Here is a 72089-nt window from a genome sequence, read left to right as displayed (position 1 = left end):
ATCTGGGGATCGGTTTATATGGGGGCTATATATAATTATAGACCGATGTGGACCAATTTTTGCGTGATTGTTAGAGACCATATACCAACACCGTGTACCAAATTTCAGCCGGATCGGATGAAATTTACTTCTCTTTTAGGCTTCGCAAGCCAAATCTGGGGATCGGTTTATAAGGGGGCTATATATAATTATGGACCGATGTGGACCAATTTTTGCATGGTTGTTAGAGACCATATACCAACACCATGTACCAAATTTCAGCCGGATCGGATGAAATTTACTTCACTTTTAGGCTTCGCAAGCCAAATCTGGGGATCGGTTTATATGGGGGCTATATATAATTACGAACCGATGTAGACCAATTTTTGCATGGTTGTTAGAGACCATATACCAACACCATATACGAAATTTCAATCGGATCGGATGAAACATGCTTCTCTTAGAGGCTCCACAAGCCAAATCTGGGGATCGGTTGATATGGGGGCTATATATAATTATGGACCGATGTGGACCAATTTTTGCATGGTTGTTGGAGACCATATACCAACACCATGTACCAAATTTCAGCCGGATCGGATGAAATTTACTTCTCTTCTAGGCTTCGCAAGCCAAATCTGGGGATCGGTTTATATGGGGGCTATATATAATTATGGACCGATGTGGACCAATTTTTGCATGGTTGTTGGAGACCATATACCAACACCATATACCAAATTTCAGCCGGATCGGATGAAATATGCTTCTGTTAGAGGCTCCACAAGCCAAATCTGAGGGTCCCTTTATATGGGGGCTATACGTAAAAGTGGACCGATATGGCCCATTTTCAATACCATCCGACCTACATCGATAACAACTACTTGTGCCAAGTTTCAAGTCGATAGCTTGTTTCGTTCGGAAGTTAGCGTGATTTCAACAGACGGACGGACGGACGACGGACATGCTTAGATCGACTCAGAATTTCACCACGACCCAGAATATATATACTTTATGGGGTCTTAGAGCAATATTTCGATGTGTTACAAACGGAATGACAAAGTTAATATACCCCCATCCTATGATGGAGGGTATAAAAAAAATAATTTCGGGTTCGAGCCCAAATTGAAAGAGATTTCTAAGAGTTTGTCCGAGACTGGTTCCTGAGGACCTGTTTATGGTTTGCTCCTGCTAAATTGTCCCAGGACGTGTCCTTTGGGGTGAGTCCAAGACGCGTCCTAAAATGTAAGTTTACTCCGTCAATGACAAATCCACGTTAAGGTGGACGGTCCTTTCCATACGTTTTGATCAGAACTGGGACTGGTCCATACACACCAGGGACTAGTCCCGTACCAGTTCTGTGGTTGATCCATTTCCCGTAGGGTAGTTCCACACTTTTCCCAGCAAAAAATTGGTACTTGTTCTAAAGGCACAGCTTTAAAAGCACTTCCAAAAATGTCCTCACAAAGAAGTTAACTATTTTAACTACACAGGAAGTTTTTATACCCACCACCATAGAATGGTGACGGGGGTATAATAAGTTTGTCATTCCGTTTGTAATACATCGAAATATCGATTTCCGACTATATAAAGTATATATATTCTTGATCGGGGAGAAATTCTAAGACGATATAATGATGTCCGTCTGTCCGTCTGTCTGTCTGTCTGTCTGTTATAATCACGCTACAGTCTTCAATAATGAAGCAATCGTGCTGAAATTTTGCACAAACTCGTCTTTTGTCTGCAGGCAGGTCAAGTTCGAAGATGGGCTATATCGGTCCAGGTTTTGATATAGTCCCCATATAAACCGACCTCCCGATTTGAGGTCTTGGGCTTATAGAAATCGTAGTTTTTATCCAATTTGTCTGAAATTTGAAATCTAGAGGTATTTTATGACCATAAAGAGGTGTGCCAAAAATGGTGAGTATCGGTCCATGTTTTGGTATAGCCCCCATATAGACCAATCTCCCGATTTTATTTCTTGGGCTTATAGAAACCGCAGTTTTTATTCAATTTACCTGAAATTGGAAATCTAGAGGTATTGTAGGACCTCAAATACGTGTGCCAAAAATTGTGAGTATCGGTCCATGTTTTGGTATGGTCCCCATATAAACCGACCTCCCGATTTGGGGTCTTGGGCTTATAGAAATCGTAGTTTTTATCCAATTTGCCTGAAATTTGAAATCTAGAGGTATTTTATGACAACAAATACGTGTGCCAAAAATTGTGAGTATCGGTCTATATTTTGGTATAGCCCCCATATAGACCGATCTCCCGATTTTATTTCTTGGGTTTATAGAAACCACAGTTTTTATTCAATTTGCCTGAAAATTAAAATGTAGAGGTATTTTATGACCACAAATACGTGTTCTAAAAATTGTGTGTATCGGTCCATGTTTTGGTAGTGTCCACATAAAAAATGACCTCCCGATTTGGGGTCTTGGGCTTATAGAAACCGTAGTTTTTATCCAATTTGTGTGAAATTGGAAATCTAGAGGTACCATAGGACCATAAAGAGGTGTGCCGAAAATGGTGAGTATCGGTCCATATTTTGGTATAGGCCCCATATAGACCGATTTCCCGATTTTACTTCTTGGACTTCTACACACAAAGAAAATTTCATTAAAATTGAGCCAACGATAATGTTTCATTGATATAACGAAACATTTTCATTAAGACAATGAAAATGTTCGTTAATAGTACGAAACGTTTCGTTGACTAACAGAAAATTCGTTATAATAACGAAAAATTTCGTTATATCAATGAATTTTTTTCATTGGCTCAATTTTAATGACACATTTCATTAATATAACGAAACTTTTTCTACCAGTGTAGAATCCGAAGTTTGTATCCTATTTGCCTGAAATTGGAAATCTAAAGGTATTTTCGGGTCATAAAGAGGTGTGCCGAAAACGGTGAGTATCATTCCATATTTTAGTATAGCCCCCATGGAACGATCTCCCGATGTAACTCCTTGGGGTTCTAGAAACCGTAGTTTTTATCTGAAATTGTAAATATTCTGGTATTTTAGCCTCACAAAAACGTGTATCGGATTAAGTTTTTATCGGTCCATTTGGTAATGCCTCCATATAGACCGACTTCACTTCTTGAGGGTGTAGAAGGCGCACTGATCATGAAAATTGCTTGAAACTCAATGTAAAATTTCTAGATTTTACTTCTACAAATTTAAGATTTCAAATCAAGACGTTATTTTTCTTGCACACTTACAAGAGATGTTAATGATTCCTCTAAAACTCAAACAAAAATGGTTCTTATAAATCCAGAATCTGATATAGTCCTCATAGGTGAAATCTTTAAATTTATCTTCGGGAAGTGTCCTCAAGTCCTCAAGCCCTCCTGAAATTTCAAAGGAAACCCTAATATTTGGTTCATGGTGGTGGGTATTTAATATTCGGCCCGGCCAAACTTAGTGCTGTATATACTTGTTTTACTTCATTTTTTATATTTTAATGCGTAATTTTTTGTTTTCTTTTTTCAAATGGTTTAAAAAAAAGAGTAAGAATAAAAACAATGGTACAAATTATTCAAATTTTGCCTCAAAAATGCTAAATCCATTATAGAAAAATTGATAATATTTGAATGCATTAAAAATCATAAAAAAGTATAAAAATTATTTATTTGGGAAAATATCACAAAATTTTTAATTGACATTCAAAACACTGAATTCAGATCACACCTTAAGAACTGATGCAAATTCATTGCAACGGTTGTTGAAACGGTGGAAATTCGTTCTATGACAAGTTCATATTACATTCATCGCTTCTCCGCCAATTTTGTACCACTTCCAGACCCAAAAAGAACATTTTCACTTCTTTTTTGGTGACGCTTTTTTGCAGCATTATTAAGATATTAATTTATGAAAGAATAGTTTTAATATCAATTTTTTATTCAACTAAATCATAAGTTCAACCACAGCTTTATTTCATAAATATCAGACTTCTACCACAACCCAAGTAATTCGATTGTGCATGAAAGTCTTTAGTGGGACTTTGTGCGTTGTATATACTTGTTTAATTTTTATAAAAATGTAAAATCGTAAATAGGTTTTCAAATTCTGGGGGGGTCTAAAATTTTTCTGGGGGGGTCTAAGCCCAATCCCCAGAGACCTTCCTACGCTTATGAATATAGGTGGTAAAAGACGTCCTTGGGGATGAGAACAGAAAATTTAGGTGATTATCTTGCTTAGATTGGAATGATATACGTTGTATGAATGAATTTTTTTTTATACCCTCCACCACAGGATGGGGGTATATTAACTTTGTCATTCCGTTTGTAACACATCGAAATATTGCTCTAAGACCCCATAAATTATATATATTTTGGATCGTGGTGAAATTCTGAGTCGATTTGAGCATGTCCGTACGTCCGTCTGTTGAAATCACGCTAACTTCCGAACGAAACACGCTATCGACTTGAAACTTGGCACAAGTAGTTGTTATTGATGTAGGTCGGATGGTATTGCAAATGGTTCATATCGCTCCACTTTTACGTATAGCCCCCATATAAACGGACCCCCAAATTTGGATTGCGATTGCTCTAAGAGAAGCAAATTTCATCCGATCCGGCTGAAATTTGGTACGTGGTGTTGGTATATGTTCTCTAATGACCATGCAAAAATTGGTCCACATCGGTCTATAAAAATATATAGCCCCCATATAAACCGATCCCCAGATTTGGCTTGCCGAGCCTCTAAGAGAAGCAAATTTCATCCGATCCGGTTGAAATTAGGTACATGGTGTCAGCATATGACCTCTAACAACCGCGCCAAAATTGGTCCACATCGGCCATAATTATATATAGCCCCCATATAAACCGATCCCCAGATTTGACCTCCGGAGCCTCGTGGAAGAGCAAAATTCAACCGATTCGGTTGAAATTTGGTACATGATGTAAATATATGGCCTCAAACACCCATGCACAAATTGGTCGAAATCGGTCCATAATTATATATAGCCCCCATATACACCGATCCCCAGATTTGACCTCCGGAGCCCCTTGGAAGAGCAAAATTCATCCGATTCGGTTGAAATTTGGTACGTGATGTTAAGTGGTCCATATCCGTCCATAATCTATATATCCGCCATATAAACCGATCCCGCGATTTGGTTTTGGAGCCACTTGGAGGAGCAAATTTCATCTGAGTCAGTTGAAATTTGGTACATTGTGCTAGTATATGGCCGTTAACAACCATGCCTAGGTCCATATTGGTCTACAGTTATATATAGCCCTCAGATAAATAGATATAAATAAATCAAACAAAATTTGGTCCATATCAAATTCACAATTGTATATAGCCCACATATAGGCGACCTCCATATATCAATTCTGGTCTACGTACCGTGCAAAAGTCCATATTTAAAGATAGCACAACCCAAGTTATTCGATTGTGGATGACAGTTTTTCGTAGAAGTTGCTACGCAATCCATGGCGGAGGGCACATAAGATTCGGCCTGGCCGAACTTACGGCCGTATATACTTGTTATATGGATGTGGCTTTGGTTGTTCTTAATTTTTATACCCTGCGCCACACTGTGGAACAGGGTATTATAAGTTAGTGCATATGTTTGTAAAACCCAGAATGAGACGAGGTAGATATATGGTGTCTTTGGCAACACATTTTTGTGATCAAAGTCTAGATCGCAATATAAGTCCAATCGCCTTCAAATTTGGCACGTGTTCCTAACTTGGGTCAGAATAGAACCCTATTGATTTTGGAAGAAATCGGTTCAGATTTAGATATAGCTCCCATGTATATATTTCGCCCGATATGCACTTATACGGACCCAGAAGCCAGAGTTTTATCCTAATTTGCTTAAATTTTCGCACAAGAAAAACAATTAGTACTATTTTCAAGTTTGCCAAATTTTATTAAAATCGGTTCAGATTTAGATATAGCTCCCATATATATCTTTCGCCCGATATGGACTAATATGGTCCCAGAAGCCAGAGTTTTACCCCAATTAGGTTGAAATTGTGCACTAGGAGTACAATTAGTAGTTTAGTCAAGTGTGCCAAATTTTATTGAAATCGGTTCAGATTTAGATATAGCTCCCATATATATCGTTCGCCCAATTTACACTCATATGACCACAGTGGCCAATCTTTTACTCCGATTTACTTGAAATTTTGCACAGGAAGTAGAATTAACATTTCAACTATCTGTACCAAAGTTGGTTGAAATCGGTTCAAATTTAGATATAGCTCCCATATATAACTTTCGCCCGATTTACACTCATATGACCACAGAGGTCAATTTTTTTACTCCGATTTAGTTGAAATTTTGCACTGGGAGTAGAATTAGCATTGTAGCTATAAATTTGGTTGAAATCGGTTCAGATTCCATATATATGTTTTTCCGATTTGGGCAAAAATGGCCAAAATATCAACATTTTCCTTATAAAATCGCCACTGCTTTTTCGAAAAAGTGACTCAAATTTTTCTTTACTTCTAATAAATATCTATCAATCGATAAATAATAAATACACTTTAGCGAAGTTGCCTCAAAATTGCTTCAGGTTTAAATGTTTCCCATATTTATACCCTGCTCCACATTGTGTTCCACCCCAGAGCATTAGCCGACTTAAATTTAAAGTTTATAAATATTGTAGAACCCTGTCCAGATTTGGTCAGACTTAAATATATGTCTATGATAACATAAACTTTATATATAGCACCCAACACATTGGACGGATTTGATATGTTATCGAAAATGTGGATCTACAAAGTGGTGCAGGATATAATATAGTCGGCCTCGCCCGACTTTAGACTTTCCTTACTTGTTAGGAAACAAAATTTAAAGCGGATCAGATAAAATTTGCGACTCCGAAAATCAAATCTAGGGATCGGTTTATATTGAGGCTAAATATAATTATGAACCGATATTGACTAATATTTGCAATATCGGATCGGTTCAACCGGATCGGATGAAATTTGCACTTCGAGGAAGATACGGAAATAAGGGGATCGTTTTACATGGGTGCTATATATAATTATGGCGAGATATGGACCAATTCTTGCATGATAGTTAGAAGCCATATATTGGCATCTCGTACAAAATTTTAACCGGATCGGGTGGAGCATGCATCTCCAAAAGGCTCCGCTATCTAAATCTGGGGATCGCTTCGGTTGTGTAAAAACTACGAATTCTAGAAGCCCACGAAGTCGGGAGATCAGTCTATATGATCGCTATACCCAAACATGGACCGACAAGCATATCTTTCGGCACACCTTTTTATGTTCCTAAAATAACTCTAGAGTTCCAATTTCAGGCCAATTGGATAAAAACTACGGATTTTAGAAGCCCAAGGAGTAAAGTCGGGAGATCGGTCTATATGGGGGCTACACCAAAACGTCGACCGATACACCCCATTTGCGACACACCAATTTTTGGTCTTAAAATACCTCTAGATTTTCAATTTCAGGCAAATCGGATAGTAAATACAGTTTCTAAAAGCCCAAGAAGTAAAATCGGGAAATCGGTCTATATGGGGGCTATACCAGAAGATGGACCTATACGCCCCATTTTCGTCACACTTATTCGTGATCCTAGAATACCTGTTGGGAGCCACCGTGGTGCAATGGTTAGCATGCCTGCCTTGCATACACAAGGTCGTGGGTTCGATTCCTGCTTCGACCGAACACCAAAAAAAAATTTTCGGCGGTGGATTATCCCACCTCAGTAATGCTGGTGACATTTCTGAGGGTTTCAAAGCTTCTCTAAGTGGTTTCACTGCAATGTGGAACGCCGTTCGGACTCGGCTATAAAAAGTAGGTCCCTTGTCATTGAGCTTAACATGGAATCGGGCAGCACTCAGTGATAAGAGTGCTGCCCGACACCAATGCGGTATCACAATGGACTGAATAGTCTAAGTGAGCCTGATACATCGGGCTGCCACCTAACCTAACCTAGAATACCTGTAGAAGTAAAATAGAAAGATCGGTCTATGTGGGGACTATACCAAAACATAGACCGATACACCCCATTTTCGACACACCTTTTTGTGGTTCTAAAATACCTCTAGATTTTCAATTTCAGGCAAATCGTATGGTAAATACAGATTCTAGAAGCCCAAGAAATAAAATTGGGGCTCTTTAGTTCTTGATCGGTTTACATGGAAGGGATAAGAAATATTTATGATCCAATATGAACCAATTTTCGCACTGTAATTATAGGACCAAATTTGGTCTTCAGAAAGCAAATCTTAGGGATCGATGTATATGCCGGCTATATTGTTAGAGACCATATACCAAATTGGAATCGGATCGAATGAAATTTGCCCCTCCAAGAGGCTCCGTAAATCAAATCTGGGAGTCATTTATATGGAAACTATATATAATTATGGGCCGATATGGTCCATTTTCAATATCTTCCGACCAACATTAATAAAAATTTCGTGAACCATAATATAATAAAAATTTCGTGGTTGTTTCGTTCGGCAGTTAGCGTGATTTCAACAGACGGACAGACATCGCTAGATCGACTCAAAATATCACCATGACTCAGAATATATATAATTTATGGGGTCTGAAACCAACACGCAGAGAAGGAATATGATCACCTCAAACATGTTTCAAGAGCAAAATGTTATTTTTGTATGGTGACCATGTAACATGTTTGTCACTAAAATGTTATTTTATCGTCAAATATAACCTGCTTGCCGAAATCAGATACATGATTTTCGAGAAAATAACATGGATGCGAAAACCATGTTACATGGTCACCACTCAAAAATAACATTTTGCTCTTGAAACATGTTTGAGGTGATCATATTCCTTCTCTGGGTGAATATTTCGATGTGCTACAAACGAAATGTCAAAAATAGTGTATTCCCATCCATGGTGAAGGGTATAAAAATGTGTTGCATTACATATCAGCCATCCTGTATATGCCTTCTATCAATTATGAATAATATGGCCTACATGGATCCATAATTATATACAGCTGCCATATAAAGCGATCAAAAACTAAATTGGTGAATTTAGGTATTTAATCTTCATTTTTTATCTTATATCTAACTCCATATCGATTAGCTCATCAGTCTTTAGTACAATTTTATACGCAACGAAACCAACAAATATATTTTGCTCTACTTACATAGTATAACTGTTAAAGCCAATTGAAATTACGAAATGCATTAAGAAATTTCACAGATTAATAATGATGATAATAAATGCTATGGATAATAATATACAAAATAATTATTGTAAATGTTAACCTCCTCCACCTTCCTTCCTTCTATCTTTTAAGCCATGGACAGTTGCTTTGTTGGTACTTCAGAATTCGAAAATTACAATAGGAATTACAACATTCAATTATTTCGACTTTTAGACATACATAAATATTTTAAAATTGTTTTAGTATACTTTACTATGCATGTCAAAAGTCAATATAGATTTAAATAAAATTAATTATTCAATTTACCAAACATTATTTACAATAATATTCATTTATTATGTATATGATATTTGGTAGTGTCAACTTATCTATTGTCATTTATTTAATATGCTCTTAATAACAAACAAATATCTAAATCAATTAACAATAATAGTACATGTGGAGTATTTTGTGTAATAGAAGGACTTTATTCCGAAGACCAAGTGCTTTGGTATGAGTCGTATACAAATATTGTACAAAGTGTGAAAACAATTTAGGAATAATAAACATTTTCTATATCAAATATTTGCTTGATAATACATATATTGTAAATATTATTCGAATTTTAGAAGAAATATCTTTGAATCATTAGAAACATAAAAGTGCAAAGGTTCTAAGGAAGATGGAAAATTGGTTTCATCTCGTATGCATTCGAATTTGAATTTCGATTTCCGAAATAAAAAAAAATTTACTTTGATTTTTTTTTTTTATTGAAATAAAATTTTGAGAAATTTTTATATAGAAACAAAAAATTTGAGAAAATTTTCTATAGAAATAAAATTTTGAGAAGATTTTCTATGGGAACAGAATTTGGAAAAAATTTTCTACTGAAATAAAATTTTTAGAAAATTTTCTATAAGAACAGAATTTTGACAAATTTTCAATAAAAATAAAGTTTTGACAAAATTTTATGTGGAAATAAAATTTTTACAAAATTTTCTATAGAAATAACATTTTGACAAAAGTTTCTGTAGAAAAGAAAATCTGACAAAATTTTCTATAGAAATATAATTTTGCATAGGCATAGACTTTTGAAAAAATGTTCTATATAAATAAACTTTTGATAAAATTTTGTATAAAAACCAGTCAGTAAAGTAGAAAGTCGGACGGGGCCGACTATATCATACCCTAAACCACTCCTACTGAATTAATAAACATGGTTTGTGGGCTATGAATGGTATAGGATTAGGAGAAAACCCGCATTTCCATATGTAAGAACATTAAGGGGTACATGCTATGGGAGTTTTATCACAATCTGAACAGAAGTGCCTGATATTAGCAGCTATAGTTGATTCTGAAACCTACACCCTCAGAAAAAATCGCTTCTCTAACATATGTTCCAAACATATTTTGCAGGAAGCACATATATTATTGGATACTGCCGAAACATTAATATGTTTGTTTTATGTGAACATATTATATGTTTGGAAGCATTTCGAGCCCAAAAATATTATATACTTGGAAGAATTTTCCCCAAAGAAGATTGGCTCATTCCCTCACATAATTTTCACTTCCACGAAATTTTTTAGTTCTTGGCACCTTTTTCTGTAATACAAATAATGTTGAAGAAATTATTCAATTTTATAATTTTTTTTTTAAATTTTACCTTTCGTCTGGACTGAGAATCGAACCGGGAACCATGCAATTTGTAAGCCAACACACTACCACTAGGCTACGTAGCTGTTATAGTTACCAATAGACAATTATCGTTATAAGTTACATTTATATAGCATAGTTTGAAGCGCCCACGAGCCGATGCAAACAAAACATTATTCAACAGAAACATATATTTGTTGGCCACGTGGAGCAGTGGTTAGCATGTCCGCCTTGCATGCAAAGGGTCCTGGGTTCAATCCCTACTCAGACCGAACACCATTTTTATACCCTTCACCACTACTGTGGAACAGGGTATAATAAGTTTGTGCATTTGTATGTAACGCCAAGAAGGAGTAATCATAGACGAACCTTTTAGTATACGGATCGGCCTAGAATTAAATTCTGAGTCGATTGAGCGATGTCCGTCTGTCTGTCTGTCCGTCTGTCTGTCTGTCTGTTGATGTATTTTTGTGTACAAAGTACAGCTCGCAGTTTTATTCCGATTGTCCTAAAATTTGGTATAGGGTCCTGTTTCGGCTCAAAGACGATCCCTATTGATTTTGGAAAAAATCGGTTCAGATTTAGATATAGCTGCCATATATATTTTTCACCGATCTGGTCATAATTGGCGTGTATATCAACCGATCTTCCTCAAATTCCGTACATCCGAATATTTTATGGGTCTCGAAAAACTTGCAAAATATCAGCCAAATCGGTTCAGATTTAGATATAGCTCCCATATATAGCTTTCGCCCGATTTACACTTATTTGCCCACAGAGGCCAATTTTTAACTCCGATTTAGTTGAAATTTTGCACAGAGAGTAGAATTAGCATTGTAACTGTGCGTGCCAAATTTGGTTGAAATCGGTTCAGATTTGGATATATCTCCCATATATAGCTTTCGCCCGATTTACACTCATATGACCACAGAGGCCAATTTTTAACTCCCATTTAAATGAAGTTTTGCACAGGGAGTAGAATTAACATTGTAACTATGCGTGCCAAATTTGGTTGAAATCGGTTCAGATTTGGATATATCTCCCATATATAGCTTTCGCCCGATTTACACTCATATGATCACAGAGGCAAATTTTTAACTCCGATTTAGTTGAAATTTTGCACAGGGAGTAGAATTAGCATTGTAACTATGCGTGCCAAGTTTGGGTGAAATCGGTTCAGATTTGGATATATCTCCCATATATAGCTTTCGACCGATTTACACTCATATGACCACAGAGGCCAATTTTTTGCTCCGATTTAGTTGAAATTTTGCACAGGGAGTAGAATTAGCATTGTAGCTATGCGTGCCAAATTTGGTTGAAATCGGCCCAGATTTAGATATATCTCCCATATGTAGCTTTCGCCCGATTTACACTCATATGACCACAGAGGCCAATTTTTAACTCCGATTTTGTTGAAATTTTGCACAGGGAGTAGAATTAGCATTGTTGCTATGCGTGCCAAATTTGGTTGAAATCGGTTCTGATTTAGATATAGCTCCCATATGTATGTTTTTCTGATTTCGACAAAAATGGTCAAAATACCAATATTTTCCTTGTAAAATCGCCACTTCTTAGTCGAAAAGTTGTAAAAATTACTCTTATTTTCCTAAACTTATAATACATATATATCGAGTGATAAATCATAAATAAATTTTTGCGAAGTTTCCTTAAAATTGCTTCAGATTTATATGTTTCCTATATTTTTTTACTAACATTGTGTTCCATCCTAGTGCATTAGCAGACTTAAATTTTGAGTCTATAAATTTGGTAGAAGTCTATCAAATTCTGTCCAGATCGAGTGATACTTAAATGTATGTATTTGGGACAAACCTTTATATATAGCCCCCAATACATTTGACGGATGTGATATGGTATCGAAAATTTAGATCTACAGAGTGGTGCAGGGTATAATATAGTCGGCCCCGCCCGACTTTAGACTTTCCTTACTGGTTTTTTACTAGCATTGTGTTCCACCCTAGTGCATTAGCCGACTTAAATTTTGAGTCTATAGATTTTGTAGAAGTCTATCTAATTCGGTCCAGATCGAGTGATATTTAAATGTATGTATTTGGGACAAACCTTTATATATAGCCCCCAACACATTTGACGGATGTGATATGGTATCGAAAATTTAGATCTACAAAGTGGTGCAGGGTATAATATAGTCGGCCCCGCCCGACTTTAGACTTTCCTTACTTGTTTTTTTTTTTTTTTAATTTTTGTATTTATATTTTTTATTATATTATTAAATTATTTTTTTACAATGAAACTTCGAAATGTGTGTTATTAAAGATGTACAGTCAGAAAAGAACAGTGGTTGATATAAACGAAATGGACTGAGCTTTTGGATAAAATATATTTTTTTATTGCAAAAATTACAATTTTGTAACAAAAAACTGTTTTTGGTATAAAAGCTTGAAATTTTGGAACGAATTCAAAAAACTCTAACAAAAGACGAACGTGGAGTCGAGTATAAACATACATAAATAATTTTATAATATACACATAAATTTAGTTAGGCGCGAACAGTTTTTTACTAGCATTTAACACCATTTTAAATGCATTTAAAACTTATCGTGTTTTGTACTTAATTTCATTTTTACCCTTAAGGCCGGTATTAAATTGGCATTATCGTTCTAAAATGACCCTGTTTTGCCTTTTACTTTTCTTTAATAATTCATTTTAAAGAAAATAAACTTTTTCAATTTTTTAGCAAAACTCGAACTTAATGCCCGCTTCCGAATGTCTATTCTCTTTACATGAGTATTCAAATTAAATAATATTTAGACTTAAGCATATCAAATTTTTGGACTTATTATAAAACAGTTTTCCGAAACAACGTACAAGCAGTTTCACAGAAATTGCTCTCTTTTGATTCTCTCGCTGTGTTATGTTGATATCTTTCGCCATCTCTATTTCTTTCTCTATACTCTCTCTGTCGTTCTCTGAATAAAATATCACAACTTATATATGTTTACTGGAAATTTGTAAAATTATATATGTTTACATTCACACATATTATTTTTATGAAACATTCATGCCCCAAACATAATATATTCTAACATATTAACATATGTATCCCAAACATTTAGTGTTAGTTTAGGAACATTACATGTTTGCACTTAAATATATTGTGTTTAAAAATTGTGCCCGAAACACATTTTGTTTATATCGGAACATATGAAAAACATATTTTTCTAACAGTGTACAGAGTTTGCATGCCACTAATATTGCTTCCATTATTAAACAAGTATATACGGCCGTAAGTTCGGCCAGGCCGAATCTTATGTACCCTCCACCATGGATTGCGTAGAAACTTCTACGAAAGACTGTCATCCACAATCGAATTACTTGGGTTGTGGTATTAACCCAACTTCTTAAAACTTCTTAACATCGTTTTCTAAATTGTGAATTAGTCCATGGTCCATGTGGTATATATTAGACAAAAAAGTTATGTATAGGTAAGTCTACAAATAATTACGAATCGACATGGACTTTTGTACAGTAGGTAGAGAGGCAGAATTGAAATATGGGGGTCGCTTATATGGGGGCTATATGAAATTATGAACTTGATATGGACCAATTTTTGTGTGATTGGGGATCGATTTATCTGAGGGCTATATATAACTATATACCGATATGGACCTAGTTAGGCATGGTTGTTTACGGCCATATACTAGCACAATGTACCAAATTTCAACTGACTCGGATGAAATTTGCTCCACCAAGAGCCTCCAAAACCAAATCTCGGGATCGGTTTATATGGGGGCTATATATGATTATGGACTGATATGACCCAATTCCTGCATGGTTGTTAAATATCATATACTACCACTACGTACCAAATTTCAACCAGATCGGATGAATTTTGCATCTCCAAAAGACACCGGAGGTCAAATCTGGGGACCGGTTTATATGGGGTCTATATATAATTATAGACTGATATGACCCAATTCCTGCATGGTTGTTAAATATCATATACTACCACCACGTACAAAATTTCAACCAGATCGGATGAATTTTGCTCTTCCAAGGGGCTCCGGAGGTCACAACTGGGGACCGGTTTATATGGGGTCTATATATAATTATAGACTGATATGAACCAATTCCTGCATGGTTGGTGGATACCATATACTAACATCACGTACCAAATTTCAACCGAATCGGATGAATTTTGCTCTTCCAAGGGGCTCCGGAGGTAAAATCTGGGGATCGGTTTATATGGGGCCTATATATAATTCTTGACCGATTTCGACCAATTTCTGCATGGGTGTTTGAGGCCAAATATTAACGCCACGTACCAAATTTCAACTGAATCAGATGAATTTTGGTCCTCCAAGGGGCTCCGGAGGTTAAATCTGGTGATCGGTTTATATGGGGGCTATAAATAATTATGGACCGATGTGGATCAATTTTTGCATGCTTATTAGAGACCATATACTAACACCATGTACCAAATTTCAGCCGGATCGGATGAAATTTGCTTCACTTAGAGCAATCGCAAGCCAAATTTTGGGGTCCGTTTATATGGGGGCTATAGGTAAAAGTGGACCGATATGGCCCATTTGCAATACCGTCCGACCTACATCAATAACAACTACTTGTGCCAAGGTTCAAGTCGATAGCTTGTTTCGTTCGGAAGTTAGCGTGATTTCAACAGGCGGACGGACGGACATGTTCAGATCGACTCAGAATTTCACCACGACCCAGAATATATAGATACTTTATGGGGTCTTAGAGCAATATTTCCATGTGTTACAAACGGAATGACAAAGTTAATATACCCCCCATCTTATGGTGGAGGGTATAAAAAAAGGAAATCGCTCAATTAGTTTTGGTAATAAATCCAAATTAGACCAAATCGGCTAATATATTTATGTACAAGCTACATGTATGGCTAAATAGATCGTCGAATACATTAAAATGTGAAATTGAAGTAACGTTGGTTAATAAATAAGAGTATTATGGCAAACTTTGGGAAAATCGAGCGATGCGTATATATATTGGCGCTATATCTAAATCTGAACCAATTTGGACAATATTTGGCAAGTTTGATTGATACCACGGAAGGTTACCTTATGCGCTAAAAAATAATGTGCTAAGGAATAAGGCTATTTTGGTAAAAAATATGGTAATTAGGGAAACATTTTTCAAAATCGAGCAATTCATATATTTGGGAGCTATATCTAATTCTGAACCGATATAGATGATATTTGGCAGGTTTGGTTGATACCACAGAAGGTTACTTTTTGCGAAGTTTGAGAAATTTTTCTATAGAAATGAAATTTTGAGGAAAATTTTTATAGAAATAAGATTTTGACAAGAGTTTTGTATAGAGATAAAGTTTTGACAAGATTTTCTATGGGAACAGAATTTTGACAAAATTTTCTATAGACATAAAATTTGGACAAAGTTTTCTATAGAAATAAAATTTTGAAAATTTTTCAATATAAATAAAATTTTGACAAAATACTCTGTAGAAATATTTTGACAAAAATTCCTGTAGAAATAAAATTTTGACAAAATTTTTTATGGAAATAATATTTTGAAGAAAAAATTCTATAGAAATAAAATTTTGACAAAATTTTCTACAGAAATAAATTTGTTGTAAAATTTGTTATAAAACTAAAATTTTCACAAAAAATTCTATAGAAATAAAATTCTGACAAAATTGTTTATATAATTATCATGCGAAAATTAGTTCACATCTGTTCGTAATTATTTGTAGACAGCTCTGTATAAACCAATCAAAAAGAAAGATACTTGTCAATTTTGACAAAATTTTCTATAGAAATAAAATAGTGATATATTTTTCTATGGAATTAAAAGATTGACAAAATTTTCTATAGAAATGAAACTTGGATAAAATTTTCTATAAAAATAAAATTTTTACAAAATTTTCCATAAAAATAAAATTTTGACCAATAAATATCATGCGAAAATTAGTTCACATCTGTTAGTTCACATCTCTGTATAAACCGACCAAAAGAATGATACTTTTCAATTTTGACAAAAATTTCTATAGAAATAAAATTTTGATATATTTGGCTATGGAATTAAAATTTTGGCAAAATTTTCTATAGAACTAGAATTTTGACAAAATTTTCCATACAAATAAAATTTTGACAAAATTTCCTATAGAAATATAATTTTCGGAAAATTTTCTATAGAAATAAGATTTTGACAAAATTTTCTACAGAAATAAAATTTTAACAACATTTTCTATAGTAACGAAATTTTGACAAAATTTTCGATAGAAATAAAATTTTGAAAAAATTTTCTATAGAAATAAAAATTTGACCAATAAATATCATGCCAAAATTAGTTCACATCTGTTCGTAATTATTTGTAGACATCTCTGTATAAACCGACCAAAAGAAAGATACTTTTCAATTTTGACAAAAATTTCTATAGAAATAAAATTTTGATATATTTGGCTATGGAATTAAAATTTTGGCAAAATTTTCTATAGAACTAGAATTTTTACAAAATTTTTCATACAAATGAAATTTTGACAAAATTTCCTATAGAAATATAATTTTCGGAAAATTTTCTATAGAAATAAGATTTTGACAAAATTTTCTATAGAAATAAAATTTTGACAAAATTTTCTATAGAAATAAAATTTTAACAACATTTTCTATAGTAATGAAGTTTTGACAAAATTTTTGATAGAAATAAAATTTTGAAAAAATTTTCTATAGAAATAAAATTTTGAAAAAATGTTCCATTAAATAAATGACATAATTTTCTATAAAAATAAAATTTTGATATACTTTTCTATGGAATTAAAATGTTGGCAAAATTTTCTATAGAAATAAAATTTTGAAATATTTTCAGTAAAAATTAAATTGTGACAAAATAATCTGTAGAAATAAAATTTTGAAAAAAAATATCTATAGAACTAAAATTTTGAAAAAAAATATCTATAGAAATAAAATTTTGACAAATTTTCCTGTAGAAATAAAATTTTGACAAAATTTTCTATAGAAATAAAATTTTGACAAAATTTTCTATAGAAATAAAATTTAAAAAAAATCTATAGAAATAAAATTTTGACAAAATTTTCTATAAAAATATAGTTTTCGGTAGATTTGCTTCAGAAATAAATTTGTTGTAAAATTTGTTATAAAACTAAAATTTTCACAAAAAATTCTATAGAAATAAAATTCTGACAAAATTGTTTATATAATTATCATGCGAAAATTAGTTCACATCTGTTCGTAATTATTTGTAGACAGCTCTGTATAAACCAATCAAAAAGAAAGATACTTGTCAATTTTGACAAAATTTTCTATAGAAATAAAATTGTGATATATTTATCTATGGAATTAGAAGATTGACAAAATTTTCTATAGAAATGAAACTTGGATAAAATTTTCTATAAAAATAAAATTTTTACAAAATTTTCCATAAACATAAAATTTTGACCAATAATTATAATGCGAAAATTAGTTCACATCTGTTAGTTCACATCTCTGTATAAACCGACCAAAAGAATGATACTTTTCAATTTTGACAAAAATTTCTATAGAAATAAAATTTTGATATATTTGGCTATGGAATTAAAATTTTGGCAAAATTTTCTATAGAACTAGAATTTTGACAAAATTTTCCATACAAATGAAATTTTGACAAAATTTCCTATAGAAATATAATTTTCGGAAAATTTTCTATAGAAATGAGATTTTGACAAAATTTTCTATAGAAATAAAATTTTAACAACATTTTCTATAGAAATAAATTTTTAACAACATTTTCTATAGTAACGAAATGTTGACAAAATTTTCGATAGAAATAAAATTTTGAAAAAATTTTCTATAGAAATAAAAATTTGACCAATAAATATCATGCCTAAATTAGTTCACATCTGTTCGTAATTATTTGTAGACATCTCTGTATAAACCGACCAAAAGAATGATACTTTTCAATTTTGACAAAAATTTCTATAGAAATAAAATTTTGATATATTTGGCTATGGAATTAAAATTTTGGCAAAATTTTCTATAGAACTAGAATTTTGACAAAATTTTCCATACAAATGAAATTTTGACAAAATTTCCTATAGAAATATAATTTTCGGAAAATTTTCTATAGAAATGAGATTTTGACAAAATTTTCTACAGAAATAAAATTTTGACAAAATTTTCTATAGAAATAAAACTTTAACAACATTTTCTATAGTAATGAAGTTTCGACAAAATTTTCGATAGAAATAAAATTTTGAAAAAATTTTCTATAGAAATAAAATTTTGAAAAAATGTTCTATTAAATAAATGACATAATTTTCTATAAAAATAAAATTTTGATATACTTTTCTATGGAATTAAAATGTTAGCAAAATTTTCTATAGAAATAAACATTTTTAAATATTTTCAGTAAAAATTAAATTATGACAAAATAATCTGTAGAAATAAAATTTTGAAAAAAATATCTATAGAAATAAAATTTTGAAGAAATTTTCTATAGAAATAAAATTTTGACAAAATTTCCTGTAGAAATAAAATTTTGACAAAATTTTCTATAGAAATAAAATTTTGACAAAATTTTCTATAGAAATAAAATTTAAAAAAAAATCTTTAGAAATAAAATTTTGACAAAATTTTCTATAAAAATATATTTTTCGGTAGATTTGCTTCAGAAATAAATTTGTTGTAAAATTTGTTATAAAACTAAATTTTTCACAAAAAAATCTATAGAAATAAAATTCTGACAAAATTGTTTATATAATTATCATGCGAAAATTAGTTCACATCTGTTCGTAGTTATTTGTAGACAGCTTTGTATAAACCAATCAAATAGAAAGATACTTTTCAATTTTGCAAAAATTTTCTATAGAAATAAAATTTTGATATATTTTTCTATGGAATTAAAAGTTTGACGAAATTTTCTATAGAAATGAAACTTGGACGAAATTTTCTACAGAAATAAAATTTTGACAAAATTTTCTATAAAAATAAAATTTTGACCAATAAATACCATGCGAAAATTAGTTCACATCTGTTCGTAATTATTTGTAGACATCTCTGTATAAACCGACCAAAAGAAAGATACTTTTCAATTTTGACAAAATTTTCTATAGAAATAAAATTTTTGATATATTTTTCTATGGAATTAAAATTCTATTTGGCAGAAACAGAATTTTGACAAAATTTTCTATAGAAATGAAATTTTGACAAAATTTTCTATAGAAATATAATCTTCGGAAAATTTTCTATAGAAATAAGATTTTGACAAAATTTTCTACAGAAATAAAATTGTGACAAATTTTTCTATAGAAATAAAATTTTGACAACAGTAATGAAATTGTGACAAAATTTTCTATAGAAATAAAACTTTGACAAAATTTTCTATAGAAATAAAATTTTGAGAAAATTTTCTATAGAAATACAATTTTGAAAAACCTTTCTATAGAAATAAAATTTTGAGAAAATTTTCTATAGAAATAAAATTTTGAGAAAATTTTCTATAGAAATAAAATTTTGACAATATATTATATAGAAATAAAACTTTGAGAAAATTTTCTATAGAAATAAAATTTTGATAAATTTTGCTATAAAAATAAAATCTTGACACAATTTTCTATAGAATAAAATTTATACAAAAGTTTGACCAATAATTATCATGCGAAAATTAGTTCACATCTGTTCGTAATTATTTGTTGACAAGTCTATATAAACCGATCAAAAATAAAGATACTTTTCCATCGGCATCTGTTACCAAAACGCAAGTAATGCGTTTGCAGATTATTGTCTTTAGTTGAACTTTGTACATAATCTATGGTGGAGAGTACATAAGATTCGGATTGGCCGAACTTTTGGTCGTATATACTTGTTTTTATTTTATTCATTTTTGATGTATGTGTACTGTATTAAAAACCTCGCGTTTTAACTGGGACTGGGTGTTTAGGGTTAATTTATTAACATAATTTTATAAATTACAAATTGTAATAATTAAAAAAAAATTGTAATAAACTTAAGGAAACGTGCAACAAGAAATTATCGGCTTATTAAACATTCATATTAATAGCTACATTTCTATTAACTGCTGCTGTAAACATGATTATTACCATCATAATTATATCCTACCTTCGGTAGGACTATAAGCAGAACTACTATCACTACACGTACGACTAACTACTTAATCAAATTAGACAAATTGAATATGAAACATTATCAAATTACCATATATTATGTTGTCATTTTGTATAAACTAAAAATAATCGACTATTTGATTGGCCAACACTTGAAGATGTCAATATCTATGAATACATGACGATGATGTTGATGATATGATGGATTAGGATATTTTCAGCACATAGTTGTGGAGTGGAAAATCTTACAGCATTTCTGTATAACATTTCTGTTGAGCAAACGCGTCGATGACTAGATGACACTTATAGATAGCTGGTATACAGCATCCGGCTTGTAAATCAAGGACTTATAAATGTCCAAATACTCTTTATCGAAGGGACATAGACTGTTAAAGTAGTTTACAACTTTTTCTTTAAACCTGACATTCATGTTTTGAAATAGTCAAATCCCTCCATATGGACCGATCTCCCGACTTGACTTCTTGAGAGCATAGAAGCCGCAATTCTCAAACGAATTGCTTGAAATTTGAAGAAGAATTCTTCAGTGTTATACTTGTTTTTTTATACCCTGCGCCACACTGTGGAACAGGGTATTATAAGTTAGTGCAATTGTTTGCAACACCCAGAAGGAGAGGAGATAGACACATGGTGTCTTTGGCAAAAATGCTCAGGGTGGGCTCCTGAGTCGATATAGCCATGTCCGTCTGTCTGTGAACACATTTTTGTTATCTAGGTCGCAATTTAAGTCCAATCGCCTTCAAATTTGGCACATGTTCCTAACTTGGGTCAGAATAGAACCCTATTGATTTTGGAAGAAATCGGTTCAGATTTAGATATAGCTCCCATATATATCTTTCGCCCGATATGCACTAATATGGACCCAGCAGCCAGAATTTTATACCGATTTGCATGAAATTTTGTACAAACATAACACTTAGTCGTATAGTTAAGTGTGCAAAATTTGATTGAAATCGGTTCAGATTTAGATATAGCTACCATATATATATCTTTCGCCCGATATGCAATTATATGGACCCAGAAGCCAGAGTTTTATCCCGATTAGCTTGAAATTTTGTACAAGGAGTACAATTGGTAGTATAGTCATGTGTGCCAAATTTGATTGAAATCGGTTAAGATTTAGATATATCTTCCATATATATTTTTCGCCCTATATGGACTTATATGGCCCCAGAAGCCAGAGTTTTTGCCCAATTTGATTGAAATTTTGCACTAGGAGTACAATTAGTAATATAGTCATGTGTGCCAAATTTGATTGAAATCGGTTCAGATTTAGATAGATATAGCTCTCATATAGATGTTTTTCTGATTTCGACATAAATGGTCAAAATACCAACATTTTCCTAGTTACATCGCCACTGCTTAGTCGAAAAGTTGTAAAAATGACTCTAATTTTCCTAAACTTCTAATACATATATATCGAGCGATAAATCATAAATAAATTTTTGCTAAGTTTTCTTAAAATTGCTTCAGATTTAAATGTTTCCCATATTTTTTTACTAACATTGTGTTCCACCCTAGTGCATTAGCCAACTTAAATTTTGAGTCCACAGATTTTGTAGAAGTCTATCAAATTCGCTACAGATCGAGTGATATGTAAATGTATGTATTTGGGACAAACCTTCATATATAGCCCCCAACACATTTGACGGATGTGATATGGTATCGAAAATTTAGATCCACAAAGTGGTGCAGGGTATAATGTAGCCGGCCCCGCCCGACTTTAGACTATCCTTACTTGTTTTTTACTAACATTGTGTTCCACCCTAGTGCATTAGCCGACTTAAATTTTTAATCTATAGATTTTGTAGAAGTCTATCAAATTCTGTCCAGATCGAGTGATATATAAATGTATTTATTTGGGACAACACATTTGACGGATGTGATATGGTATCGAAAATTTAGATCTACAAAGTGGTGCAGGGTATAATATAGTCGGCCCTGCCCGACTTTAGATTTTCCTTACTTGTTTATAAAATCAATGTGAAATTATTCGAATGGTAATGAGACTAGTTGTACAATCAAATTTACATTGAATTAAAATTTTCTGAGCTAATTTTTTGCAAAATCATTATAGCAGCTGGAAATTGATTGATTTTGGGTGAAAGGTTCAAAATTTTTGGAAAAAATACGACAATTTTTAATACATTTTTATACCCTCCACCATAGGATGGGGGTATATTAACTTTTTCATTCCGTTTGTAAATATTGCTCTAAGACCCCATGAAGTACATATATACTGGGTCGTGGTGAAATACTGAGTCGATCTGAGCATGTCCGTCCGTCCGTCCGTGCGTCTGTTGAAATCACGCTAACTTCCGAACAAAACAAGCTATCGCCTTGAAACTTGGCACTAGTAGTCGTTATTAATGTAGGTCAGATGGTATTGTAAATGGGCCATATCGGTCCACTTTTACGTATAGCCCCCATATAAACGGATCCACAAATTTGGCTTGCCGATCCTCTAAAAGAAGCAAATTTTATCCGATCCGGCTGAAATTTTATGGTCTCTAACAACTATGCATTGGTCCTCATCGGTCAATAATTATATAAAGCCCCCATATAAACCGATCCCCCGATTTGGCTTGCTGAGCCTCTAAGAGAAGCAAATTTCATCCGATCCGGTTGAAATTTGGTACATAGTGTTAATATATGGTCTGAAACACCCATGCAAAAATTGGTTGAAATCGGTCCATAATTATATATAGCCCCCATACAAACCGATCCACAGATTTGACCTCCGAAGCCCTTTGGAAGGGCAAAATTCATCCGATTCGGTTGAAATTTGTTACGTGATGTTAGTATATGGTATCCAACCACCATGCAGGAATTGGTTCATATCAGTCCATAATTATATATAGCCCCCATATAAACCGATCCCCAGATTTGACCTCTGGTGCCTTTTGGAGAAGCAAAATTCATCCGATCAGGTTGAAATTTCGTACATGATATTTAACAACCATGCTAAAAGTGGTCCATATCAGTACATAATCATATATAGCCCCCATATAAACCGATCCCCATATTTTGTTTTGGAGCCTCTTGGAGGAGCAAATTTCATCCGAGTCAGTTGAAATTTGGTACATTGTGCTAGTATATGGCCGTTAACAACCATGCCTAACTAGGTCCATATCGGTCTATAGTTATATATAGCCCTCAGATAAATCGATCCCCAATCACACAAAAATTGGTCCATATCAAGTTCATAAAGGGTGATACGGTCAAAATTTGGTCAATATGACGTATTTCTTTCAATTTTGCATTTAAAAAACCTGAACACCCCTCATTTTGAAGGTGTGTGCGTGTAGAATGTTGCTCTTATTTTGATTTTGGAATTCACACTTCAGTTGTCAAAATGCCGTCCAAGCAAGAAGAGCAGCGTATCAAAATTTTGCTCGCGCATCGCGAAAATCCGAGCTACTCGCACGGAAAGCTAAATCGCTAAAAGTTGCCAAAATAACCGTTACAACTGTAATTAAAGTGTTTGGGGAACGTTTGTCGAAAGCCAGGAAGTCTGGATCGGGGGGAAATCGAAAACCGGAAGCCGCTGAGACGAAAAAGAGAGTTGCCGGTAGTTTCAAGCGAAACCCTAACCTCTCTCTCCGAGATGCCGCAAATAAGCTGGGTGTATCGTCTACAACCATGCATCGAGCCAAAAAACGAGCCGGACTATCGACTTACAAGAAGGTAGTGACTCTAAATCGCGATGATAAACAAAATACGACGGCCAAAGTGCGATCCCGGAGACTGTACACGACTGGACGACGAAACCTACGTCAAAGCCGACTACAAGCAGCTTCCGGGACAGGAGTTTTATACGGCAAAAGGAAGGGGAAAGGTAGCAGATATTTTCAAGCACTTAAAACTGTCCAAGTTCGCAAAGAAGTATCTGGTTTGGCAAGCCATCTGTACCTGTACTGTTTTGGCCGGATTTGGCATCTTGCCATTACGGTAAAAAGGCCATGGAGTGGTACGCCGCCAACAACGTGCAGGTGGTTCCCAAGGACAAGAACCCTCCCAACACGCCAGAGCTCCGCCCAATTGAGAAATACTGGGTTATTGTCAAGCGGAACCTAAAGAAGACCAAAAAAACTGCTAAGGACGACCTGAAGTTCAAGGCAAACTGGCTTTTTGCGGCGAAGAAGGTGGACAAGGTGGCTGTACAAAATCTGATGGCAGGTGTCAAGCGTGAGGCCCGGCAATTCGGATTTGGAAAAGCGAAAGCCTAACTGAATATTTTTCCTGAATTTTGTACTAATTGAACTTGAAAAAGAAATTTAATTTGATTTTTTAAATAAACGATTTCACCGATTTACACGCGTTTTCCCTTGACCAAATTTTGACCGTATCACCCTTTAATTGTATGGAGCCCCCACATTTCAATTGTGGCTCTCTACGTATCGTGCAAACAGTCCATTCGTAATTATTTGTAATTATTGTAGACTTACCACGTATGGGCTAACTCACAATTTAGAAAACGATATTAAGAAGGAATTGGTTCATATTAGTCCATAATTATATATAGCCCCCATAAAACCGATCCCCAGACTTGACCTCTGGTGCCTTTTGGTGAAGCAAAATTCATCCGATCTGGTTGAAATTTTGTATGTGGTGGTAGTACATGAGTAGTATATGATAGTCCATAATCATATATAGCCCCCATATAAACCGATCCCCAGATTTGGTTTTGGAGCCTCTTGGAGGAGTAAATTTCATCCGAGTCAGTTGAAATTTGGTACATTGTGCTAGTATATGGCCGTTAACAACCATGCCTAACTAGGTCCATATCGGTCTATAGTTATATATATATCCCTCAGATAAATCGATCCCCAATCACACAAAAATTGGTCCATATCAAGTTCATAATTGTATATAGCCCCCATATAAGCGACCCCCATATTGCAATTCTGGCTCTCTACCACGTATGGACTAACTGACAATTTAGAAAACGATGTTAAGAAGTTTTAAGATACCACAACCCAAATAATTCGATTGTGGATGACAGTCTTTCGTAGAAGTTTCTACGCAATCCATGGTGGAGGGTACATAAGATTCGGCCTGGCCGAACTTACAGCCGTATATTCTTGTTCTGATTTAAACCAGTATTTTTGATAAATTGGCGGCTAAATATGAGTCGATATGAGTCGACATATTCGACGGCGGCTTCGACTGGCAAAAACTGAAATTGGCGGCGGCAACTGAAATTGGCGACGCGACTAAGCGGCTTCATTCTCTGTTACTGACTTAGATAAGGGATCCCTAAATATGATCTACCGATTCAGGCAAATATGGCCATTAGAGTCATATTTTACACACACTCCATATTGTAGACATTTGCTACTTACTTTAATGTCAAACTACCCACAGAATTCGTTAAAATTTATATAAGGCTCCGATTTATGTAAATGTTGCCAAAATTCAATTGACCACCTAAATTGGCGAAATCTAGCCCATATTGCTACAGCTAACATAAGTAGCCAATAATTTAAAAATCTACTGAAAGTTACCTATGCCTCTAATACATATACATATCGCCCGATAAATCATAAAAGCACTGTTGCGAAATTTCATAAAAATCGCTTTAGCTTTAAATATTTCCAATATTACTTTACTAATTTTTTTTCGTTTTAGGGTATTAGCCGATTACAATTTTCTGTCCAAGGATTTTGTAGGAGTGTAACAAATTTTGTCCAACTCAATCAAGATTTAAATAAATGTAAATGGGAATATAAACCTTTATATATAGCATTCAAAAAATTCGAAGGATTTGAGATGGTGTAAAAAATAGTCGGCCCCATCGCCCTACTTTAGACTTTCCTTATTTGTCGGATATTATTTAGTTTCTATTAAAAACAAGTAAGGAAAGTCTAAAGTGGGGCGGGACCGACTATATTATACCCTGCACCACTTTGTAGATCTAAATTTTCGATACCATATCACATCCGTCAAATGTGTTGGGGGGCTATATATAAAGGTTTGTCACAAATGCATACATTTAAATATCACTCGATCTGGACAGAATTTGATAGACTTCTACAAAAATTATAGACTTAAAATTTAAGTCGGCTAATGCACTAGGGTGGATCACATTGTTAGTAAAAACAAGTATATACGGCCGTAAGTTCGGCCAGGCCGAAGCTTATGTACCCTCCATCATGGATTGCGTAGAAACTTCTTCTAAACACTGCCATCCACAATCGAATTACTTACGTTGCGATAACGCTTGCCGATGGCAAGGTATCTTAAAACCTCCTAACACCATCTTCTAAATTGTATGTAAGTCCATACGTGGTATATATTAAATCAAAAAAGATCGATCCAATACGTATGTAATTCAGTTTGACAAAGTAAACATAAAATTTTGAAAAAAATTTCTACAGAAATAAAATTTTAACAAAATTTTCTACAGAAATAAAATTTTCACAATATTTTCTATAGAAATAAACTTTTGACAAAATTTTCTATAGAAATAAAATCTTGATAGATTATTTTTGGCTCGAGTGGCAACCATGATTGTGAACCGAATAAAATTTGAATAAAATTTTCTATAAAAATGAAATTTTGACAATGATGAAAATTTTATTATGAACCGAATAAAATTTTAACAAAATTTTCTCTAGAAATAAAATTTTGACAAAATTTTCTATAGAAATAAAATTTTGACAAAATTTTCTATAGAAATAACATTTGGTAGACTATTTTTGGCTCTAGTGGCAACCATGATTATGAACCGATATGGACCAATTTTTGTGTGATTGGACCAATTTTGGTATGGTTGTTAGCGACCATATACTAACACCACGTACAATTATGGACCGATATGGACCAATTCCGGCACGCTTGTTAAAGATCATATACTAACACCATGTTCCAAATTACAACCGGATTGGATGAAATTTGCTTCTCTTGGAGACTTCGCAAGCCAAATCTGGGGATCGGTTTATATGGGGGCTATATATACTTATGAACCGATGTGGACCAATTTTTGCATGGTTGTTAGAGACCATATACCAACACCATGTACCAAATTTCAGCCGGATCGGATGCAATTTGCTTCTCTTTGTTGATTCGCAAGCCAAATCTGGAGATCGGTTTATATGGGGTCTATATATAATTATGGACCGAAGTTGACCAATTTTTGCATGATTGTTAGAGACCATATACCAACACCATGTACCAAATTTCAGCCGGATCGGATGAAATATGCTTCTCTTAGAGGCTCCACAAGCCAAATCTGGGATCGGTTTATATGGGGTCTATATATAATTATGGACCGAAGTTGACCAATTTTTGCATGATTGTTAGAGACCATATACCAACACCATGTACCAAATTTCAGCCGGATCGGATGAAATATGCTTCTCTTAGAGGCTCCACAAGCCAAATCTGGGATCGGTTTATATGGGGGCTATATACAATTATGGACCGATGTGGACCAATTTTTGCATGGTTGTTAGAGACCATATATTAACACCATGTATATATATATATATATATATATATATATATATATATATATATATATATATATATATATATATATATATATATATATATATGTATATATATATATATATATATATATATATATATATATATATATATATATATATATATATATATATATATATATATATATATATATATATATATATATATATATATATATATATATATATATATATATATATATATATATATATATATAAATCATAAATAAACTTTTTCGAAGTTTCCTTAAAATTGCTTCAGATTTAAATGTTTCCCATATTTTTATACCCTCCATCATAGGATGGGGGTATATAAACTTTGTCATTGCGTTTGCAACACATCGAAATATTGCTCTAAGACCCCATAAAGTATATTTATTGTCATGGGTCATGGTGAAATTCTGAGTCGATCTAAGCATGTCCGTCCGTCCGTCCGTCTGTTGAAATCACGCTAACTTCCGAACGAAACAAGCTATAGACTTGAAACTTGGCACAAGTCGTTGCTATCGATGTAGGTCGGATGGTATTGAAAATGGGCCGTATCGGTCCACTTTTACGTATAGCCCCCATATAAAGTGACCTTCAGATTTGGCTTGTGGAGCCTCTAACAGAAGCATATTTCATCCGATCCGGCTGAAATTTGGTACATGGATTTGGTATATGGTCTCTAACAACCATGCAAAAATTGGTCCACATCGGTCCATAATTGTATATAGCCCCCATATAAACCGATCCCTAGATTTGGCTTGCGGAGCCTAAAAGAGAAGCAAATTTCATCCGATCCGGCTGAAATTTGGTACATGGTGTTAATATATGGTCTCTAACAACCATGCAAAAATTGGTCCACATCGGTCCATAATTGTATATAGCCCCCATATAAACCGATCCCAGATTTGGCTTGTGGAGCCTCTAAGAGAAGCATATTTCATCCGATCTATATATATATATATATATATAAAGGGTGATTCTTTTGAGGTTAGGATTTTCATGCATTAGTATTTGACAGATCACGTGGGATTTCAGACATGGTGTCAAAGAGAAAGATGCTCAGTATGCTTTGACATTTCATCATGAATAGACTTACGATCTGCCACAACGTCGAATTTTCAGTGAATGGGCCCTAGAAAAGTTGGCAGAAAATCCGCTTTTTTATCGACAAATTTTGTTCAGCGATGAGGCTCATTTCTGGTTGAATGGCTACGTAAATAAGCAAAATTGCCGCATTTGGAGTGAAGAGCAACCAGAAGCCGTTCAAGAACTGCCCATGCATCCCGAAAAATGCACTGTTTGGTGTGGTTTGTACGCTGGTGGAATCATTGGACCGTATTTTTTCAAAGATGCTGTTGGACGCAACGTTACGGTGAATGGCGATCGCTATCGTTCGATGCTAACAAACTTTTTGTTGCCAAAAATGGAAGAACTGAACTTGGTTGACATGTGGTTTCAACAAGATGGCGCTACATGCCACACAGCTCGCGATTCTATGGCCATTTTGAGGGAAAACTTCGGAGAACAATTCATCTCAAGAAATGGACCGGTAAGTTGGCCACCAAGATCATGCGATTTGACGCCTTTAGACTATTTTTTGTGGGGCTACGTCAAGTCTAAAGTCTACAGAAATAAGCCAGCAACTATTCCAGCTTTGGAAGACAACATTTCCGAAGAAATTCGGGCTATTCCGGCCGAAATGCTCGAAAAAGTTGCCCAAAATTGGACTTTCCGAATGGACCACCTAAGACGCAGCCGCGGTCAACATTTAAATGAAATTATCTTCAAAAAGTAAATGTCATGGACCAATCTAACGTTTCAAATAAAGAACCGATGAGATTTTGCAAATTTTATGCGTTTTTTTTTTAAAAAAAGTTATCAAGCTCTTAACAAATCACCCTTTATATATATATATATATATATATATATATATATATATATATATATATATATATATATATATATATATATATATATATATATATATATATATATATATATATATATATATATATATATATATATATATATATATATATATATATATATATATATATATATATATATATATATATATATATATATATATATATATATATATTAGAAGTTTAGGAAAATTAGAGTCATTTTTACAACTTTTCGACGGCGATTTTACAAGGAAAATGTTGGTATTTTGACCATTTTTTTCGAAATCAGAAAAACATATATATGGGAGTTATATCTAAATCTGAACCGATTTCAACCAAATTTGGCACGCTAAGCTACAATGCTAATTCTACTGCCTGTGCAAAATTTCAATTAAATCGGAGTAAAAGATTGGCCACTGTGGTAATATGAGTGTAAATCGGGGGAACGATATATATAGGAGCTGTATATAAATCTGAACCGATTTCAATAAAATTTGGCACAATTGACTACACTACTAATTATAATCCTAGTGCAAAATTTCAACAAAATTGGGGGAAAAATCTGGCTTCTGGAACCATATTAGTCCATATCGGGGGAAAGATATATATGGGAGCTATATCTAAATCTGAACCGATTTCAATTAAATTTACCAAACGTTGGTAGAATGTCAATTCTACTCTTTATGCAAAATTTCACAAAAATCGGTAGTAAACTGTGGCCTCTGTGGTCATATGAGTCTAAATCAGACGAAAGATATATATGGGAGCTATATCTAAATCTGAACCGATTTAGCTGATATTTTGCAAGTTTTTCGAGACTCATAAAATATTCGGATGTACTGAATTTGAAGATCATCGGTTGATAAACACGCCAATTATGACCAGATCGGGGACAAATATATATGGCAGCTATATCTAAATCTGAACCGATTTTTTCCAAAATCAATAGCGATTGTCCTTGTCCCAAAAAACGACCCTATGCCAAATTTGAAGACGATCGGACTTAAACTGCGACCTGTACTTTGCGCACAAAAATACATGAACAGACAGACAGACAGACAGACGGACATCGTTAAATCGACTCAGAATTTAATTCTAAGACGATCGGTATACTAAACGATGGGTCTCAGACTTTTCCTTCTTGGCGTTACATACAAATGTACAAACCTATTATACCCTGTACCACAGTAGTGGTGAAGGGTATAATTACACCAATTTAATTCAATATTCCATGGCTATCTATTGATACAGTATGTATATATATATATGTGTGTGTGTGTGTGTTTTATAAAAAGATTCCATTCATGTCCTTTACATATGTATAGCTTACCCACTCTGAATACATACCTAATGCCACACAGCATGCTAACCGATCCATATCAACACAGGACACATCATCCAATGAATGGACTAGGTTATCTTCTTGTAATTGAATACTAATTTGACTTTGTAACTTTGACAGCATTTGGATCTATTGAATTTTGCGATAGTGGACAAAATATTGACAGCTTCATGAAGAAAGAGAGGTAGGAAGTGATTGAAATATCCTGTCAGTATCTCCAGGATATATTGAAACTAGCTTGTTTTATTTTTTCGAATTGGTTCCTTTAGTATTCATTGCTTCCCTGGATAGATCAAAGCCTTTGCCAATCAGCACATTTTTTTGGTAGTTTTTAGGTTTGTTTTCATTCCCTGAATGAATAGCTGGCAAATATCATGGAGTCATCGGTAGGAGAACAAGTTGCTATTGCACTCATCCTTTTTGTTCATTGTCGCCTATGGTGATACAGTTATTTTTAACGTAACTGTCTATTGCCATTTGGTTCATTTCCGTTTTAATTTGAGAACGGGTGTGTATGTGTGTATATGTGTGCGTATGTACTTCCAAGTGTTTGGCAGTGTTCGCTTTTTTTTTTGCAATGCAGCATAGGACCCATACTGTGCCCAGTCATGATGTTAAGTGTGATGGTGAAAATGAGAACGAAAGTTTTGCCAAATCTTAAAAAAAACAACAACAACAACAATGCAGTGGAGACAGTTAAAGAGAACGTGGCTTAATATTATAATACGCTACAGTGTCATACGCATATGGGCCAGTATAAAGCGTAATTATCATTTTATTATTTCACTATTGAACACACCAATAAATATGGATTAGAGAGAACATTACCTTAGTTCCGCTTGAGTTCTGGTAGCCAATCGAAGGTGAACATTTTCAGATGACCTCTTTAACAAACAACTCGACTATTTGATTTGTGAACAGCCACATGTCTTGCTTGAATTCCATAGAATAACTTTGAAAACAAGCGGTTTAGATATAATAGTAACCGGAATTTGCTTGCAATACGTGTCATTTTTACTTTATGCACTGAAAAAAATATTTACATGATATTAAAGATTATGCAGCCTAAATTTTACTATACGCAATTTACAAAATATTAAGGACAAATTTCTTTACATTAATGATATTTTAATTAGAACAAAAATTATAATCTTTACTTCAAAAATTTGTATACCCTCCACCATAGGATGGAGGTATATTAACTTTGTCATTCCGTTTGTAAGACATCGAAATATTGCTCTAAGACCCCATAAAGTATATATATTCTGGGTCGTGGTGAAATTCTGAGTCGATCTGAGCATGTCCGTCGTCCGTCCGTCCGTCTGTTGAAATCACGCTAACTTCCGAACGAAACAAGCTATCGACTTGAAACTAGGCACAAGTAGTTGCTATTGATGTAGGTCAGATGGTATTGCAAATGAGCCATATCGGTCCACTTTTACGTATAGCCCCCATATAAACGGACCCCCAAATTTGGCTTGAGATTGCTCTAAAAGAAGCAAATTTCATCCGATCCGGCTGAAATTTGGTACATGGTGTTAGTATATTCCCTCTACAAACCATGCAAAAATTGGTCCATATCGGTCCACTTTTACGTATAGCCCCCATATAAATGGACCCCCAAATTTGGCTTGCGATTGCTCTAAGAGAAGCAAGTTTCATCCGATCCGGCTGAAATTTGGTACATGGTGTTAATATACGGTTTCCAACAACCATGCAAAAATTGGTCCACATCAGTCCATAATGATATATAGACCCCATATAAACCGATCCCCAGATTTGGCTTGCGGAGCCTCAAAGAGAAGCAAATTTCATCCGATACGGCTGAAATTTGGTACATGGTATTAGAATATGATCTCTAACAACCATGCAAAAATTGGTCGTGGAAAAATTCTGAGTCGATCTGAACATGTCCGTCGTCCGTCCGTCCGTCCGTCTGTTGAAATCACACTAACTTCCGAACGAAACAAGCTATCGACTTGAAACTAGGCACAAGTAGTTGTTATTGATGTAGGTCAGATGGTATTGCAAATGGGCCATATCGGTCCACTTTTACGTATAGCCCCCATATAAACGGACCCCCAAATTTGGCTTGAGATTGCTCTAAAAGAAGCAAATTTCATCCGATCCGGCTGAAATTTGGTACATGGTGTTAGTATATGGCCTCTAAAAACCATGCAAAAATTGGTCCATATCGGTCCACTATTACGTATAGCCGCCATATAAACGGACCCCCAAATTTGGCTTGCGATTGCTCTAAGAGAAGGAAATTTCATCCGATCAGGCTGAAATTTGGTACATGGTGTTAGTATATGATCTCTAAGAACCATTCAAAAATTGGTCCATATCGGTTCATAATTATATATAGCCCCTATATAAACCGATCCCCAGATTTGAACTCCGTAGCCACTTGGACGAGCAAAGTTCATCCGATCCGGTTGAAATTTGCAACGTGGTGTTAATATATGGCCGCTAATACACTGAAAAAAAGCATGCCCGGTTCCAAAGATTTTGTATTTACTTTAAAAAATTTGGTATTGATTCCGAGCCAAAGAAGCGGAGAATACAAATAAGGATACTTTTAAAACATAATTCCCTTTTAAATTTGGGTTTTGTGTACTTGCTTCTAGGAAGCAAATTTTAATTTTTCGCTTTCTCAGCTTATTTTATTCACATGCTATCAAAGTCCTTTAAAAACGAGTTAAGGACAACTTTATTTTCCAAATTAAGACTCGACATCCCGTAGAAATTATGCTATGTTTCAAGTAAAAAAACATCTTTAAAATAAAGTTTGGAAAAACATGTCCTAAATTTGAACGATTTTTTGCTTTATAGTCAAGACGCAAAAAGGCAACAAATCTAAAGACAAATTCATTAAATTTAAAGAATTTTTCTGAATTATTAAAGTCAAGTTGACCTTAGCCCAAACATTTTTTCTTTCATGTTATGATATCCATTTTTAAATCAAATCACTTAATTATAAGGACAATACGACTTCATTGAAAAGTTTATCGACCTCTGGTCAAGGAAAAAAACTTTATACTAGAGAAATGCGTCTTCTATGCTAAGTAAAATTTGCATTCGTATTTTAAAGACATGAAATCATATAAACCGATCCCCAGATTTGAACTCCGTAGCCACTTGGACGAGCAAAATTCATCCGATCCGGTTGAAATTTGCAACGTGGTGTTAATATATGGCCGCTAATACACTGAAAAAAAAAATCATACCCGGTTCCAAAGATTTTGTCTTTACTTTAAAAAATTTGGTATTGATTCCGAGCCAAAGAAGCGGAGAATACAAGTAAGGATACTTTTAAGACACAATTCTCTTTTAAATTTGGGTTTTGTGTACTTGCTTCTAGGAAGCAAATTTTAAATTTTCGCTTTCCCAGCTTATTTTCTTCATATGCTATCAAAGTCCTTTAAAAACGAGTTAAGGACAACTTTATTTTCCAAATTAAAATTTTCAAAATTTTCAAAATTCAAAATTCTATTTCTATAGAAAATTTTGTCGAAATTTTATTCCTATAGAAAATTTTGTCAAATTTTATTTCTATAGAAAATTTTGGCAAAATTTTATTTCTGTAGAAAATGTTGTCAAAATTTTAATTCTATAGAGAATGTTGTCAAAATTTTTAAATCTTTTGAAAATTTTGTAAAAATTTTATTTCTATAGAAAATTTTGTCAAAATGTTATTTCTATAGAAAATTTTGTCTAAATTTTACTTCTATAGAAAATTTTGTCAAAATTTTATTTTGTCATTTTCTATAGAAAATTTTATATACGTATTTAAACGGTCATTTTAAGTTCAATATATACCACGTATGGACTACGTGGTATATATTACGGTATTAGGAAGTTTTAAGATACCTTGTCATCGGCAAAAGTTACCGCAACCCAAGTAATTCGATTGTGGATGACAGTCTTCAGTAGAAGTTTCTACGCAATCCAAGGTGGAGGGTACATAAGCTTCGGCCTGGCCGAACTTACGGTAGTATATACTTGTTTTCATTAAATTTAGGACACAAATTTTGTAAATTTGCGTCTCTCCGTTAAAGTCGCATGTCTTTGAACTAAGGAAAATTTTTCTTAATATAAAGAAACACATTTTTTTATTTAAAGAAGTCTTCCTTAAATTAACTGAAATATTGAATCTTTAGATTTAAGATAAAAAATCTTCAAATATAGGCTTAGACTTATTTGGAGGCTTTAGCATCTTTGGTTTCAAGTTTTTTGGAATTAAGAAAACATTGTTGCTTTGAGTTATACGCTATAATTTGGATTTTTAAACTGGTGAAAAGAAAATGAAAATTTAATAAATGAGATCTGAATTATAATTATAACTTCATTGATCCTAGATTTAAGTCCAGATAGGTTGCTAAAAAATTCTTTATTTTAAAGAAGCCGCATCTTTGGCTCGCAATCAATACCAAAATCCTTAAGAGAAGATCAAAATCTTTGGATCCAAGTCAACTTTTTTTTTTGAGTGTGGCCAGCGAAGTGTGAATTTTGAGAATTCCAATAACTGCCATATTTAACTTTTTTATACCCACCACCATACAATGGTGATGGGGGTATAATAAGTTTGTCATTCCGTGTGTAACACATCAAAATATCGATTTCCGACTATATAGATTATATATACTTGATCAGGGAGAAATTCTAAGACAATATAAGCATGTCCGTCTGTCCGTCTGTCTGTCTGTCTGTTGTAATCATGCTTCAGCCTTCAATAATGGCACTATCGTCCTTTAATTTGGCAAAGATTCGTTTTTTATTTGCAGGCAGGTCAAGTTCGAAGATGGGCTATATCGGTCCAAGTTTTGATATAGTCCCCATATAAACCGATTTCCCGATTTGGCGTCTTGGACTTATAAAAAAAACGTAGTTTTTCTCGAATTTGCCTGAAATTAAAAATCTAGAGGTACTTGAGGACCATAAAAAGTGTGCCGAAAATGGTCCGTATCGGTCCATGCTTTGGTATAGCCCCCATATGGACCGATCTACCGATTTTGCTTCTTGGGCTTCTACAAACTGTATTTACTATCCGGTTTGCCTGAAATTGAAAATCTAGAGGTATTTTGGGACCAGAGAAAGGTACGCCGAAAATGGTACCCATCGGTCCATGTTTTGGTATAGCCCCCATATAGACCGATCTCCCAAATTTGCTTCTTGGGCGTCTAGAAACTGTATTTTCTATCCGATTTGCCTGAAATTGAAAATATAGAGGTATTTTAGGACCATAAAGAGCTGTGTCGAAAATGGTCAGTATCGGTCCATGTTTAGCTATAGTCGCCATATAGACCTATCTCCCGATTTTTATTCTTGGGCTTCTATAAACTGTTTCTATTACCCAAAATTTGTGTGCCGAAATTGAGGTGTATCGGTCCATTTTTATACCCTCCACCATAGGATGGGGGGTATATTAACTTTGTCATTCCGTTTGTAACACATCGAAATATTGCTCTAAGACCGTCCGTCCGTCCGTCCGTCCGTCTGTTGAAATCACGCTAACTTCCGAACGAAACAAGCTATCGACTTGAAACTTGGCACAAGTAGTTGTTATTGATGTAGGTCAGATGGTATTGCAAATGGGCCATATCGCTCAACTTTTACGTATAGCCCCCATATAAACGGACCCCCAAATTTGGCTTGCGACGCCTCTAAGAGAAGCAAATTTCATCCGATCCGGCTGAAATTTGGTACATGGTGTTAATATATGGTCTCTAATAACCATGCAAAAATTGATCCACATCGGTCTATAATTATATATAGCCCCTATATAAACCGATCCCCCGAATTGGCTTGCGAGGCCTCTAAGATAAGCAAATTTCATCCGATCCGGCTGAAATTTGGTACATGGTGTTAGTATATGGTCTCTAACCACCATGCAAAAATTGGTCCACATCGGTCCATAATTATATATAGCCCCAATATAAACCGATCCCCAGATTTGACCTCCAGAGCCCCTTGGAAGAGCAAAATTCTTCCCATTCGGTTGAAATTTGGTACGTGATGTTAGTATATGGTATCCAACAACCATGCATGAATTGGTTCCTATCAGCCCATAATTATATATAGCTCCCATATAAACCGATCCCCAGATTTGACCTCCGGTGCCGTTTGGAGAAGCAAAATTCATCCGATCTGCTTGAAATTTGGTACGTGGTGGTAGTATATGATATTTAACAACCATGCCAAAAGTGAAACATATCAGTCCATAATCATACATAGCCCCATATAAAACGATCCCCAGATTTGGTTTTGGAGCCTCTTGGAGGAGCAAATTTCATCCGAGTGAGTTGAAATTTGGTGCATTGTGCTAGTATATGGTCGTTCACAACCATGCCTAACTAGGTCCATATCGGTCTATAGTTATATATGGCCCTCAGATAAATCGATCCCCAATCACACAAAAATTGGTCCATATCAAGTTCATAATTGTATATAGCCCCTATATAAGTGACCCCCATATTTCAACTGTACATAACACTTAACTATACATAACTTTTTGTCTAATATATACCACGTATGTACTAACTCAAAATTTAGAAAACGACGTAAAGAAGTTTTAAGATACCACAACCCAAATAATTCGATTGTGGATGACAGTCTTTCGTAGAAGTTTCTACACAATCCATGGTGGAGGGTACATAAGATTCGGCCTGGCCGAACTTACGGCCGTCTATACTTGTTTGGTATAACCCCTATATGGACATATCTCTCGATTTTACTTCTTGGCCGTCTAGAGACTATATTTTCTAACCGATTTGCTTGAAATTGAAAATCTAGAGGTATTTTAAGATCACAAATAGGTGTATCGCAAATGGTGCCTATTGGTCAATATTTTGGTATTGCGTCCATATATACCGATCTATCGACTTTTTTTCTTGGGCTTCTAGAATCCGTAGTTCTTATCCAATTTACCGGAAATAAGAAATATAGACGTATCTTAGGACCACAAAGAGGTGTGTCGAAAATGGTCCGTATCGGTCCATGTTTTGGTATAGCCCATATATAGACTGACCTCACGATTTTGCTTCTTGGGCTTCTAGAATTCGTAGTTTTCACCCAAGTCGTCTGAAAGTGGAATTCTAGAGGTATTTGAGGAACATTAAGAGGTGGTGAGTATTGGTCCGTGTTTTGGTATAGCCTCCATATAGACCTAACTACCGAATTTATTTCTAGGACTTCTGGAATCCGGCTGACCACAAATAGGTCAGCCGAATATGGTGTGTGTCGACCCATGTTTTAGAATAGCCTCCACGTAGACCGATCTCTAGTTTTAACTCCTTGGGCTTCTAGAAACCATAGTTTTTATCCGATTTGCAAAAAAATTTATACATACTGGAATTTTAGACCCTCAAAAATCTGTATCGCATTTATTTTTATTTGGCAAGGCATCGATATAGACCGAATTAACTTCTTGAGGCTGCACCCAAAGAAAAAATATTTTCCTCCGGAATGAAATTTTAGACAAACGAAATTCCCCTTTGGTATAAAGTATTTTCGTTTAGAGCAAACTAATCCGAATTTTTGATACGCCATTCAACGATTGTCTCTAAAATTTGTGTCAACGATTGTCTCTAAAATTTGTGTCAAAAGTAAACTTTGCTTGTCTAAAATTTCGTTTCTCAGAAAAGAAAAACGCTTCTTTCAGGGTATAGCAGGCGCACTGATCATGAAAATTGCTTGAAACTTAAAGTAAAATTTCCAGATTTTACTCATTGTATTCATTTAAATAATGGCGGAAAAAATTTACAGATTTAAGATTTCAAATCAAGGTGTTATTTCATCATATACACGATATGTTTATGATTTCTCTAAAACTCAAACAAAATTGGTTCTCATAAATCCAGAATCTGATCTGGTCTTCATAGGTAGAATCTTTAATTTTTTTTTTCGGGAACCGTACTGGTTGAACTGAGTTGCTTGGGAGAAGATTTGTCATCAAACCCCCAATATGCTATATATTTATCAAGTAACCCGCTACGACGAAGAGTTTTCAAAGTAAAGTATTATATTTTATTCATGGTGGTGGGTATTTAAGATTCGGCCCGGCCGAACTTACTGCTATATATACTTGTTTAGTTCTATCAAAGAAAATATCAAAGAAATTATTTCGGTTGAAATTTCCCCTTCGCCAAGTGTCACTCACTGGTTTTTCCTTTTTTTCTTTGTGTTCTCTCACATACAAGTTTGAGAACATCACTGCCATTAGTTCTGTTTTTCCACTAGTTCCTCAACAATCAGTCCTAAAGCAATGTCAAATTGACAAATGCATTCACATGACAAATTCGGATAACTGTTGTGCCCGTTGGCCAAAACCACCCGCATATGTGGCCAAAACAAACTATTAGCGAAAAGCCAAAGAGCCAACAGTGTTGGCACTAACCCATTTAGCTTTCTGTCGCTCTCTCTCTCTCTCTGGACTTCATTCACTGCATTCTGGTCATTTGTTGATGTTCACGCACCCTTTACAATTTCGGTCACTTTCCCTGCAGTTATGTTGCATCAGCGTATTTTTCCATCATTTTCAGTTTGTCAGCCTTTTACGTTGAAAACTCAGCAAAACAAGTTGACTTCTTTTTCACAGAGTTTCTAACAAATGAAACAAAAACAACAACAAAAAAACTTGTTTGAATAGTTGCTTGTTTTCATGATAGACGGTGTCCTTTGTCTCCTGTAAAGTTTTCTGTTGTCGCAGTATACATGTGGGGTCCATGTGAAAACTAAAATTGTATTCATTGTGGCTCCCTGTTAATGGCTCGTAGATTGGCAAACGAACAGCAGTGACAGTTGTTTGGTTATTATAACTTGATCATCACCCAGCGGGATAAAAACCACTGGGTTAAAAGGTAAACTACAGGCAAACAATTCCGAACTAGATTAACTCAATGGTGGTAATGACCAGACTATTGTCTCAGTTGTTCTACTATGATGGAATGGTATCCTTGTTTTTACAATGGAAGTGAATTTGGGGCAACAATAAGGAAATAAACGAGAAACAAAGGACCGTAATATATCATCGACTAAATCAATGGAATATTAAGTGGTCGAATTTTATTCGCTTCTTCAGATACAACCATCCACCAGTCCTTTAATATCCGTACTCGAATCCAAATGTCAAATATCCTACCTGCTGAAATCCATGGACCACCTAGTTAAGGCCATGATAAATCCCGGGCTTTCAAAGGGTACAGAATCGTTTTCTGTATGCAAGCAACTCAAGTTTTGATCTAGGCACCACATAAACTGACCCCTTGATTTGGATTCTTGAGACTTGAGAATGTTTTGCTTGGCGTCTACTCACACGTGCTAAAAAAAAATTCACGGCTCAAATCTTTGACACTCAAAGACGATTTGAGCTAAATGCTTTTGATAACCAGACGACTATGGTTTGTTTTAAAGCTGCGTTGGTGCTAATTGGTGAAGTTTGGGGAAGAGTCGCTCTGGAGTTTGTCGAGAATAAAGACATATCAGCTAGACCTAGAGCACATGCATGGAAACCTGCAAACCCTTCTAATCTTGAATCTATCTTACATAGACCAAAGCGGTAGGCGGTGCCCGTATTGAACATTCAATCCAAATCCCAGGGCCGTTTGTATTATGTCGAAATGCAAGTCTACAAAGCACAGATGCTACTCGAGCCAAAACTAATCTACATACATTTGAAGAAAATTTTACAAATTTTTTTTCAAAATTTTAATCCCATAGAAAATTTTGTCAAAATTTTCTTTCAATCCAAAATTTTGTAAAAATTTTATTCCTCTGGAAAATTGTGTCAAAATTTTATTCCTTTAGAAAATTGTGTCAAAATTTTATTTCTATAGAAAATTTTGTCAAAAATTTATTTCTATAGAAAATATTTTCAAAATTTAGTCAACATTTTATTTCTATCGAAAATTTTGTCAAAAGTTTATTTCTATAGAAAATTGTGTCAAAATTTTCTTTCTATAGAAAATTTTGTCAAAATTTTATTTCTATGGTCAAAATTTTATTTAGATAGAAAATTTTGTCAAAAATTTTATTTTGATAGAAAATTTTGTCAAAAAATTTTATTTCCATCGAAAATTTTGTCAACATTTTATTTCTATCGGAAACTTTGTCAAAATTTTTTTTTCACCGAAAATTTTGTAAAAATTTTATTTCCACTAAACATTTTGTCAAAATTCTACTTCCACAGAAAATTTTGTCAAAGTTTTGTCTTTATAGAAAATTGTGTCAAAATTTTATTTCTATAGAAAATTTCGTCAAAATTTTATTTCTATAGAAATTTTTGTCAAAATTTTATTTCTATAGATAATTTTGTCAAAATTTTATTCCTTTAGAAAATTGCGTCAAAATTTTATTTCTATAGAAAATTTTGTAAAAATTTTACTTCTATTATTAATATTTTATTTTGATAGAAAATTTTGTCAAAAAATTTATTTCTATAGAAAAAAGTGTCAAAATTTTATTCCTATGGAAAATTTTATCAAAATTTTGTTCCTATTGAAAACTTTGTCAAAATTTTTTTCCACAGAAAATTTTGTAAAAATTTTACGTCCACTAATCATTTTGTCAAAATTCTACTTCCACAGAAAATTTTGTCAAAAGTTTATTTCTATCGAAAATTTTGTCAAAATTTTGTTTCTATAGAAAATTATGTCAAAATTTTGTTTCTATAGAAAATTATGTCAAAATTTTATTTCTATAGAAATTTTTGTCAAACATTTTTTTCTTTAAAAACATTTTGACAAAATTTTATTTCTATAAAAAATTTTGTCAAAATTTGAATCCCATCGAAAATTTTGTCAAAATTATCTTTCAATCGAAAATTTTGTAAACATTTTATTCCTCTGGAAAATTGTGTCAAAATTTTATTCCTTTAGAAAATTGTGTCAAAATTTTATTTCTATAACAAATTTTATCAAAATTTTATTTCTATTGTCAAAATTTTATTTTGATAGAAAATTTTGTCAAAAATTTTATTTTGATAGAAAATGTTGTCAAAAATTTTATTTCTATAGAAAAAATTGTCAAAATTGTATTCCTATAGAAAAGTTTGTCAAAATTTTATTCCCACAGAAAATTTTGTCAAAATTTTATTTTGATAGAAAATTTTGTCAAAAACTTTATTTCTATCGAAAATTTTGTCAACATTTTTTTTCTATCGGAAACTTTATCAAAATTTTTTTCCACCGAAAATTTTGTAAAAATTTTATTTCCACTAAACATTTTGTCAAAATTCTACTTCCACAGAAAATTTTGTCAAAGTTTTGTTTCTATAGAAATTGTGTCAAAATTTTATTTCTATAGAAAATTATGTCAAAATTTTATTTCTATAAGAAATTTTGTCATAATTGTATTACTATAAAAAATTTGTCAAAATTTTATCCCCATAGATAATTTTGTTAAACTTTTTTGCTATTGAACATTTTTTCAAATTTTATTTCTATAAAAAATTTTGACAAAATTTTATTTCTATAGAAAATTTTGTCAAAATTTTATTTCTATAGATAATTTTGTCAAAATTTTATTCCTTTAGAAAATTTTGTCAACATTTTATTTCTATAGAAAATTTTGTCAAAATTTTATTTCTATAGAAAATTTTGACAAAATTTTATTTCTATAGAAAATTTTGTCCAAATTGTATTTTTGTCAAACATTTGTTTCTTTAAAAAAAAATTGACAAAATTTTATTTCTATAAAAAATTTTGTCAAAATTTTGTTTCTATAGCATTTTTTTTTAATTTTACCAAAATTTTATTTCTATAGAAAATTTTGTCAAAATTTGATTTCATAGAAAATTGTGTCAACATTTCATTTCTATAGAAAATTTTATCAAAATTTTATTTCTATAGAAAATTTTGTCAAAATTTTATTTCTATAGAAAATTTTGTCAAAATTTTATTTCTATAGAAAATTTTGTCAAAATTTTATTTCTATAGAAAATTTTGTCAAAGTTTTATTTCTATAGAAAATTTTGTCAACATTTTATTGCTATAGAAAATTTTGTCCAAATTTTATTTCTATAGAAAATTTTGTCAAAACTTTATTTCTACAGAAAATTTTGTCAAAATTTTATTTCTATAGAAATTTTTGTCAAAATTTTAGTTCTATAGAAACTTTTGTAAAAATTTTAGTTCTATAGATAATGTTGTCAAAGTTTTATCCCCGTAGATAATTTTGTTAAAATTTTATTGCTATTGAACATTTTAAAAATTTTATTTCTATAAAAAATTTTGTGAAAATTTTACTTCTATAGAAAATTTTGACGTACTTCTTAGTTGGAGGGGACTATTTTGAAAAATCTATTAAAAAATCAAGAATTCAAACAATCTACCAAACAGTAAAAAAAATCTACCATATTTGGTAGAATTCTACCAAATGTGGGAATAGAGAAATACAATTATCTGTAGAAAAAAGTATATATAAAAATATATAAAAAGTGACAAAATATATATAAAACAAATCAGGAAAGTCAAAAGTCGGGCGGAGTCGACTATCTTATACCCTGCACCACTTTGTATATTCACATTATCAATACCATATCAAATCCGTCAAATGTGTTGGGTTCTATATATAAAAGTTTTTGTCCCAAATACATACATTTAAATCTGACTCAATCTGAACAAAATTAGTTAGACTTCTACCAAATCTATCGACTTGAAATTAAAGTCGGCTAATGGCCTGGGGTGGAATACTATGTTGGTAAAAAATATGGCAAACATTTAAATCTGAACCAATTTTGGGGCAACTTCCCAAAATTGTATATATGATTTATCGATCGATAGACATTTATTAGAAGTATAGGAAAATTGGAGCCAGTTTTACATGTTTGCGACATAAAAGTAGCGATTTTTCAAGGAAAATGTTGGTAATTTGGCCATTTTTCGCTAAATCGGAAAAACATATATATGGAAGTTATATCTAAATCTGAATCGTAGTCAACCAAATTTGGCAGACATAGATATAACGTTAATTCTACTCCCTGTGCAAAATTTCACTTAAATCGGATTACAAATTTGACCTCATGGGTCATATGAGTGTAACGCGGTCGAAAGATATATATTATACCTATATCTAAATATGAATGGGTTCCAACTAAATCTGCCACAATTTACGATATTATCACTTGTACTCCTTGTACAGAATTGGAAGCAAATCAGGGAAAACTTTGGCTTTTGGGACTACATGAGCGTTTATCGGGAGCTATATCTAAATTTGGGCCTATTTGACTGATGTTTTCCAAAGTTTTTCGACACTCATAAAATATTCGGATTTACGGAATTCGAAGAAAACCCGTTGAAAATCACGGCATCTATATTTTAATCCGAACAATTTTTTTCCGAAATCAATAGCGATTGTCTTTGAGCAGAAATAAGATCCTGTGCCAAATTTGAGGACCATCGGACCTAAACTGCGAGCTGTACTTTGCACACAAAAATACATAAACAGACAGATGGACAGAGAGACAGACATACAGACGGACATTGCTAAAGGGTGATACGGTCAAAATTTGGTCAAGGGAAAACGCGTGTAAATTGGTGAAATCGTTTATTTAAAAAATCTAATTAAATTTCTTTTTCAAGTTCAATTAGTATAAAATTCAGCTTTCGCTTTTCCAAATCCGAATTTCCGGGCCTCACGCTTGACATCTGCCATCAGATTTTGTACAGCCACCATGTCCACCTTCTTCGCCGCAGAAAGCCAGTTTGCCTTAAACTGCTGCTCGTCCTTAGCAGTTTTTTTGGTCTTCTTTAGGATCCGATTGACAATAGCACAGTATTTCTCAATTGGGCGGAGCTCTGGCGTGTTGGGAGGGTTATTGTCCTTGGGAACCACCTGCACGTTGTTGGCGGCGTACCACTCCATGGCCTTTTTACCGTAATGGCAATGGCAAGCCAAATCCGGCCAAAAAAGTACGGAACAACCGTGTTTCTTCAGGAAAGGCAGCAGACGTTTATTCAAACACTCTTTCATGTAAATTTCTTGGTTGACAGTCCCAAAAGCTATGAAAATGCTGCTTTTCAAGCCACAGGTACAGATGTCTTGCCAAACCAGATATTTCTTTGCGAACTTTGACAGTTTTATGTGCTTGAAAATATCTGCTAAATTTCCCCTTCCGTTTGCCGTATAAAACTCCTGTCCCGGAAGCTGCTTGTGGTCGGCTTTGACGTAGGTTTCGTCGTCCATTACCACGCAGTCAAACTTCGTCAGCATCGTCGTGTACAGCCTCCGGGATCGCGCTTTGGCCGTCGTAGTTTGTTTATCATCGCGACTTGGAGTCACTATCTTCTTGTAAGTCGATAGTCCGGCTCGTTTTTTGGCTCGATGCACGGTTGTAGACGATACACCCAGCTTATTTGTCGCATCTCGGAGAGAGAGGTTAGGGTTTCGCTTGAAACTACCGGCAACTCTCTTTGTCGTCTCAGCGGCTTCCGGTTTTCGATTTCCCTCCGATCCAGACTTCCTGGCTGTCGACAAACGTTCCCCAAACACTTTAGTTACATTTGTAACGGTTGATTTGGCAACATTTAGCGATTTTGCCAGCTTTGCGTGCGAGTAGCTCGGATTTTCGCGATGCGCGAGCAAAATTTTGATACGCTGCTCTTCTTGCTTGGACGGCATTTTGACAACTGAAGAGTGAATTCCAAAACAGGAGCAACATTCTACACACACACACCTTCAAAATGAGGGGTGTTCATGTTTTTTAAATGCAAAATTGAAAGAAATACGTCAAGTTTATATTGACCAAATTTTGACCGTATCACCCTTTAAATCTATTCAGTATTTAATTGTAAGACGATCGGTATACTATACGTTGGGTCTCAAACTGCTCCTTCTTGACGTTACATAGAAATGCACAAACTTATTATACTCTGTATAGTATATAACTTTATATTCCTTAAAAATCCTAGGGTGCGGGGACACACAACAATCAAAAACAATAAAAAAAATGCAAACCATTACCCAATTCTAGATGCTTTGAGTGAGTGCATGAAATTGAAAATAAATTCCCTTATCTATGTCTCAAATGAAAATAAACGAACAAGGAATGTTATTTGTTTGTTAAGTGATTACGATTTGATTGGAAGTCACTGGATTATCCTCTGAGACGCCCACATTGAATGTTTACTGCCCATGGAGCAGAAGTGCTTTACATTTATAAATATATGTGGAATATGCATGTAGGGATATGACACACACCCACACACACATACACGTACGCCGTATTCTCCGACTCTTGACTTAAGGACCTCATATGGCCTTTTCATATACCAGCAAAAATTTTATATCTATTTCAGAACATTAAGTCATTTAATGGCCCAAATATGGAAATGCTTCCATCAGAGGAAACATGAATGAATGTTCCATAAAAGATGGACATGGTGAGGAGTAACAAAAAAAAAACAATTTTGATTTTTGTGACTGATAACATCTACGCCCAGTAATCACAGGCATGTGCCTGAGATGAAGAAATTTGTTTATGATGAATGCAGAAAGAGATGATGTCGATAGCAAATGGTCATGGATGGAGAAAACAGGCCACAGACTAAAATTTGAAATCTGCAATATCTCAAGGGATTTCCAGAGGATTGTTATTGAATTTTCTCTTGTAGCAAAAAGATAGCCAGGTCTCATCCTTCCTCGTGTACCATGAGCTACTCATCCAGTTATCAAGAAAATATTTTTCATTGTGGTAACGCCTTTGTTAGAAATATTTTCTACTAAATTCCTTTAATGGGGTAGTGCTTTGTGAAGTAATTGATTGCATATGTTTAAATAAAATTGTTTGATAAGTTCTTAACCCCGTCGGCTTATGGAAGATTATCTCCAGAGCAATTTATTTTCGTGTAATACATATTCGTTAAAGACTGCCGTCGAAATTTTAAATTGGATCGTTCAATCAATCGGAATGGTTCCACTTAAAAGGAACGGGCATAAATGTCCAGAGATTATGGGAAATTGGAAAAAAAAGTGCTATAGATGACTGCTTCGATTTTTGTTATAATTATTATTGTTTTTATACCCTCCACCATAGGATGGGGGGTATATAAACTTTGTCATACCCTTTGTAACACATCGAAATATTGCTCTAAGACCCCATAAAGTATATATAGAATATATATACTTTATGGGGTCTTATATATATATATATATATATATATATATATATATATATATATATATATATATATATATATATATATATATATATATATATATATATATATATATATATATATATATATATATATATATATATATATATATATATATATATATATATATATATATATATATATATATATATATATATATATTCTGGGTCGTGGTGAAATTCTGAGTCGATCAAAGCATGTCCGTCCGTCTTAGCATAAGTAGTTGTTATTGATGTAGGTCGGATGGTATTGTACACAAAAAAAATTTCAAAATTTTTCCAATTAAAATCTTAATTGAGTTTTAAAAAATATTCAATTAAAAATTTAATTGAATCAACAAATTTTTTAATTGAAATAAAAATCAATCACACAAATTAATATTATCAATTAATTTTTTAATTGGATCAATTAATTTTTTAATTGACTGTCAATTAATTTTTAAATTGATACTATCATTTCTGTGATTGAAGACATTTCAATTAAAAAAATAATTGGATCAATTAATTTCGTGATTGAATCAGAAAAATATTTTTTTGTGTGTAAATACCAATTAGTTCGTGAGATAGAGCGTCTTTTGTGAAGCATCTTTTGTTATTGTGAAAAAAATAGAAAAAAGGAATTTCGTCTTTTGATAAAATACTGTTTTCTGAAGGGAAAAAATACGGTGGAAGCAAAAACTTGGCTTGATAATGAGTTTCCGCACTCTGCCCCAGGGAAATCAACAATAATTGATTGGTATGCAAAATTCAAGCGTGGTGAAATGAGCACGGAGGACGGTGAAAAAAATCCACAAAATGATTTTGAATGAAATGAAGTTGATCAATATAGCAGAGGCCTTAAAGACCCCAGCAAAAAAAAGCGTCGCCAAAAAAGTAATGAAAATGTTCTTTTTGGATCCGGAAGTGGTGCAAAATTGACGCAGAAGCGATGAATTTAACATGGGCTTGTCAGTGGACGGAAGTCCTCCATTTCAACAGTCGTTTCACTGAATTTGCATCACTTCCTTAGGTGTGATCCGAATTCAATGTTTTGGATGTAAATTAAAAAATTCTGTGTTAATTTGTCAAATAAATAATTTTTATAATTTTTTATAATTTTTAATGGATTCTAACGCTTGTCGGAAACGTTTGACCTCAAATATTTTCAAAAAATCACAATTTTTTCACATTGGATTTAGCATTTTTTTCGACAAAATTTCCTATTTGAAACAAAAAAGGTAAAATTACCCATTAAAAGTATGAAAAACCAAGTTATAACAATTATATACGGCCGTATGTTCGGCCAGGCCGAAGCTTATGTACCCTCCACCATGGATTGCGTAGAAACTTCTACTGAATACTGTCATCCACAATCGAATTACTTGGGTTGCTGTAACACTTGCCGATGGCAAGGTATCTTAAAACTTCCTAACACCGTCTTCTAAATTGTAAGTTAGTCCATACGGGGTATATATTAAACAAACAAAGGCCGATTAAATACGTATATAATTAAGTTTAAAGTTTCTATAGAAATAAAATTTTGACAAAATAAAATTGTGACATCATTTTCTATAGAAGTAAAATTTGGTGAAAAAAAATTCTATAGAAATAAAATTTTGGCAAAATTTTCTATAGAAATAAAATTTTGCCAAAATTTTCTATAGAAATAAAATTTTGACAAAAGTTTCTATAGAAATAAAATTTTGACAAAATTTTCTATAGAAATAACATTTTGACAATGTTTTTTATAAAAATAAAATTTTGGTATATTATTTTTGGCTCGAGTGGCAACCATGATTATGAACCGATATCGTATGCTGACACCATGTACCAAATTTCAACCGGATCGGATGAAATTTGCTTCTCTTAGAGGCTCCGCATGCCAAATCTGGGGATCGATTTATATTGGGGCTATATATAAATATGGACCGATATGGACCAATTCCTGCATGGTTGTTGGATACCATATACTAACACCACGTACCAAATTTCAAACGGATCGGATGAATTTTGCTCCTCTAAGAGGCTCCGGAGGTCAAATCTGGGGATCGGCTTACATGGGGGCTATATATAATTATGGGCCGATGTGGACCAATTTCTGCATGGTCATTAGAGAACATATACCAACACCATGTACCAAATTTCAGCTGGATCGGATGAAATTTGCTTTTCTTTGAGGCTCCGCAAGCCAAATCGGGGGATCGGTTTATATGGAGGCTATATATAATTATGAACCGATGTGGACCAATTTTTGCATGGTTGTTAGAGACCACATACTAACACCATGTACCAAATTTCAGCCGGATCGGATGAAATTTGCTTCTCTTAGAGCAATCGCAAGCCAAATTTGGGGGTCCGTTTATATGGGTGCTATACGTAAAAGTGGACCGATATGGACCAGTTTTTGCATGGTTGTTAGAGACCATATAATAACATCATGTACCAAATTTCAGCCGGATCGGATGAAATTTGCATCTCTTAGAGCAATCGCAAGCCAAATTTGGGGGTCCGCTTATATGGGGGCTATACGTAAAAGAGGGCAGATATGGACCAATTTCTTCGTGGTTGTTAGAGACCATATACTAACACCATGTACCAAATTTCAGCCGGTTCGGATGAAATTTGCTTCTCTTAGAGCAATCGCAAGACAAATTTGGGGGTCCGTTTATATGGGGGCTATACGTAAAAGTGGACCGATATGGCCCATTTGCAATACCATCCGACCTACATCAATAACAACTACTTGTGCCAAGTTTCAAGTCGATAGCTTGTTTCTTTGGGAAGTTAGCGTCATTTCAACAGACGGACATGCTCAGATCGACTCAGAATTTCACCACGACCCATAATATATATACTTTATGGGGTCTTAGAGCAATATTTCTATGTGTTACAAACGGAATGACAAGGTTAATATACCCCCATCCTATGGTGGAGGGTACAAAAAATTGAATTAAAAGAACTTCCTGGGTATTTAAAATAAAGAACATCATTGGGAGTGCATCTTCTGGAAGTGCTTTTAAAGTTGTGCCTTTGGAAGGACTTCCATTTTTTTTTGCTGGGATATCAAAGGAACGTGTTGGTCATATCATTCATCAATATTTGGATATGCGGAAGCTCTGTGCAAAATGGTTGCCGCGCGAGTTCACATTTGTCCAAAAATAACAACGTGTTGATGAATCTGAGCGGTGTTTGCAGCTGTTAACTCGTAATACACCGGAGTTTTTCCGTCGATATGTGACAATGGGGGAAACATGGCTCCATCACTACTCTCCTCATGAGTCCAATCGACAGTCGGCTGAGTGGACAGCGACCGGTGAACCGTCTCCGAAGCGTGGAAAGACTCAAAAATCCGCTGCCAAATTAATGGCCTCTGTTTTTTGGGATGCGCATGGAATAATTTTTATCGATTATCTTGAGAAGAGAAAAACCATCAACAGTGACTATTATATGACGTTATTGGAGCGTTTGAAGGTAGAAATCGCGGCAAAACGACCCCATATGAAGAAGAAAAAAGTGTTGTTTCACCAAGACAAAGCTCCGTGCCACAAGTCATTGAGAACGATGGCAAAAATTCATGAGTTGGGCTTCAAATAGCTTCCCCACCCACCGTATTTTCCAGATCTGGCCCCCAGCGACTTTTTCTTGTTCTCAGACCTCAAAAGGATGCTCGCAGGGAAAAAATTTGGCTGCTATGAAGAGAAGATCGCCGAAAATGAGGCCTATTTTGAGGCAAAACCGAAGGATTACTACCAAAATGGTATCAAAAAATTGGAAGGTCGTTATATTTAATCGTTTTATCGCTCTTGAAGGGAATTATGTTGAATAATAAAAACGAATTTTGACAAAAAAAATGTGTTTTTCTTTGTTAGACCGGGGACATATCGGCCAACCTGTTAGACCATATCGGATCACTTTTACGTATAGCCCCCATTAGTTAATGTGGTATCACAATGGACTGAATAGTCTAAGTGAGCCTGAATCTTAATCGGGCTGCCACTTTAACCTAACCTTCCCTAACCTATAGCCCCCATATAAACCGACCCCTGGATTTAGCTTGCGGAGCCAAATGCAAAAATTGGTCCATATCGGTCCATAATTATATATAGCCCCCATATAAACCGATCCCCAGATTTGACCTCGGGAGCCTCTTGGAGAAGCAAACTTCATCCGATCCGGTTGAAATTTGGTACGTGGTATTGGTATATGGTCTCTAACAACCATGCAAAAATTGGTCCATATCGGTCCATAATTATATATAGCCCCCATATAAACCGATCCCCAGATTTCACCTCGGGAGCCTCTTGGAGAAGCAAGATTCATCCGATCCGGTTGAAATTTGGTACGTGGTGTAAGAATATAATATCTAACAACCAAGCAAAAATTGGTCCATATCGGTCCATAATTATATATAGCCCCCATATAAACCGATCCTCAGATTTGACCTCCGGTGTCTTTCGGAGAAGCAAAATTCATCCGCTCCCGTTGAAATTTGGTACGTTGTGTTAGAATATGATCTATAACAAACATGCAAAAATTGGCCCATATCGGTCCATAATTATATATAGCCCCCATATAAACCGATCCCCAGATTTGACCTCCGGAGCCTCGTGGAAGAGCAAAATTCAACCGATTCGGTTGAAATTTGGTACGTGGTGTTAGTCTATGGCCTCAAACACCCATGCAAAAATTGGTCGAAATCGGTCCATAATTATATATAGCCCCCATATAAACCGATCCCCAGATTTGTCCTCCGGAGCCCCTTGGAAGAGCAAAATTCATCCGATCCCGTTGAAATTTGGTACCTGGTGTTAGAATATGATCTATAACAAACATGCAAAAATTGGCCCATATCGGTCCATAATTATATATAGCCCCCATATAAACCAATCCCGAGATTTGGTTTTAAAAGTCACTTGGAGGAGCAAATTTCATCCGAGTCAGTTAAAATTTGGTACATTGTGCTAGTATATGGCCGTTAACAACCATATCTAACTAGGTTCATATCGGTCTATAGTTATATATAGCCCTCAGATAAATCGATCCCCAATCATACAAAAATTGGTCCATATCAAGTTCATAATTGTAACTACACACAAAAAAAATTTTTTCTGGTTCAATCATGAAATTAATTGATCCAATTAATTTTTTAATTGAAATGTCTTCAATCACAGAAATGATAGTATCAATTAAAAAATTAATTGATCCAATTAAAAAATTAATTGATACTATTAATTGTAGTGATTGATTTTTGTTTCAATTAAAAAATTTGCTGAATCAATTAAATTTTTAATTGAATATTTTTTAAAACTCAATTAAAATTTTAATTGGAAAAATTTTCGTGAAATTTTTTTCTGTGTATATAGCCCACATATAAGCGACCCCCATATTTCAATTCTGGCTCTCTACATATCGTGCAAAAAGTTCGATCGATTCGTAATTATTTGTCGACTTACCTATACATACCTTTTTTGTCTAATTTATACCACGTAAGGACTAACTAACAATTTAGAAAACGATGTTAAGAAGTTTTAAGATACCACAACCCAATTAATTCGATTGTGGATGACAGTATTTCGTAGAAGTTTCTACTCAATCCATGGTGGAGGGTACATAAGATTCGGCCTGGCCGAACTTACAGCGGTATATACTTGTTTTTGTTTAGTTTGTGCCCCCGCACCAACTCACTGGATCTGCTGAGTGTGACCCAGGCTTTCTTGTTCTTTTGTTTTCTCTTATTTGCCAGCTAACAAAAACTACCCACAAACACATACAAATATATCATCACTTTCGAGTACCTATACGCACCAAGAGAAATTCACACACCTGGATTACGTTCCGCCTCAATAAATTATAAGAAGGCGTAAAACAAAAGAATTGTGCCGAAGAGGAAATGTGGAAAAACCCTTGACAAATTTATGGTTTTATCTTCCAAGGAATCTTGGTTGGGTCCTTCTATTTTCCATTATGTCGATTCTTTGTCTGCATGAGCGTATTTATACGCTATACCACTGCACTACAAAAAATGATATGGTCATTTTAGGTATTGTTATTAATAAGTGTTACACCCTTTTTATAGTCGCAGTGTGTGTCGCAATGTCTGTGAAAAAAACTTTAGATTATAGAGATATTTTTAAGAAGTGCTAAAATCCCTCCATAATACTAGGGATTAACACCGTATAGATCTCGATTATGACAAAGAAGTCCCTTATCGTAGCAATTATAATATAATGCTGTATTTGTATCAGCATTTATAAATAGAAGGGAATTCCCCTTTATGTCCGATAATCGTCTAAACCTTGTAAATGTACTATAGATAGAGGTCTAAGGTATATTCAAGTCGGTATTATACAATTTTCACATTCTGTTTTACTACCTTTCATTTGTCTCCATGTCCAAAGTAAGTAACACTTGGTAGGAGTGTGCATGTATGTGTTTATGTGAATATATGTGCATTGGCCGATTGCTTCTGATATTTGTTGGTGTTACTTCCGTTTTCACATGGTACGCTAGAAAGAAAAAGGTTTGATTGTATGTGTGAGTCGTTGTTTTTTTTTTTCTCTTTAGAATCACGCACTTTCTTTCTGCAGTTTGAGTTAGCTTTTCCTTGATTTTAGTCATTGTAATCATAGGCTTATGACAATATACTGCAGGTGCTACATCCGTAGCACCATCGCCATAGCTGAAATGTCAGCCACAGTGTTTGGTTCGAAAATTAGGTCAGTAAACAATGAAATGCATGGCGAGCTAACTAGTAACACAATATGGAGGGAGGGAGTGAGATGGTGCGTTATCGTGTTGAAAGATAATTTTTTTCTTTAATTAAGAGTCGATTCGGTCCCAATGTAGGTCTTGCCATTCTCAAGAAAAGTATGACCCTATTTCTAGCTGATGGGACATCCCTCACCATCTTCGGAGTATGTTCACCGGGTGCAGTGTTTCAACTGTTCCTTGGTTCAAATTCATACTTCAGATTCTCACTATGGACCCACTGAATTCTTAAGAATAACAAGGATATACGGCCATAAGTTCGGCCAGGCCAAAGCTTATGTACCCTCCACCATGGATTGCGTAGAAACTTCTACTGAAGACTGTCATCCACAATCGAATTACTTGGGTTGCGGTAACACTTGCCGATGGCAAGGTATCTTAAAACTTCCTAACACCGTAATATATACCACATAGTCCATACGTGGTATATATTAAACTAAACAAGTAAGGAAAGTCTAAAGTCGGGCGGGACCGACTATATTAAACCCTGCACCACTTTGTAGATCTAAATTTTCGATACCATATCACATCCGTGAAATGTGTTGGGGGCTATATATAAAGGTTTGTCCCAAATACATACATTTAAATATCACTCGATCTGGACAGAATTTGATAGACTTCTACAAAATCTATAGACTCAAAATTTAAGGCGGCTAATGCACTAGGGTGGAACACAATGTTAGTAAAAAACCAGTAAGGAAAGTCTAAAGTCGGGCGGGGCCGACTATATTATACCCTGCACCACTTTGTAGATCTAAATTTTCGATACCATATCACATCCGTCAAATGTGTTTGGGGCTATATATAAAGGTTTGTCCCAAATACATACATTTAAATATCACTCGATCTGGAAGAATTTGATAGACTTCTACAAAATCTATAGACTCAAAATTTAAGTCGGCTAATGCACTAGGGTGGAACACAATGTTAGTAAAAAACCAGTAAGGAAAGTCTAAAGTCGGGCGGGGCCGACTATATTATACCCTGCACCACTTTGTAGATCTAAATTTTCGATACCATATCACATCCGTCAAATGTGTTGTGGGCTATATATAAAGGTTTGTCCCAAATACATACATTTAAATATCACTCGATCTGGACAGAATAAGATAGACTTCTACAAATCTATAGACTCTAAATTTAAGTCGGCTAATGCACTAGGGTTGAACACAATGTTAGTAAAAAACCAGTAAGGAAAGTCTAAAGTCGGGCTGGGCCGACTATATTATAACCTGCACCACTTTGTAGATCTAAATTTTCGATACCATATCACATCCGTCAAATGTGTTGTGGGCTATATATAAAGGTTTGTCCAAATACATACATTTAAATATCACTCGATCTGGAAGAATTTGATAGACTTCTACAAAATCTATAGACTCAAAATTTAAGTCGGCTAATGCACTAGGGTGGAACACAATGTTAGTAAAAAAATATGGGAAACATTTAAACCTGAAGCAATTTTAAGGAAACTTTGCAAAAGTTTATTTATGATTTATCGCTCGATATATATGTATTAGAAGTTTAGGAAAATTAGAGTCATTTTTACAACTTTACGACTAAGCAGTGGCGATTTTACAAGGAAATTGTTGGTATTTTGACCATTTTTGTCGAAATCAGAAAAACATATATATGGGAGCTATATCTAAATCTGAACCGATTTCAACCAAATTTGGCACGCATAGCAACAATGCTAATTATACTCTCTGTGCAAAATTTCAACTAAATCAGAGTTAAAAATTGGCCTCTGTGGTCATATGAGTGTAAATCGGGCGAAAGCTATATATGGGAGATATATCTAAATCTGAACCGATTTCAACCAAATTTGGCACGCATAGCTACAATGCTAAGTCTACTCCCTGTGCAAAATTTCAACTAAATCGGAGCAAAAAATTGGCCTCTGTGGTCATATGAGAGTAAATCGGGCGAAAGCTATATATGGGACATATATCCAAATCTGAACCGATTTCAACCAAATTTGGCACGCATAGTTTCAATGCTAATTCTACTCCCTGTGCAAAATTTCAACTAAATCGGAGTTAAAAATTGGCCTCTGTGGTCACATGAGTGTAAATCGGGCGAAAACTATATATGGGAGCTATATCTAAATCTGAACCGATTTGGCTGATATTTTGCAAGTTTTTCGAGACCCATAAAATATTCGGATGAACGGAATTTGAGGAAGATCGGTTGATATACACGCCAATTATGACCAGATCGGCGAAAAATATATATGGCAGCTATATCTAAATCTGAACCGATTTTTTCCAAAATCAATAGGGATCGTCTTTGAGCCGAAACAGGACCCTATACCGAATTTAGGGACAATCGGACTAAAACTGCGAGCTGTACTTTGCACACAAAAATACATCAACAGACAGACAGACAGACAGACGGACAGACAGACGGACAGACAGACGGACAGACGGACAGACAGACGGACAGACAGACGGACAGACAGACGGACAGACAGACAGACGGACATCGCTAAATCGACTCAGAATTTAATTCTAAGCCGATCCGTATACTAAAAGATTGGTCTATGATTACTCCTTCTTGGCGTTACATACAAATGCACAAACTTATTATACCCTGTACCACAGTAGTGGTGAAGGGTATAAATATGGGAAACATTTAAATCTGAAGCAATTTTAAGGAAACTTTGCAAAAGTTTATTTATGATTTATCGCTCGATATATATGTATTACAAGTTTAGGAAAATTAGAGTCATTTTTACAACTTTTGGACTAAGCAGTGGCGATTTTACAAGGAAAATGTTGGTACTTTGACCATTTTTGTCGAAATCAGAAAAACATATGTATGGGAGCTATATCTAAATCTGAACCGATTTCAATCAAATTTGGCACACATGATTATATTACTAATTGTACTCCTAGTGCAAAATTTCAACCAAAGTGGGCAAAAGCTCTGGCTTCTGGGGCCATATAAGTCCATATCGGGCGAAACATATATATGGAAGCTATATCTAAATCTGAACCGATTTCAATCAAATTTGGCACACATGACTATACTACCAATTGTACTCCTTGTGCAAAATTTCAAGGTAATCGGGATAAAACTCTGGCTTCTGGGTCCATATTAGTTCATATCGGGCGAAAGATATATATGGGAGCTATATTTAAATCTGAATCGATTTCAACCAAATTTGGCACGCAAAGCTACAATGCTAAATCTACTCCCTGTGCAAAATTTCAACCAAATTGGGCCAAAACTCTGGCTTTTAGGACCATATTAGTTCATATCGGGCGAAAGATATATATGGGAGCTATATCTAAATCTGAATCGATTTCAACCAAATTTTGCATACTTGACTATACTACTAATTGTACTACTAGTGCAAAATTTCAACCAAATTCGGCCAAAAATCTGGCTTCTGGGGCCATATAAATCTATATCGGGCGAAAGATATATATGGGAGCTATATCTAAATCTGATCCGATTTCAATCAAATTTTGCACACTTGACTATACGACTAAGTGTTATGTTTGTACAAAATTTCAAGCAAATCGGTATAAAACTCTGGCTGCTGGGTCCATATTAGTGCAGATCGGGCGAAAGATATATATGGGAGCTATATCTAAATCTGAACCGATTTCTTCCAAAATCAATAGGGTTCTATTCTGACCCAACATGGGTGCCAAATTTGAAGGCGATTGGACTTAAATTGCGACCTAGACTTTGATCACAAAAATGTGTTCACAGACAGACAGACGGACAGACGGACAGACGGACATGGTTATATCGACTCAGGGACCCACCCTGAGCATTATTGCCAAAGACACCATGTGTCTATCTCGTCTCCTTCTGGGTGTTACAAACATATGCACTAACTTATAATACCCTGTTCCACAGTGTGGCGCAGGGTATAAAAAGGCCGATTAAATACGAATATAATTAAGTTTAAAGTTTGTATAGAAATAAAATTTTGACAAAATAAAATTTTGACAACATTTTCTATAGAAGTAAAATTTGGAAAAAAATTTTCTATAGAAATAAAATTTGGAAAAAATTTTCTATAGAAATAAAATTTGGAAAAATTTTTCTATAGAAATAAAATTTTGACAAAATTTTCTATAGAAATCAAATTTTTACAAAATTTTCTATAGAAATAAAATTTTGACAAAATTTTCTATAGAAATAAAATTTTGACAATGTTTTCTATAAAAATAAAATTTTGGTAGATTATTTTTGGCTCGAGTGGCAACCATGAATATGAATATGAACCAATTTTTGTGTGATTGGGGATCGGCTATATATAACTATAGACCGATATGGACCAATTTTGGCATGAATATTAGCGGCCTTATACTAACACCACGTTGCAAATTTCAACCGGATCGGATGAATTTTGCTCCTCCAAGAAGCTCCGGAGATCAAATCTGGGGAACGGTTTATATGGGGCCTATATATAATTATGGACCGATATGGACCAATTCTTGCGTGTTTGTTAGAGACCACATTCTAACATGTTCCAAATTTCAACCGGATCGGATGAATTTTGCTCCTCCATGAGGCTCTGGAGGACAAATCTGGGAATCGATTTATATGGGGGCTATATATAATTATGGCCCGATATGGACCAATTTTTGTATGGTCATTAGAGAACATATACCAACACCATGTACCAAATTTCAGCCGGATCGGATGAAATTTTCGTTTCTTAGAGGCTCCGCAAGCCAAATCGGGGGATCGGTTTATACGGGGGCTATATATAATTATGGACCGATGTGGACCAAGTTTTGCACGGTCATTAGAGAACATATACCAATACCATGTACCAAATTTCAGCCGGATCGGATGAAATTTGCTTTTCTTAGAGGCTCCTCAAGCCAAATCGGGGGATCGGTTTGTATGGGGGCTATATATAATTATGGACCGATGTGGACCACTTTTTTCATGATTGCTGGAGACCGTATACTAACACCACGTACCAAATTTCAGCCGGATCGGATGAAATTTGCTTCTCTTAGAGCGATCGCAAGCCAAATTTAGGGGTCCGTTTATATGGGGGCTATACGTAAAAATGGACCGATATGGACCAGTTTTTGCGAGGTTGTTAGAGACCGTATACTTACACCATGTACCAAATTTCAGCCGGATCGGATAAAATTTGCTTCTCTTAGAGCAATCGCAAGCCAAATTTGGGGGTCCGCTTATATGGGGGCTATACGTAAAAGTGGACCGATATGGCCCATTTGCAATACCATCCGACCTACATCAATAACAACTACTTGTGCCAAGTTTCAAGTCTATAGCTTGTTTCGTTCGGAAGTTAGCGTGATTTCAACAGACGGACGGACGGACATGCTCAGATCGACTCAGAATTTCACCACGACCCAGAATATATATACTTTATGGGGTCTTAGAGCAATATTTCAATGTGTTACAAACGGAATGACAAAGTTAATATACCCCCATCATATGGTGGATTTCTTTTTTAATAAGTAGCTTAAAAATATTCAGAAGTGTCATCAGCATTACTAAGAGGGGATAACTGAAAAGCCATTGCGATTGCCTACGATTTGTATTTGGTCGGTAACTTGTGTGTTTGTGAATGAAAGATAGTAATTTGGTGGACTTCTCATCTCTTCGGTAATAGCTCCGCATCAGTAGGAATTTGGATTCTAGTAATAACATACTGACGACTTCCACTGAAAACTACTTACTACCTAGATCTAGATCCGAAGATCCAAGCCGTAAAATTCTCGACAGGGATGTCTCAGTGGTAGATCTGTTAGCATGCCCGCCTTGCATACACAAGGTCGTGGGTTCGATTCCTACTTCGACCGAACATCAAAAAGTTTTTCAGCGGTGGATTACCCCACCTCAGTAATGCTGGTGACATTTCTGAGGGTTTCAAATCTAAGTGGTTTCACTGCAATGTGGAACGCCGTTCGGACTCGGCTATAAAAAGGAGGTGAGCTTAACATGGAATCGGACAGCACTCAGTGATAAGAGAGAAGTTCACCAATGTGGTATCACAATGGACTGAATAATCTAAGTGAGCGTTATACATCGGGCTGTCACCTAACCTAACCTAGATCTGTAAATACCAATGTCTCGATGCTGGAACTGGAGCCCTGTAAATACCAAGGTCTCGATGGTGGAACTGTAGCCTCGAAGCTATTTATATTTTGTGGAACTATAGCCTAATTGGGATTTCTGTAGACCCAAGTCATCGGCGATGAAAGTATAAACCCGTAGGTGGTGGCATTCTAGATTCGAAAATCTCGAAGGTAAAAATACGAATTAGGCTTCAGTGGCCTGAAGGCCTCATTGGCCTATCTATAAGCCAGATGGCCTCAGCGCTGCAACTCTAAATCCGAAGGTCTAACTGGTGGAACTCAAATACGCAAATGTCAGTGGTGACACTATAGATCCGAAGATCTCATTAATGGAATGGTTATTACGGTTTAACCTATGAGTATTGGTTGAACCGTAGCTTCAAAGATGTCAGTGGTCGAACTGCAGACCCGAAGGTATCAGTGGTAGAACTAAAGTTGTAAAGATTTCACTGCAGTACTTGTAGGCCTGAAAGTCTAATTGGCGTATCTACAGGCCCAAAGTCTTCAGCGGTGCAACTCTAAATCCGAAGGTCTCAGTGGTGGAACTCTGGCTCCAAAGACAGAACTATAACTCCGAAAGTCCCAATAAAGGAATCTAGTCTCGGTGGTGGGACAGAAAATCCGACGATCTTATCAATGGGATGTAATCTTAGTGATGGCTCTGTAAATCCGAATGTCTCAGCAATGGAACGTAGGCTCGGTGATGAAAATGTAGATGCGAAAATGAAGCAATTGTAGGCTTGATGGTCTAAATGGGGGTATCTAAAGGCCTCAGCGATGCAACTCTACATCAGAAGATTTTACTGGTGAAACTTTAGCTCCGAAGACCTCAGTGCCAGAACTGTATATCCGAAGGTCTCAGTAATGGAATCTTGTCTCGGTGTTGGAACTGAAAATCAGAAGATCACATCGATGGAATTTAGATCCGGTGATGGAACTGTAAATCCGAAGGTCTCATCAATGGAATGTAGGCTCAGTGATGAAACTGTAGATGCGGCGAATATTTCAGTGGAGCAATTGTTGGTCTAATTGGGGTATCTATAGGCCCAAGGGCCTCAGCAACGCAAATCTAATTCCATATATCTTACTGGTGGAACTCTAAATCCGTTAATCTCAGTGGTGCAACTATAGATCAGAAGATCTTAGTAATGGAATGTGTCCTCAGTGGTGAAGCCTAAGCTCCGAAGATCTCAGTGGTGAAACTACAGATCTGGAGGTACCAATGGTGGAACTAAAGCTGAGAAGATTCTAGTGGGGGAACTGTATGTCTGATGGTCTAATTGGGTCACCTATAGACACGAAAGCCTCAGAGGTTCAACTTCCATTCCGAAGGTCACAGTGATAGAAATGTAGATGCACAGATATCGACGAAGCAATTGCAGGCCTGAAGGTCTAATTGAAGTCCGAAGGCCTCAGCGATGCAACTCTAAATTCTCAGTGGCTGATCCCAGTAACTAATTGGTGAAGGCATACGCCACAAAGTCTAAGATCTGTGTGGTGAAACTCTATATTTCTGAAGGTCTCAATAATGCCACTCTCGTTCCGAAGTGGATGGTGGAAATGTAGGTCCTAAGATCTCAGTAGTACAACAAAAGGTATGAGGGATTCATAACATAGGTTCTATATGTTAGGCGCCCAGGAATATATTCATTAATAGTCTAACAGGTTGGCTGATAAGTCCCCGGTCTAACAAAGAAAAACACATTTTTTTGTCAAAATTCGTTTTTATTATTCAACATAGTTCCCTTCAAGAGCGATACAACGATTATAACGACCTTCCAATTCTTTGATACAATTTTGGTAGTAATCCTTCGGTTTTGCCTCAAAATAGGTCTCAGTTTCGGCGATCACCTCTTCATTGCAGCCAAATTTTTTCGCTGGGGACCAGATCTGGAGAATACGGTGGGTGGGGAAGCAATTCGAAGCCCAATTCATGAATTTTTGCATCGTTCTCAATGACTTGTGGCACGGTGCGTTGTCTTGGTGGAACAACACTTTTTCCTTCTTCATATGGGGCCGCGATTTCGACCTTCAAACGCTCCAATAACGCCATATAATAGTCACTATTGATGGTTTTTCCCTTCTCAAGATAATCGATAAAAATTATTCCATGCGCATCCCAAAAAACAGAGGTGTATTACGAATTAACAGCTGCAAACACCGCTCAGAATCATCAACACGTTGTTGTTTTTGGTCAAATGTGAGCTCGCGCGGCACCCATTTTGCACAGAGCTTCCGCATATCCAAATATTGATGAATGATATGACCAATACGTTCCTTTGATATCTTTAAGGCCTCTGCTATCTCGATCAACTTCATTTTTTTTTTTCATCGGTAACCACCTCTTTCGGGCGTCCACTGCGTTCACCGTCCTCCGTGCTCATTTCACCACGCTTGAATTTTGCATACCAATCAATTATTGTTGATTTCCCTTGGGCAGAGTCCGGAAACTCATTATCAAGCCAAGTTTTTGCTTCCACCGTATTTTTTCCCCTTCAGAAAACAGTATTTTATCAAAACACGAAATTGATTTTTTTCCATTTTTTTCACAATAACAAAAGCTGCTTCACAAAAGACGCTCTATCTCACAAACTAATTGATATACAGACGTCAAATTTTGACACGAATCATTTGAAGGTTGGTACTATATACAAATAATATGCAATTAATACTAGCGATGCCATCTATGTGTCAGACCGGGAACTTATCAGCCAACCTGTTAAAACAAGTATATACGGCCGTAAGTTCGGCCAGGCCGAATCATCTGTACCCTCCACCATGGATTGCGTAGAAACTTCTACGAAAGACTGTCATCTACAATCGAATTACTTGGGGTCCACGGTACGTAGAGAGCCAGAATTGAAATATGGGGGTCGCTTATATGGGGGCTATATACAATTATGAACTTGATATGGACCAATTTTTGTGTGATTGGGGATCGATTTATCTGAGGGCTATATTAACTATATACCGATATGGACCTAGTAAGGCATGGTTGTTAACGGCCATATACTAGCTCAATGTACCGAATTTCAACTGACTCGAATGAAATTTTGCTCTTCCAAGAGGCTCGAAAACCAAATCTCGGGATCGGTTTATAAGGGGGCTATATATTATTATGGACTGATATTGACCACTTTTGACATGCTTCTTAAATATCATATACTAACACCACGTACCAAATTTCAACCAGATCGGATGAATTCTACTTCTCCAAAAAGCACCGGGGGCTTCATATAATTATGGACTTATATGAACCAATTCCTGCATGGTTGTTATATACCATATACTAACACCACGTACTAAATTTCAATCAGTTCGGACGAATTTTGCTTCTCAAAAAGGCATCGGAGGTCAAATCTGGGGATCGGTTTATATGGGTGCTATATATAATTATGGAACGATATCGACCAATTCCTGAATAGTTGTTTGAGAGCATATACTAACATCACGTTCCAAATTTCAGCCGGATCGAATGAAATTTGCTTCTCTTAAATGTTCTGCAAGCTAAATGCGGGGATCGGTTTATATGGGGGCTATATATAATTATGGACCGATGTGGACCAATTTTTGCATGGTTGTTAGATACCATATACTTACACCATGTACCAAATTACATCCGGATCGGATGAAATTTTCTTCTCTTAGAGGCTCCCCAAGCCAAATCCGGGGATCGGTTTATATGGGGCTATATATAATTATGGACCGATGTAGACCAATTCCTGCATAGTTGTTCGAGACCATATGCTAACACCATGTACCACATTTCAGCCGGATCGCATGAAATTTTCTTCTCTTAGAGGCTCCGCAAGCCAAATCCGGGGATCGGTTTTTATGGGGGCTATATATAATTATGGACCGATGGGGACCAACTTTTGCATGGTTGTTAGAGACCATATACTAACACCATGTACGAAATTTCAGCTGGATCGGATGAAATTTACTTCTCTTAGAGCAATCGCAAGCCAAATTTGGGGTCCGTTTATATGGGGGCTATACGTAAAAGTGAACCGATATGGCCCATTTACAATACCGTCCGACCTACGTCAATAGCAACTACTTGTGCCAAGTTTCAAGTCGATAGCTTGTTTTGTTCGGAAGTTAGCGTGATTTCAACAGACGGACATGCTGAATTTCACCACGACCCAGAATATATATACTTTATGGGGTCTTAGGGCAATATTTCGATGTTTTACAATCGGAATGACAAAGTTAATATACCCCCCATCCTATATGTTAGGTTAGGTTATGTGGCATCCCGATGTATCAGGCTCACTTAGACTATTCAGTCCATTGTGAAACCACAGTGGTGAACTTCTCTCTTATCACTGAGTGCTGCCCGATTCCATGTTAAGCTCAGGAGGTCCTCCTTTTTATACCCGAGTCCGAACGGCGTTCCACATTCCAGTGAAACCACTTAGAGAAGCTTTGAAACCCTCAGAAATGTCACCAGCATTACTGAGGTGGGATAATCTTCTAAATAATCTAAAAACTTTTTGGTGTTCGGTCGTAGCAGGAATCGAACCCACGATCTTGTGTATGCAAGGCTGACATGCTAACCATTGCACCACGGTGGCTCCCACCCCCATCCTATGGTGTAGGGTATAAAAAGAACCGAACTGCTGACAGAACGATATGGAATGACCTTCATTTAGAAATTATATCACCTTTCTGCATGCTTTTATGGGCCAAGGTATATCTGTCTAATTTTTGGGGCTCTCCTTTTAAAATATAAACCATAAGTAGCAACCAGTCGATGAACTGTTTGAGAATTAATTCTCTTTGTGCCAATTTTCTGCATCGTTGAAGATCATTTTGGTATGAGGTAAAGCACAATCACCTAACGTTGTTCCAACTATCAGTAGGGCTGATTATTGGGTACGGGACGGTTCGACTGCCTGTTTGTTGATGGTTAAAATTTGCTCTTCTGGTTTTATGATATAAGTATGGTGACTGAATAAGGTAAGTTATAATTCCTTTGAGGAAAGTTTGCACGTTGCACCATGTCATTGTAACCTGACCTCTTCACATAGCTCAACCCCAGTTCCGACCAAACACCAAAAACTTTTCATCCATGGATTATCCCCTGTCAGTAATGCTGGTGACAATTCTGATTATATCAATGCTTCTTCAAGTCGTTCGGACTCGGCCGTCCCTTGTAAATGAACTTAATAGAATCGGGCAGCACTCATCGATAAGAGAGAAGTTCACCACCTGTAGTATTACAATGGACTGAATATACTACATGAGCCTAAAAATCTCCGGGTGCCACTATACGTAACTTATCAGGCCACAAGAACCAATACATTGGTTTATGATTGCAATTGCAGCCAAATAAATATCGGTAGCATTATACCCCTACTCGTATCTATGGAAATCGGTTAAGATAATTCATTTATTCCTACTTCTCATATTTCGTCCTTGGACTGTTGGTGCATTTTATTACTATTGTCGCTGTTGGTTTTTTACTGTTGGATTTATTAGTGATATACAATTCTCTGTGGCCTTAAATTACATCAGAGCTCACCATGAGGACAATTTTACGTTTCTTTCCATTTTCTTCTTTCATTTCTATTTTTGCCTATACTAGCCAATCATTCTTTTATGCATTTTTACCATTTCTTTCACTATGGTTTATTACATTCCTAACGGATGAGAATGGAGTTTCTTTCTTATTTGCTCTGACAGGGATTTCATAGGCCTAGATTTCCAGTCTTTGCATTGCTAGTATTTATCTTTGATTACATTTGTTCTCCTGGACTGTTGTCTATGGCTATGTGAAGTCCTGCAGCGTGAAGTTTTGTGCGTCATCTGATCCTATCATTTTAATTTGCAAAAGTTTTTTATTTGTTGTTCTTCGTAAAACGATGCATTGGTAGTGAGTTCAATATCCCCTCTTACCTCTTACATATACCTGGGTCAAGTTGGTGGTTTTGTCTTTGTGCCTGTGTTAGTTTCTTTTGTTTTGTTGCTCACTATAGATCTTGGAAAATTCTTCCAATGATAGATTTATGCGTTTAAATATATCAACGCATATTCGATTGGTATTCTCAGAGGACGAAATGGTTGAATACGTGTTGGGGAGTATACAATTGTACCAGAATTTATTTAACATGCAGGTGAGTCACTGCTCTTCAAGCAGTTATTTTACAATGGCAAATGAAAACGAAATTGCACATAGTCTACTTGGTCTAATATCTAAGGAACAGTTTTAATAGGTTGAAGTACCAGCAGAATTCGCTATTGAAAATCAAAAATCAAAGGATTTTAAAAAATACTCCTTTCAAACCGCAAAAAAAATAAAAATTTGTAAGAGGAAAATTCCCAAATGTTTTCTCCATAAGGAGTTAGCATAAAGGGCCCAAAATTGAGTTATCTCTCCCAGCCAGATCTATACTAAAGGCTGTGGAAAGGTTCATTCGCCCGAACCGAAACATGTACAGTCCAGGCGTGTATAGATTTTAATTCTATAGAAAATTTTGTCAAAATTTTATTTCTATAAAAAATTTTGTCAAAATTTTATTTCTATAGAAAATTTTGTCAAAATTTTATTCCTATAGAAAATTTTGTCAAATTTTTATTTCTATAGAAAATTTTGTCAAATTTTTATTTCTATAGAAAATTTTAACAAAATTTTATTTCTATAGAAAATTTTGACAAAATTTTATTTCTATAGAAAACTTCGTCAAAATATTATTTCTATAGAAAATTTTGTCCAAATTTTATTTCTATAGAAAATTTTGTCAACATTTTATTTCTATAGAGAATTTTGTCAAAATTTTTTTTCTACAGAAACTTTTGTCAAAACTTTATCTATAGAAAATGTTTTCAACTTTTTAATTCTATAGAAAATTTTTTCAAAATTTTATTTCTATAGGAAATTTTATTATTTTATGGCCACATTTGTAGTAACTGGGCGATACATGTACATGAGAGTAATATCCAAATTTGATCAGATATTTCAATAGCACTCGTCCTTGTACTAAAAGAACACTCTGTAACAAATTTCATCAAAATCGGTATATAATTGCGACCGAAATCCTGCAAACAAGAAATACATGGAAAGACGGACGGACAAGGATTAAGACGGACACCAAGGGCTAAATCGACACAGGAGTCGAGCCACAAATAGTCTACCAAAATTATGAGAACCAAACAACGACCAAACAAAGAAAAATTCTATTTCTACATAAATTTTATTTCTGTAACACATGTTGTCAAAATTTTATTTTTAAATAAAATTTTGTCAAAATTTTATTTCTATAGAAAATTTTATCAAAATTTACTTATATGGAAAACGTTGTAAAAGTTTTATTTTTATAGAAAATGTTGTCAACTTTTTATTTCTATAGCAAATTTTGTCAAATTTTTATTTCTATTGAAAATTTTGTCAAACTTTTATTTCTAGAAAAATTTGTCAAAATTTTATTTCTATAGCAAATGTCAAAATTTTATTTCTAAAGAAAATTTTATCACAAATTTATTTCGGTAGAAAATTTTGTCAAAAATTTATTTCTATAGAAAAATTTTTCACAAATTTTTTTTTTCGAAAGAAAATTTTGTCAATATTTTATTTCTATAGAAAATTTTAACAAAATGTTATTTCTATAGAAAATTGTGTCAAAATTTTATTTCTATAGAAAATTTTGTCAAAATTTTATTTCTATAGAACATTTTGTCAAAATTATATTTCTATAGAAAATTTTTTCAAAATTGTATTTCATATATTTTTGGTTTTAGTCCAGCTCAAGGTCATTAATGAAAAAACTCCAGATGTTTTTTATTCGAGTTTTACTTTATTGAAGCCAATATTTCGATTTGACATCGTCAATCTTCATCAGGGCCAGGTAATTAAATAAAACAAGAGTGAAATAGAAAATTTTGTCAAAATTTTATTTCGATAGAAAATTTTATTATTTAATGACCACATTTGTAGAAATTGGGCGATACATGTACATGGGAGCAATATCCAAATTTGATCAGATATTTGCCAAATTCTATAGCACTCGTCCATGTACTAAAAGAACACTCTGTAACAAATTTCATCAAAATCGGTTTATAATTGCGACCGAAATCCTGCAAACAAAAAAACACATGGAAAGACGGACGGACAAGGACTAAGACGGACACCAAGAGCTAAATCGACACAGGAGCATGGTTGCCAGTCGAGCCAAAAATAATCTACCAAAATTATGAGAACCAAACAAACTACCAAACAAAGAAAATCTTTTTTCCCAAATTTTATTTACATGGAAAATGTTGCAAAAATTTTATTTCTATACACAAGTTTATTTCTGTAGCACATGATGTCAAAATTTTATTTCTAAAGAAAATTTTGTCAAAATTGTATTTCTATAGAAAATTTTGTCAAAATTTTATTTCTATAGAAAATTTTATCAAAATTTTATTTGTATACAAAACGTTGTCAAAGTTTTATTTTTATAGAAAATGTTGTCAACTTTTTATTTCTATAGCAAATTTTGTCAAACTATTATTTCTAGAAAATTTTGTCAAAATTTTATTTCTATAGAAAATTTTGTCAAAATTTTATTTCTATAGAAAATTTTGTCAAAATTTTATTTCTATAGAAAATGTTGTCAAAATTGTATTTCTATAGAAAATTTTGTCAAAATGTTATTTCTATAAATAATTATGTCAAAATTTTATTTCGATAGAAAATTTTATTACTTTATGACCACATTTGTAGAAATCGGGCAATACATGTACATGAGAGCAATATCCAAATTTGCTCAGATATTTTACAAATTCAATAGTACTCGTCCTTGTACTAAAAGAACACTCTGTAACAAATTTCATCAAAATCGGTTTATAATTGCGACCGAAATCCTGCATACAAGAAATACATTTAAAGACGGACGAACAAGGACTCAGACGGACACCAAGGGCTAAATCGACACAGGAATCGAGCCACAAATAGTCTACCAAAATTATGAGAATTTTATTTCTATACAAAATTTTATTTCTGCAGCACATTTTATCAAAATTGTACTTCCATAGAGCATTTTTTCAAAATTTTATTTCTATAGAAAATTTTGTCAAAATTTTATTTCTATAGAAAATTTGTCAAAATTTTACTTCTATAGAAAATCAAAATTTTATTTCTACAGAAAATGTTGTCAACTTTTTATTTCTATAGCAAATTTTGTCAAATTTTTAGTTCTATAGAAAATTTTGTCAAAATTTAATTTTTATAGAAAATTTTGTCAAAATTTTATTTCTATAGAAAATTTTGTCAAAATTGTATTTCTATAGAAAATTTTGTCAAAATTTTATTTCTATAGAAATTTTGTCAAAATTTTATTTCTATAGAAAATTTTGTCACAAATTTATTTCGATAGAAAATTTTGTCAAAATTTTATTTCTATAGAAAAATTTTTCAAAAATTGATTTCTATAGAAAACTTTTTCAAAAAATGTTTTCAATAGAAAATTTTGTCAAAATTTTATTTCTATAGAAAATTTTGTCAAAATTTTATTTCTATAGAAAATTTTGTCAAAATTTTATTTCTATAGAAAATTTTGTCAAAATTTTATTTCTATAGAAAATTTTGAAACTTTTGAAATTTGAAACCCGGACATCTCTCAAAAAAGATTATTTGGCTTGGGGCATTCGCTGTATTATCATAATAAAATTAGCACTTCATAATTGGACTTCTACCAAATATGAATAAAATTTTCTCGGCCGTGGGTGTGCACTGCAGAGAGGTATCACTGTATATCCATTGTGGTATTCTACAATTAAACATTCCTACCATTATGCTTCCAATGCTGTTCATAAAGGTCATTGCTCTACAAAATTAAATTTTCAAATTTTATTATATTGGAATTTCAGTGCTCTAAATATTTCCTTATGCCTTACCATATAAATTTTAAATCAAATTGAATCCGTTTGAAATACAAACAGAAAGACATAGCAAACGTTTCAAAGCACTCCAATATAAATATTTGGCAAAGACTCCAACTAGGAATACTTAGAACAAACCAATCTGATTCTGTCATCGATATTTTAACGCCATACTGAATTTGTAGAATGGTCGGTAGGAGTTGGCCAATATGCCAAAAATGGTACAAAATAAAAACCCTCACACACACACACCCATGTACATGCACATTTGCCAAAATCAATAAAACAGATTCAATAAATTCTATTAAATTATGATCGAAAATTCAATGGTCTTTTGAAATATGCTTAAATTTAATTTAATTCTCTGTATACTTGATATGCTTTCTCTTATAGGCATATAAATACTTCCTATTGATAAAGGTACACAGGATATGAATTATTTTACTAAAAAAAATAATTAAATAATAAAAACAAAATATGTTATTGAACTTGGGAAGTTCTTAAACCAGACCTAAGGCTATACAATCAGAGTTAGGGTTGGAGTTTCTTATGAAAATATTATAATATTGTGAAACTACAACGGGACGAAATAGATCCCGAAATTCAAAGATTTAAGAATTTAAAAGCACAAGATTATACATCAATGTCGCCTTCAAAATACTCCCCACCGACTACCACCGCCGCTTGATCCGATCCCCGAAATATTTTCGCATTCGATTATCGTGTACCGTTGAAATGCGGTTCGGAGAGAGGTTTTGTCTCAGGGAGACAGGTGATGAATAGTATTACCGTTGTTTTTAGCCAAATGTTCACTGAAATCGATATTATTGTGAGACAAAGCGTTATCGCAGTGACAAAAACAACGAGTGATTTACTTAAAACTCTGGTATTTTTGGGGGAAAGCGTAACGTATACGTCCGAAAGGGCTCAAATTTCAAACACATCGGATAAAATTTGCTCTTCCCTGAGGCTCTGCAATCCACATCTGGGGATCGGTCTTTATGGAGGCTATACAGAGTTATTGGCCGATATGGACCACTTTTTCCACTAACATTATGTACCAAATTTCAACCGGATGGGATGAAATTTGCTCCTCCAAAAGGATCCGTAAGCCAACCCTGGGAGTCGGATTACACGGGGGCTATACCTAAACGGTCCGGTATGGCCCATTTGCAATACCATACGACCTACATCAATAACAACTACATGTACCAAGTTTCACTTCGATAATTTGTTTCGTTCGGAAGTTAGCGTGATGTACACAGGCGGACGGATGGACATCGCTAGACCGATTCAGAATTTCGTCACGACCCAGAATATATATACCTTATGGGGTCTAGGATCAATATTTCGATGTGTTACAAATGGAGTGACAAAGTCAATTTACCCTCCATCCTATGGTGGAGGTTATAAAAAGGTTACCATCGTACACAAAAAGCTGTATTTCCATTACATCTAGCAATTCCTTCTGTGATGTGGTAATGACTTAGTCTCAAGGAATGCTTTCTGTTGCAAAACTCGATTTTTTTCCCTGACCATGAGTAATACCATGTAGAACAGAGTATTACTCATGATCTGGATTCGAGCCCTACCATCGTAAACGTATGTCTCAAAAGTCACCGTTTGAGACAGGCCAACCCTGGGTACAACCCAG

The sequence above is a fragment of the Haematobia irritans genome, chromosome 1 (assembly GCF_050003625.1).
Source record: "Haematobia irritans isolate KBUSLIRL chromosome 1, ASM5000362v1, whole genome shotgun sequence".
NCBI classification, from domain to species: Eukaryota; Metazoa; Arthropoda; class Insecta; order Diptera; family Muscidae; genus Haematobia; species Haematobia irritans.
Note: the sequence above shows the minus strand (reverse complement) of the source record.